This window comes from Phyllostomus discolor, chromosome 2 (genome assembly GCF_004126475.2).
Source record: "Phyllostomus discolor isolate MPI-MPIP mPhyDis1 chromosome 2, mPhyDis1.pri.v3, whole genome shotgun sequence".
NCBI classification, from domain to species: domain Eukaryota; kingdom Metazoa; phylum Chordata; class Mammalia; order Chiroptera; family Phyllostomidae; genus Phyllostomus; species Phyllostomus discolor.
Window position 1 is genome coordinate 88,059,276 of NC_040904.2, and position 72,089 is coordinate 88,131,364.

At 39.9% G+C, this 72,089-nt stretch overlaps 1 protein-coding gene and 2 long non-coding RNA genes across 12 annotated transcripts in view; 1 reads left to right on the plus strand and 2 right to left on the minus strand.

The window, feature by feature from the left end:
* Positions 1–845: 845 nt before the first annotated feature.
* On the minus strand, positions 846–53,128 carry CD47 (CD47 molecule). Of its 10 annotated transcripts, XR_004901377.1 has the most exons (13): positions 52,861–53,128; positions 52,758–52,823; positions 40,564–40,911; positions 31,459–31,548; positions 18,080–18,187; positions 16,838–16,930; positions 15,698–15,796; positions 14,221–14,313; positions 12,346–12,392; positions 8,696–8,727; positions 7,310–7,334; positions 6,656–6,688; positions 846–4,741 (listed from the first exon to the last, which is right to left on the minus strand). XR_004901377.1 is itself a non-coding variant. In XM_028503428.2 (12 exons), exons 1-12 carry the CDS (start codon positions 53,111–53,113, stop codon positions 4,737–4,739), a joined length of 1,245 nt encoding a protein of 414 aa, XP_028359229.2. In that variant the 5' UTR covers positions 53,114–53,128; the 3' UTR covers positions 846–4,736. The 10 variants fall into 10 exon arrangements, 6 of the variants coding, with proteins under 6 accessions (XP_028359229.2, XP_035873947.1, XP_035873946.1 ...); XR_004901380.1 differs by lacking the exon at positions 7,310–7,334; XR_004901379.1 differs by lacking the exon at positions 6,656–6,688.
* On the plus strand, positions 36,065–36,899 carry LOC118498889. The gene is made up of 2 exons (XR_004901381.1): positions 36,065–36,266; positions 36,317–36,899. It is a non-coding gene; the product is annotated as an uncharacterized LOC118498889 (long non-coding RNA).
* An 11,760-nt stretch (positions 53,129–64,888) lies between the features above and the next one.
* Positions 64,889–72,089, minus strand: part of LOC118498890 — an 8,221-nt gene continuing 1,020 nt past the window's right edge. Inside the window, exons 2-3 of the long non-coding RNA XR_004901382.1 lie at positions 68,825–68,827; positions 64,889–65,184 (exon numbers count right to left, since the gene is read on the minus strand). This is a non-coding gene — a long non-coding RNA (uncharacterized LOC118498890). The remainder of the gene's footprint in view (positions 65,185–68,824; positions 68,828–72,089) is intronic.

A 72,089-nucleotide genomic window follows, 5' to 3' on the forward strand; every position in this document is an offset into this window, starting at 1 on the left:
ACATACCCTGACAGGGGACAGGAGATCGAACCAGCATCCTAGGCATGTGCCCTGACTGGGAATTGAACCCACAACCTTTTGGTGCATGGGATAACACTGCAAACAATTGAGCCACCTGGTCAGGGCAGAGATGCAGTCTTTTTGCTCCCCTCTGCTCTCCCTGAGCTTGGAAGAAGGTGGGTCTGGGACTGCAGTCAGCCCTTTGCCCTCACACGGAATCTGGGCAGGCAGGCAACAGGAAGGAGAGGAAAGCTGAAGGGTGGTGAGACACTGGGTCCTTCTGACACTGTTTTGGGCCCAGTGATACAGAATTTGGAATCCAGTCATACGTCTAAATTTTCAGTTTGGTTCGCCAATAAATCCCATTTTTCTTAGGTTTAGGTTTTCTTTCACTTGCAATCAAAATAGTCCAATTGACAGCCAATAAAAATGGAAAATCGTTTTTATTTACAGTTCGGTTTTGGAAGAGGCCTATCTCATTCTACAGATGAGGAGGGACACTGAGACGCAGGTGGGTGCCTTGCCTTACCTGCCGAGGTCCGCTGCCAGTTCGTAGCAGAGCCGGGACTAGAGCCCGGGTCTCTTACTTTCTCACGTGATGTCTGCACTACACAGTGGGAAAAATTAATACACGGGACTTGTTTAAAACTTTTAATTAAAACTGTGCTCCAGTTAAAAGTTTACTTATCGTACATTATACCTTAAAAAAGAATGTATATATTGATATTTTAAGTCATCCTTTCCATTGTTACCTAGGATATAAACTTGAAAGTACAGCTATAGACAACATTTCTCAGGGATGTGCTGTGGTCTGCTGCAGTAGCAATAGAAATAGCCCAACAAAATAGCTTAAAATGTTTTATTAAGTATATGTAATATTACAGGGTAATATTTACAAAGTTATGTTTTTAAATAAAAAATTACCTTGGCAAAGATTGCAGATATTCAAAGCTTCAACAGTGATAAATTGATTTAATACATATTTAAAAAAAAAAAACTTTTAACGGTAACACAGCTGTAAAACAACTTTGGTCTTTAAATCACTGCAAAAATGGCTACCGACAAATAGCACACCTTTCATTGCTATGGAAAAAGCCTCCAACCGAGGATCTTGCACATAGCAACACTGGAGTTCTCTTTACTTAGAATGGTTAATGGATATTCATCTGGTGTGGGATATAATTTCCAACAATGGCTTTTTGTAAATAATTCTCCATTTAGTAAGAACAAAAACGTTTCACTCTCTCATCTACCCTGATAACAACATGTCTAAGATTCCACTGATGTTGCCTTACAGAGAAGCGTATTACAAATGCTCTCTTTTTTTTCAAAGGGCTAAATTTTGGAAAAACTGGTCTTAAATGATAAGAGCTGTCAAAAACCAAACACAAGAAAACTGCCTGTTCACTGCTCGTCTCTTGAAAGTTACCTGGACTGTTCCTATTAGCCACGGAAAATGACTTGATGAAGGACCCCAGTGGCTGATGGCAGTTAGTGATTTTGAAAACATGACACATGTAAAACTGTTTCCGAACATCCTCTCCATCAAATAAAACACAATGAAAAGATAAGGGTTGCCCGACAATTTCTCTAGTTTCCAAGGACAGGTAAACAGAGGGGTATGTATTTCCATACATAACGCCACAGATGTCCATTTTTGAACACTCGTTTTAGGACGAGAGAAATCTAGACGGTGATACAGAGCGTAATTCTTACCAATGAGATGAAAGTGTAAACTTATCACTTTTGAGCTTTATTAGTCAAACCACAATTTGGTCACTTACTAAACTGACTACAGCATCCTGAAAAAAGCAATGTTCCTAATTATGGGACAGCCTCAATATTTTCATTCTGACATCCTCAGAAATTTAAACAATAAAGCTGGAGCTTCCAGGTGAAAAATCATCGCCTTTGAAGGTTTTCACAGCATGTGAAATTTGTCAAAAAAGAAAACTCTCTAGCTCACCCTATTAAAAAACAGTGGAAAAATCTACATACAGCTCTCAATCATCAAACATATACTGAATATCTAATGTAGGCAAAACACTGCAGGAAGAGAAAGGAAGGGGGAAAAAAAAGCTCTTGCTGTGGAGGAATTTTCAACTGAGAAAAGTAAGACAAACTGAGAGAGCTAAGCAGAGACACATGAAGTCCTGGGAAAGGCAAGTGAGGATGCAAGAGGCAGGTAGGCAGATGGGGACAGACTGCAAAGGGGAGCCCGTGGGGAAGGAAGGGCTAGAGGATGATGTTTCGAGGCAGAGGGGAAACTTGATTTGGCCAGAAAGGTTGATAAGGTTGTTGCAAAAATGACAAATGGCATCACTCTGAGGACATGCAATAAATAAAACTGAACAAAAGAGTCAAGGGTAAAAATCGCATCAGTGAGTAAAAATCAGATTATAGGAGGAACACATATATGATACCCAAAGCATTGTTAGCAATTTTCATTACATGTGACAGAAAATTGGGAGCCATTACAAGTCTGTTCGAAAGAGAATGAACTGGCCCAATGATGCCCAGGCAAGAGGGTTGCTGCTGCTGTGGCCCCTTTTCCGGGGCAGCTGACAACTAGTAAGAGCAAGAGTTGATTTCATCTGGCCTTTCTCCTGCTACCTCGCTGCGTTGTCTAGGGCAGTGAGTGCCTCAAAGGATAGGCAGCATCAAAGAGAACACAGAGGTCGGGTAAGTCCCAAGACTGAGCCCCCAATGAAGGAGAGTTTACTTCGTATTAAAAGGTATGATGTTAGTTTATTAAAAAGTTTACTAGAAACATTTTCATACCTGACTTTTTCTTAAGAGAGAATAGGAATTTGGATCTTTTTCATGTCCATCGGTTTTTTTCCTCCTTTCATCAAAATTGATTTCCAAAGTAACAAACGATATTACTAAAATACAAATAGTTTCAGAAGAAAAAAGAGCAGCAGGAGCCATGAGATCTGTATAAAGGAATACAGCTCCCTCTACATATGGTAATATTTTGGAAAGCAACACAATTAGGGAAAAATTTTTTTGTTGTTGTTTTCAAGAAGAACTGTCTTCATAGTGTGTTCAATTTTCTGAGAGACATCAGCAGGTCATAAATTTTGGTTTGCCATGGGCAAACCACTTGGTCCCAACATGAAAAATGACAATTAATTTGGCATAAAAGAGGCACACAGGGACATTTAGTGGACTAAGAAATAACTATTTGTAACACAACTACAAATATAAATGTCTTATTATTACACAAACAGGAAGAATCACTAGTATTTTTAGACAGGATTGGTGAGCAGTCAAAAGACTTGGCAAATTCCCTAGAAATTTTGAAAGTTTTACGTGACCAAACATTTGCGTCAAATATAATCCCACCCAACAAAGATCTTTGTTTTTCAATGTTTTGCTAAGAGCGTGAATTAGCATTTGCTCTCCTGCAGGTACCCCACTGCGGTCCACACGGAAGACGCATGTGCCCACCTCATACATGTGCACACAGAAACACACACCCACAAAGGAGAAAAACGAGTGCTAATAATCTAAAAGTACTCCAGGCAATCACAACTGTCAGAATGTTAATTTTCTTCTAATGGGGTAAAAAATATGGGGGTTTATGTTTTCTTTTTCAATCTCAGAGTCAGGGGGATACGAGGCAGGACTACAGGAGGAAGATGATGAGTGTTTATCATGCAACAGAGATACAACAGCAATAAAACCACCCTCTCGAGGGCTGGCCCATGGGCCTGACAGTGACACACAGTATGTTGCCATGCAGGAGACACATAGTTAAAACCTCAACCTTGGTTTTTCATGCCCCAGATCAGAAAAGAAGTGAAGAAACACCGTAGATTGTGCCTTCGAATCCGAGGAAGGGAATACATATGTTACAACCATCGCTATTTTTGCTGACAAGTGTGAACATAATTCTCTGAGAACAAGTCTGGCTCCTTTCTGCAATGATGCTACCATGTCTCTGGACCATGTTCAAAGAAGAGAAAAGGTGCTACATCTTGTACAGCAGAAGCAAACAACAGGAGGACAAGACAGGGTTTAAAGGGTTGTGTGAATAAAAGAAAAAGACATCCATCAATAAAACTACCCTAAATCTGGAAAGGATCTGTTACATTGTACGTTGAAGAATATGTGAATGGCAACCCCCAAGAATGAGGAGCATAATCTCCATCAACAGCACATTTCACGTCAGCAGGGCACAAAATGCTTCCAGCCCAAGTCCTGTCTGGACTTAATTTGCTATTCCCTTGATCCAGAAGTGGCAGACACATTATTCAGCTAACGCTGTAACTGCCAATGTGGCTATAAACCTGAGTTTGCTGAAGTCTGATGGAAGCCCCTGTTTTTCAGCAATATCTCTGGGTAACGACAAGATTAATGCCAGGTAATTCTCAAGTTGAACCAATTTAAACTGGTGACCTAGAGTCAAAAGGTCCTAGGATCTGAAAGTCATCATTCTTGGAAGTTGCCCAGTCTACTTTTGCCCCTAATTAAAGAAAAATAAAAAATTAAAACTTGGATCTCAATTGGGCACACGACACATCATAATTCTTTTATTAACTAAATCACAAATGCTTTGAATAAAAACTTAACTGGAGTAACCACTCAAAAGTCAATGATTTACTTTTTATTAAAGATGAAAGTCATCTTCTCTTGCAGAGTGAGCGAATCAAGGCCGTGGTGCTTAAACACGAGTGCATTCTTTTCATGTCTTACTACTCTCCAAATCTGAGTCCATCACTTCAATTCAGCTACTCTGAAAAATGGAAAAAATGAACATTTAATTACTATTCGTGTCTCTGTTCTATGCATTAACAAGTTAAAGATTTGGAGTTGTTTGAGGTATATGATATCTAAAAATAAAGACAAGCTATTTAATCTTAGATTTGCAAAGGTCACAGATATAGAGCAGGCAAGCCGTTAGCCTTTTTTGGTCGCAGTAAGTAAAAGGGCAGTGCCAAATGAAAATAAAGATCAACCAAGTCTGGTCATTTCCATTTGCTGGATTAGCTGAGGAGAAGCCAAGAGGTGTTAATTTTTCAAAGCAGAAGATATTGCTCGTAGATTAATACTCCATCACATTCGCTTTGGGTCTACATCATTCATTTAACATAAGTGAAACAAACAATGTGATTAGGTATAAGCGAAAGAGAAAACGGCACCATGACCCCAGAGGGTACTCTGAATCTCGCCCACGGACCAGGCAACTGCACTGTGGGCATCGAGCAGTTAGTTGTCAGCTGGAAAATCCCACCAGACAGACATTTAAAAATAGCCGGCAAATTCTGAACAGCGAAATATTAGTAAAATTAAAGACATTTCAAAGGTCACGATAGATTTTACATGTTATGAACAAACAAACACTGTTGTATCTCCTGATACAGTGGATCAAAAACAGTCACATCTTAAGGGAACTTAACAAAGGAAGAGGTATTCAAGGTGCTTATACTGATTTTCTGACAATAGGGAAAAAGACTCCAGTTTCTCTGTACCACTACAGAAGAATGACTCCACAGTAGAAAAAGGAAAGAACAAAATAAGACTTAAAAACAGAATACCAGAATAAAAACATGAACAAACCATGCTACAGTTCTAGGCCCCAGTTCTTTTTTTAAATACCATTTAATTTATTCCTATGAACCAGGATTTTTTGCAGGGCCGTGGTTGGCACAGTAAAACATGCATTTGTAATAAAGGCTGTGACACAAACCTACAGAAGTGGGGTCCTTCTGTGCCTCCTGGCTGAACGCAGCCTCAGCATTGTTTTAGACTTAACCCACCAACCCACAATCAGTGTTGTTGTACTCTTATGCCAACGTTAACTGTACTCAGGGGAGTACAGCTTCTCGAGTTCAATGCTGCACTCTGCTACAGAGGTGAGCAGGTAGGTCACAGACTTTAAAACAGTAAAATGGAAAGCAAACTGTTTACATGATCAAGGCATGACTGTAAACATCACAGGTATGAAGAAATTTTTGATAAGACAAAAACAGAGCTGAAGTATCATAGCATGTTAAGGTAAAATTAAAAATGAACACCTCTAGTATTCAATATCTCTGACTTCTTTAAGAACAAATGTATATCTTTGAAATAATAAAAACTTTATAAGTTGTTAGCCTAGAGTCCCCCCAAAGAAGCAAAAGCTGGAGTGATTGAACATTTTTCTCTCTGTCTCTTTAAATCCTCTCCCAAAAGGTTAGACCCAAGTTCCTTTGTAGAAAAGCAGAGATATTAAGCCTCCATGGATTATATGAAACAAAATCACCAATACAAGCACAAAAGAAACCCTGTCAAGATTATAAAGATTTGTGTCAGGTTATCTGTGTCATATAAAACCCAGTGATTTTTAAATGTAACTTTTAAATCTGGTGATTTTAAAGTTACAGTCACCAGACACTGCATCTAAAATACTGTTTTTAAAAAGCGGTAATTTCTCTTTGCTATGAGCAACGTGACTGATAGCCTGGTCAGTGGCATCCTACAGCTTTTCCATAACTGTTTTCCAGTTTCAAAAGAGTAGATTTAAGTTTTGTAAATCAAGAAATGTAAACCTTTATGATTTGACAGTGTCCCTTTTATTTAAAAAGCCATGTTTTCAAGAAGCTGTTTTATTTCTTTTCAGTGTCCATATTTTAAGCAGTCTACAACTGTAGGTGCATTTCACACTTACCATCATTCATCATTCCCTTTGATTCTTTAAATGCTAAGAATTAGTAACAAGCCAAACAAGCAATTAGTAAGGTTCCACAATTAAAAATCATTTGTAAATAAACAAATATGCAGTAGTATCATGCCAACTATTCCACAGCTGTAAATCCACATTGACTGTAAGGCATCTGATGACAATGCCTTTCTGTGGACCCTGCCCCAAGCCCCCACCGCGGACACACAGTCAGTGGAGAATACAGATCTAGACTTAGGGAGAAAGAAAGGGAAATGTTTTGGCCTCACTCCAAGGTGATAGACTGTATCATTCTAAATTTATAAATCAGAGATAAGAATCCGTGGAGGTTTTTCTGGGCTGGGGTGCTACACTTCGCCACGACCAGTATAAAAAGGCAACAGCCCCTCGCCAAGCCTCACTGACCAGTGCATACAGCTACTTGTGAGGCATGGAAGAGTGCGCTATCCTCAGCGGTGAGTACATTACAAAAGTAGCACTGCTAATTCTTGATTAATAATCAGAAAAGAGGCCAAGGCTGGGGAAAGAAACCAGATTCTTCCCAAGACATACACAGAATATTCTAACAGATTTGGGGACCAGTTCAAATTATGACCTGGTAACAGATGAAGAAAAATATACAAGTTTATAATAACCACATACCATTAAGGGGTTCCTCTACAGCTTTCTGGAAAATATTTAAAATATATTTATATAAAAATAGAATATATTTCATATCCTTCATACTGAAATTTATGTAAGCTAACGTTTAAACTATAGTAACCAGTGAATCCTATAGTCCAAAAACAAGTCATTAAAGGTTAAACGCAAAGCTTGCCAAGTCCCACTAATAGTTTAATAATAACTATACCGTTCCCTTAACATTCATTTTCTATGCAAAATTTCCCACTCCACCCAGCCTCTCTCAATTCAAGAAATCTTAACTTCTCAAAAAAATTATTAAAGTCCAAAATAAACAGCAACATAAGCAATACAGTTAAACAAGAAACAAGAGCAAAATAATCATTTTTAAATCATGCAAATTAAACGCAGTGACAGGGAGAGAGGATGTGTTAGGATTTAAAGGTCTGCTGGCGGGATTATCTCTAATGGAGGCACGTGAAAAACTGCTGTGAGTTTGTGACTGACGTGGCCACCGCACCAATCTCTTCAGAACAAATACCGGTGGCAGACACACCCCTTCTCTCCCTGGCTCGTCGGGTTTGTCAGGTTTGTCGGTTGAGACTTATCACATTGAGGAGCATATGTAATCTCTACTTCCCGCCACACGCACTTTTGGCATTCCCAATACAGCTATCGTTAAATCCTTTATAGGAAGATGAGTATAACATAACACTTTCCAGGTTTTATTTGCATAAAGTAGCTCTTGCGCCTGTCGCCACAACAAATCTCTATTTCTAAAAGTTTTTTTTAACCCTCTCATTTATTCCTCTCAGTTTATCTCCTAAATTTACTCCTTTTGTTGGAATTTTCTCAGGTAGCTTAATGTATCCAAGATATAGTGAAAACTACAGTACAGTTTAGAGGAAGAAAAATTATTATAAAATGAGGTAAGGAGGGAAATAAATCATAATTCAGAATAGGCATTTTAAAGTAATATTTACATTTATTTTATAGATTATTATTTTAATAAAATCAACTTGATATAAATCTCTCCCTCATTTGAAGCCTGAATACTGTTTTTTTGTGAATGCACATGGAATAAATCCGACAGGTGAGGTCCTGTGCTGGAGTCAGCTTTCCTTCAGCAGAGTAAGGACCATTATTCCTACACATAAACTTTCCAGTTCTGGCTATGAGAAGTTAGCATAATCTTAAGGAATTATTTATTCTATCCCATTGCTACTAAATGACCAAACATTTAAAAGTAGAATTAGATCTATTTGTTCAAAGGTCATGAAATGACTTCAATGTGTTCTCAGTTGTATGTTACACTGAACAGCAAAAGGGCTCAGCACCTCAATCCTCTTTCCTCAGTCTAAATCATCAAGTGATCAGACCCAATTCATTTAAGAAATTTTAACTTACCCTAGGAGGTTGTATAGTCCTCTGATCAGAAGCTGGTAAAATTAAAAAATAAGAAAATGAACGGAATAAATGAAAGCAATTAGAACAATGCAATGCACTGTTTAATTTTAAAATAAAATGTTCAGGCTGAAACTAGAGGTGCCAGAAAGCCCATTGGAAGAGTTCCAGTTTTGACAGTCTATTAAAAAATACAGAACATTCCTGATTATATGAACTGATAGAACAAAATGCAAATGACCCACCTCCATCAAATAATAAACATATACATTCACTCATTTGCACATGCCACAACTTCCCCCACTCTGTGGTGGGAAAAGGCTACCATCCACTCACACCGCTGTCAACTCTACATCCCTCCCTACCAAGTGGACAGAATGTGACAATGACCAGTTTCTGCCTCTACTCCACCTCCCACCCTTAGCTCACTGCTCTTGTTCCTTGAAGCCTAGTCTTCTTTTTTCTTTCTTTCAAGTTTCCAAAGCTCCAGATAGCTACAATGAAAGAAAATATTCAGATCCCTCTGAGTTTAAAGAATTATTCTAGACAGGTAATTTTAGCTGCAGTCAGGCCCTTCTCTATGTGTTCCTTCTTAGCTTACCCTTCACTGTTTCTGAATGTATTGACTGGTTCACAAAGACGAAGGAATACAGGGTATGAAGAAAGTGACGAAAGGAAAAAGAATTGCTCTAGTTGCGTGGAGAAGAGAACACTTCCTTACAAAAACTAAGTGACAAGGACCCAGAGCAGCTAAAACCAGTCCTAAGTACAGAATCAGTCCTATGGACATGAAAGCAGCAACCAGCAGCAACACCCTGCGAATGACTCTAGGAGGGCAACGCTACTGGTTAGTGAATTCCACTGCTCTCCGAATTGGATGATAGCACTGGATTTGCGTATTAGCAGATTGAGGCAGGCCCCAGAACTGCTCTAGTTTTCTATGTTACTCATTTACTATCCCTCCATACCTGCTTTATGAAGCTCCCAAAGCTAATGGGAAATGGGGGTGAATGAGAACCGACCCAAAGGCAGCCACTCTACAGGCGAACCAGAAGCTGACAAGCCTCTGAAACAGGGAAAATGGCAACTGACTGGCCTGGAAAGTTTCTTTCCAGGAAATCTGAAGGGAGAGAGATAGAATGATGACTAGAAAGTTGCTGATTGTAAAGGAAGGTGATAAAGAAAGTAAGCAAGGAAAAGAGCTCAGAGCTTAGAGCTCCAGGTAAGAAAAGCTAGCAGTGAGAAGACGTAAATTGGATGCAAGTAAGGACATAAAAAGAGAGGATGGGCTAGTTGGCTAGTAGGTGAAGAACCACAGAGAGAGGAACTAAGTAACCGTACACAGAGGAAGGATCAACTGACTCTTGTCCCTCAGAGGGCTACATGATGACTCAGACCTTTGAAACCACTTCCAATTCCTAAACTATTTACTGTTCCACTCTCTGTGAGGCGCAGTTATGTAGGAGGGGGGGACCCAAAAAAACCCTGGGATTATCTTCTGGAAGGTGGGCTCCTTGTAATACAGGATTTCCCCTCTAGGCAAGTGTTCTAGGAACCCACTGTTACCATGTACCAGCTGGCGTAGCTGTGAAAGCCTGCGCTTGGCTTCAGTGAAATTTTTTTAAGACTCTTTCAAAGTGTTTGCCCATTTCATGAAGGTGATTTACCAGCGTACCTGCCCACACTGCACTGAGTGTTCAGCAGTTTTTGACCAGAAAGGGCATGACTCTCATGCCCCACCCTGACTATTTACCAGATCTTGCCTTGAGGAACTCTTTTTTTGTTTGTTTCCCCAATGTAAAAAGCCCTCAGAGAGAAAAGTTTTGCCGATTCAGAAGAAGTGAAACAAAAAATGGCAGAAGCACTAAAAGGCATCAAAATTGATGAGTTCAAAAACTGTTCTGAGAAGTGGAAAAAACATCTCAATACGTGTATTGCACCTAATGGAGAGTACTTTGAAAGTGACTGAACTTTATATATATCAGAATAAATACATAGTTTTTACTATAAATTCCAGGCACTTTGGGTCCCCCCTCATATCTGCTCTCACGAGATTCCTATCTCTGTTACTATCACGTGTGGAGTGACAGTAATGCTCCCTTATTGGAAGCACAGGGAGAGTGGTTTGGTCCTTGCAACCAAAGAAGAAAGCTTCTTTTCAAAGCACTATGGAGTGAAATGGGTTTGGGAATATGAGTGAATTCACATTTAGCAAACTTCCAAATAAACCAGGCAGAATTATAGAACCTTATTAGGCACTCTCATGACTGTTACATGTATAAATAACTCACTTCAACTAAGCCATGCTGTCTCTCTGTGTTCTGTCCAGAAAACAAAGAACCGAACAGCTATATAAACTACTGACTGGTAATGTGAAGAATCAGACGTAAGATTTTAGAGTTGAATTTTTGAGCTCAGAAATTTATTCATCACAATTAGTACTAAGATCTAACTGCCAAGTAGCTCCTTTTCTATCCTAATGACTTGTAAAGAATAGTTTGTGCGTTCCCATTCTCAGGCACGGGAATGTCACATTTAGCTGGCCAATTCTGAAAAAAAAAAAAAAAAAAAAAAAGAGAGAGAGAGATCTATAAAGAACAGTGACTCAAAGGGACACAGATCAGCTGGGATCCCTTTAATATTATATAACCAACCAGTGCAGAAGTTAATTTCACTGGACTTAATCCTCTCCAATAAGCATACGACCTATGTAACAAAAGAAGGATTGTGATTTATCCGCTGCCACTGGGGGCCTAAGGCACTGGCAGCCATAGCTACGTATTTTTAAAACCTCGAAGCCTTAGGCATTTCATATGAGCTCACTTGCAATGTTTCTTGATTTGTTCTTCTCCCCCTGAAATGCCTGACACATGCCATAAATATATTAATATTATCAGAGTTTGAACTTTCAGAAATACTTTTTTCTATTGATACCAAATGCACCTCTCCTCAACAATGGGCAGGAAAATATCACTAATTTATATACATATTCCGTGTCATTCTAATATATTTGAGAGGTGGTAAATATGCTTTCTGACCACCAGTAGGTTGATTTGTATCAAAACATGATTATATGTACTTATAGTGGTAATGGCTTTAAAAATTAACAAGTATATAAACACCCTATAAAAATAGCAAGCTAACTTTATCATGTTTAGTTAGTTCCTTTTAACTTCCTATATGCTCTCCCATTGTTATTGTCCCCAGACCCTAATTTCCTTTCATAAAATTTAAGTGTTTCCATTAAAAAGATATCTAACATAATTAAAAGCCAGAAAAAAATAAAAGTTAAAATCTTACTCTTTAAAGTAACAAGTAAGGCCACAAATTTAAACTTGGAAATAATGAAAATGATAAAAATTAAACCTCTCATTGGGACATTAATTTAATCTTAAAAAATAGCCTGGATTTTTTAAAAAACTGTCTGAGGATTTTATTGCATTTAAGTCGAGACACATTCATTAGGCTTTTCCAAAGCAGAGCATCTGCAAAGAGTAAAAGTTATTTTGGAAACATTTATAATTTTACTTCCTGATTTGAGTGCTCAAATTTGCAACCTTAATGTTACATATAGTCAGATTTACAGATTACCTAAGAAAAATACATCCATTCTCCCAGCCTAGTACAGTATCCAGAGAGCAACTTTCCTGTACCTTTTCTCTTCTCGCCCTTCAACTGAGGGAAGGTGTGCCTCTGAACTCTAGTATCAGACAAGTTGATTTGAAAAGTTAATTTAGATTATCATCATCATGTCAATAAAACTGGACTAAATTCTTAACTTACAATAGGTATATTTAAATGTTAAACTATGATAAAAATAACCTGGGGAAATTTTCATCATTTCACTTTCACTTTGATTTTAATTACGAAATACTGGTTCCACAGGCTTCTGAGGGGTGCCAGCAATGGAGAAGGGGGAGAGCAAGGTCAAGGGGGTGGCAGCCAGACAATGCCTATCTCCACTTGAGTCAGCATCTCCAGACCTACTGGCAACTACTGAACATCGTTCTTTGTTACACGTGGAAGACATGGTGGAGCACAGCAATGACAGGGAGAGCAAGCCAGATGATAAGGGAAGAAAGAAAAAGGACCTGACCATCAGTCAGGGACACTGAATGCTACAGAATGTCATATGGACACTGTAGCTCATGTACTGTTCTCAGGCACTCATAGGTAGCGACATAATCAGCAGTGTCATCTTCAAGAACCAGACAAATGGTGATTGGACGAACCAACAAAAACAGAATATGTATCAACATTCACAATGTGATGCTCACGATAGCTACCAAATGAATGCCACTCTGCTTTAAAAGTCTTAAATGTGCTTTAAGATTTAGGAGGCATGAACCCAGAAAATTTCACTGACGAAAAAACTATGAGTTTATGAACACATAAACTAAAATAGGTACATTTTTAATTGTTTAATAAGCATTACTTAAAGGGAGACAAAGAATATGTAACAGAATTGAATTCAATAATCAGCCAGCAAAACCCGAAGTTCAAAAATAAAGATAGAATTTCTTTGAAAGTACTGTGCAAGTCATATGGAACATTATTTGACTACGTGGAATTGTTAAATGCAAAGATTATCTAAAGTTAACAATTCAAGGTTTGTATGAATTTTTAGAAACATACAGTTAAGTTCACTTAAAGCAAAGACTGACTTTTTTACTCCATTAGTTTGTAACTTTTGACTATTTTACTAGGGGTTTAAGAGTTTGCTTTACTTCATAAATTTAAAAAAGCTTTTTTAAGTGATACAAATACAAACCAGATTGTAGGAAACATCCTTAGGCACTAATAAAAGCAGTTATCTCTATATAGGTATTAAAAATAACTTATACAGAAAGTTGTCAACCGCTAATTGGCAGATTAAATATGAAGTTTAGAAACAAAAAGCTAATTCCACACTTAGTAACAACTGATATTAAAAGTAAAAAAGCCTAAATTTAAAAATTCATATTTTAAAGTCAAGCATCAGAGGACACCGCTCTTTAATTAGCAAAAATGACAGATTTTGAATTTCAATTCCTGTCCACTTAGGGGTGTCGAGGTCTATAAACAATCGGCAGGAAGAATAAGTGACAAACAGATCTCTGAGAGAGACTGCAGTCATAAAGAATGGGCTGATTAAAAATCTTTTCTATTTATTAAAATGAATCCTCAACCAGCTCTCCTTTTCCATAGTATAAAAAGGTTTATACATTCTAAAACATAAAGTCATTTTCTTTTAAAATAGTCTATAACCTAAACTTTTTCATTTATTCATATGATTTCTACCCTCTTTCATGAGTTACCAATACATTTCTTTGATCCTAACTTGAGAACCAACCGAAAAGCGTTTCCTAGTTACACAGGGTGGGGCACAGTAGGTTTACAGTTGTTCATATGGAAAATAATAGAATAATTAGTAAATCATAATACAAGAATAAACTCTATTTCACACACTTACAACTGTAAACCTACTTTTGCCTCGCCCTGTATATCTGAAATCTTAGCATAGACTACCAAAAATGAAATTAACTTACCATTGAATTTCATATAAACTAGTCCAAGTAACTCTGCTAAAGCTACAACACCCAAACCTGAAATCAGAAGAGGGCCGTGCACTGGGGAACATGCTGTAAAACAAATAAAATCTTACATTAGAAATTCATGTGAAATAATTGAACTTCTTAAAAGAAACAATAAAAATAATAAAATCAAGTTTTAAGGAAAATAATGATTTTTCTCATTATTAAGAAACCCTATTTACCTATATATGTTCATCCATTCTTCACTCAATGAAATGACTCTAATTTTATTTATTTTCAAGTGACTCATTTTATTTTTTATTAAAATAAAAAACTCCTTGTTTGCATAAGGTGTACCTTATATGAGGACTAATGAAAGATGGTCTGTAAAGCCTAAGCCTCCAACCATTTGAAGCCTGGTTATTTTAAAAGCTCTCTTATGATTCCAAGCAGTTTGGTGGCAAGAACGATGAGCCCATAAGCCATATATAGCCAATGTAGAAAGCACTGATCTCAGTGGAGGCGAAATGAGAGTTTAAAATAAAACCTCACAACACTCAGTGCTGAGAAGAATGCAGAGCAACAGAAATGTCCATTCGTTGCTGGTAAGAAAACAAAATGGTTGGAGCCACTGTGGAAGACAGTTTGGTGATTTGCTGCAAAACTAAATATACTCTTAACATACAATCTAGCAATTGCACTCTGTAGTATCTATCCCAATGAAGTTCAAAATTATATCCACACAAAACACGCACTTCTATATTGTGTGTCTAGATCTGTGATTTTAGAACACATCAATACCTTTCCAAAGTACTGAAAGCAACCAAGATGTCCCTCAATAGGTGAATGGATAAACAAACTACGGTCCATTCACACAACAAAATATTACTCGGTGCTAAAAGGAGGTAAGTTATCAAGCCACAAAAAGACATGGAGGAACCTTAATGCATACTAGTAAGGGAAAGAAGTCAATCTGAAAAGCCTAGATATTATATGATTCCAAGTATAAGGCGTTTTGGAAAATGCAAAACTATGGAGGCAGTAGAAAGATCAGTGGTTGCCAGGGTTTTCAAGATAGAGAGGATGAACAGGCAGAGCACAGAGGATTTTTAGGGCAGTTAAACTTTTCTGTATGATATTCTGTGACTATGATCCATGTCATTACACATTTACCAAAATCACAGAACATATAACACCAGAGTAGACCCTAATATAAACTACAGACTTCGGGTGATAATGCTATGGCAATGTTGGTTCAACACATTGTAACACATGTACCACTCTGGTGGGGGGTGTTGACCGTGGAGGAGGCTGTGAGTATATGGGGTACAGAGGAACTCTCTGTATTTTCCATTCAATTTGCTGTGAACCTCAAATGCTCTAAAAAAGTAAAATCTATTTTTAAAAAAAAGAATAAGAAAAAGAAAGTTCTGTGTAAGAGAAAGTCCTAGTAAGAAGAGAAATTGGGACTAGAGAAGAATGTGACCCTTACCTGAGACACAAAGGCTTAGTCCAACCACAGAGAGCACAAAGCCCAGCAGCTGAATGACCAGTATGGCAATGCTGAAGGAGGACAGCCCAACAGCTGGACCTTTGAGGAAAAAGCACGTTGAGAGTGTTTAAGAAGCAATCACTTTGACTTGTATTTTGTACAATCAAGGCTAGTATGGTATGACCAAAGACTGACTCTGGAGTTCCTTGTCAGATGGTAGATGCTTTCCCAGTGATCTAAACCGTAACATTCTACCCAAGCAGTCAGCTCCAGATTCACACACTGAGCAGCCTTTCATTTTTGCAGTGAGCTGAGCCAGACTGGCAGTTTTCACCTAGAATCTTAGAACAATGCTGCTTTTAGCGCACTCGTGCGTTTTACAGTGTGAATGGCTATTATGCAGGGCTCTGCCACATGCACACAGAACTGCCCTGGTGGAGGGCCATTACGCAAGCATGTCATTGTAAACACCACAGCCTCTATATTTGGGTCTAGATCTGTGTTCGTATAACGAATTAATACCCTTCAATGTACAGCAACCCAGCGAGAGACTCTAAGACCAAGAGTTAAATGTGCAAATAGAGAAAAATAGATTCTTTCATAGTAACAAAAATATTCAGTGATTTATTCCCAAAATGTAGTGAAAATGGTACCAATTATAGGTTGGAGATTATATATATTCTTTTAAAACTACAATGTTAAGATTTTCTAATAACTAAAAAATATATATATTTTTTCACTCTACAATTTATAACTCTATAATTCTATTTTGCAGAACTAGTTTTTTTTTAAAGTGAGGCTTAGTAAAAGAAAGAATGGGAATGTTTACTATCTTATAACTTTAAAAAACTGACATAAAAATATGAAGATAGTCATTTAGAAATTACATAGCATAATTTTTAAAATCAACTGACTTGCATTAAATATATAAAAATTATTTTTTACAAAATAATTAAATACCATGAGAACCTAATATAACCTTAAACTTAATCCATATGGGGAAAATTTCACTAAGAATAGCTAGGGAGATAAACCAACTTTCACTGTGTTATAAAAAACCATACAAGACTATTTTAATCAAAAGTGCCACTTTTAAGTGAAAAAGGTAGGCACAATCATGCTAAAACAACAAATACTTACTTATCATAAACATAGAGTACTGAAGTAATATTAATATCACTGTAGGAACCACAATTAAACCAAGTCCACTGGCTTTCTTTGCTGAATATTCACCTATTAATAAAGATAAATAATATTTAAAATATTTTTATACATACTTCCTACTCCACAAAAAGTCAAAGTACTTAATTTATTAAATGTATTTATAGTAATACTACTCTTATAAACTGTAAAATGTTTAAAAATATGTGCTTCCCCCCAAACTTCACACAAAACAAGTGGCTACTGTTTTATTTAAAACCAAACTTAAGATATCTAAATGTCACCATCTAAGTCTCAACATGCCAAAACCTTGAATTGGCTTTGCTTCCTTCTTAACTACCTTGGAGCCTCTCTTACCAATCCCTTAATCTGCTGTATTTAATATGTCCCAAAGTCAGAATAGTTATTCTTTCTAGATGCCTTCTGAATTCACCTCCTACCTCCCCACATTCTCACTGACTCCAGCTGCAAACAAAGCTGCCAAATTTATGTTCCTAAACATTACACCCATACTGTATCCTGCTCAAAAAACAATGGCTTTATATAGTCTACGTGTTAAGCCCCAGCCTATCTTTGCTGTTCTTTCCATGTGCTGCGTACCCTCATGCCCCACCCTCCAAATGCAAATGCTGTTTCAGGTCAATTTGTTTCCCACAGTTATTCCCACATCCATGTCTTGGCCAATGAAGTTTGCCTCTGCAGTGGGTTGAATGGTGACCATAAAGATAGGTCTGCCTCCTAATCCCCAGAGTCTGTGAATATTAATTTATACAGCCAAAGAGTAAGTATTCCATTATATGGCAAAGGATATGAATAAATTTAGGATCTTGAAGGAGGGAGCTTATCCTGGACTAGCCGGGTGGGCCCTAAACCCAATAAGTGTCTTTGGAAGAAAAAGGCAAAAGGAGATTTAACACAGGAAATTGGAGTTATGTTGCCACAAACCAAGGAGTTGCAAAGACTGCCAGCAAACACCAGAAACTAGAAGAGGCAAGGAATGGATTCTCCCCCTAGAGTCTTGGGAGGGGAGGGAGTATACCCATGATGATGTCTTTATTTCAGACCTAAGGTCTTCAAAACTGAGGGATTTGCTCTTGCTTTAAGACACCCAGTTTGTGGTAATTTGTTACAGCAGCCTAAAAACTACTATTCCACCCCACCCGCAGCAATGTTCTCAACCTTATCGATCCTGACCTCCCTCCCAGTAACTGTGCATCTTACCTGGGACCAAAAGGATGGCTCCAATGATGACAAATGCAGTGAGCACTATTCCGGCAACAAATAAAAAAATGGACTTCTCCTTCGGAACACTGGAACTATATTTAAGTGCTTAAAGAAACAAAAACAAAAATAAAAATAATTCCATGAACTCAACCCAAGAAGTGAAGGCATTTCTGTAACTTAAAAAGTACAGCAACAAACTGACAACTTCCTAGAAGTGAATAGCCCTTCTGGAACAACTCCTTCACATCGCGTCAAGACACCTCAAACTTTTTCCTTAAGAAGTCAATGACAACAGTCATGACAGTATAAATACGGATGCTGAATTTGTAGGTGATGCTCGTACCCCCTACACTTTATAGATAAGTCATGTACTTTACATAAGGCTTTCCCAGTTAACATTTAGGGCCAGGTAAGTCTTTGTGGGGGAAGGGAGCTGCTCTGTACATTAGAGAATGTTTCGCAGCACCCCCACCTCCCTACAAACTACATGCTAGGAGCACTCGACGCCACTCCTCCTCCATGTTGTATCAATCTACAATGACTGCAGCCAGTATCAACTGTCCCCTGAGGAGTAAAACTGCCTCAGGTTTACAACTGGTATAGATAATGCTTACGGGAAATAATTGACTAATTAGTAATACTGAGAAAAAGAAAACTTTGTTCCAGCTTACATAAAATTAGTAAAGCATCTGGAAATCTAGATATTATGTTTTTAAAAAGTAGAATAAACATTGGACAGATCACACACTCTAGAAATCCTAAGGGGAGGAAATGCTTAAATTGTTCAATTAAAATATTTTCTTAAAAATATGCTATAAGTACTCAACAGGAGTCATTATGTACATTATTGATTTTGGTGCTAGCTCTATTGTCAAGAATCTGGTACCTTCCTGAAAGAATAATGTAATGGATAAGCCTAATAATATTATTTCTTTTACTGTATCTTCACTTTTTGGGTTTTGTCCTGATTAATATTAAAATTAGTTTTTTTACAAAAAAAGTTGTTAAAAGTAACCTAAAAGCAGACTGAGTAACAGAGAGAAACAGTGCATGATTGGAATTCTGTTTGGTTCCATCCAGGCTATTAATCCTGAGGGGGCAAATTTTTAAAAATGTTATATTTAGCATTAAATTTGTTCCAGTAAAATGACAGATCAAATACAGTATGAACGACAAATAACCCCCTAAATGACTACGCCAATACCTATTTGAAAGGCATTATAACTTAGGGTTATATGATAACCTATGGTAAAGTATTTGAGGTATTACACAGGCACCTGAAGATTTTCAAAAATCACTACCTTCTCATATGTTAGATTGTAAACCTCAACTGTCTTCTCTTTAGGGAGAAGATGGAGAGCTAATCAATCCTCAGTCCTGAAGATGAGCAACTGAAATTCACATTCATCAGAAAAGGGAGAAAAACCATATGGCAAGTTCCCCAAGTTTTCGTTTGATCCATGGAGGCCTGGGACTTATTTATCCCTCAGCCACACAAGTCACCACTATGACTCAGTCATGTCCCTGCCTTCTTATCTTACAGGGCACAGGTTTTCAGACTCCCTATTTTCTAGGCTCAAACACTAGTGAGGATAAAATTCAGTGTATAGGTTACAAAAGGCACAGACATAGAAAATAAACTTTCTCTAGACATATGTGAGGTTTTCCATTTAACTCAATGCATACTGTTATCTAAACAGAGCTTGAAAATTCTACAAAAGGGTTATAAAATAGAAGCTGTTTCAAATGCCCCTCACAATTAATCAAACATTCAAAAGATACTCTTCCAGGTTTAACTGAATACATAAAAGAGCTACTAAGATTAAGCAGCAAGAATTCACCTTCAGAGGACAGTAGAAGTTCATGCAAAAAGACCGACATACCACATTCTTAATAAAAATAAGAGTTTGACCCTTATATAAAATTCAACCTCTTGAGGCTTAGAAGAGTTAAAGGAAAAAAAAATACTACCAAGAATAGCAACAAAAATAAAAGACCATAAAATACTATGATTGACAGTGTTTTACCATAGAATGACCTTTTCAAAAGCTTTGCATACAAATATTGGAGGTAGCTTTAGTTTCTATTAATTGGTTCAACTACTATTTATTTTCCAGGCTACCTGCAACTCTTCCTTAAATTAAGCAACCATTTCTATTTATTGATTTTTGAAAGAGGGGAGTAAGGGGGGAGGAGAGAGAGAAACATCGACTTTCTTGTTCTACTTATTTATGCATTCATTGGTTGCTTCTTGTATGTTCCCTGTAGCCCCAGCCAGGGCTTAAACAACCATTTCAAACAAATATATTAGTGAGATCTATTTATGTAAACACAGGAATGAAAGAGCATCTATCTCCATGTTTTCTTTAGTGAATCTTTTAAAAAGAGTTTCATTTGCTCATTTTCTTTGCTCACAATGGCCACATTTTGGCACATCCCACAGCATTTTGCAGCCCAGTTGTTAATTTTTTCATTGTAGCGACAGGGTTTGGAATCTAGTATAGATGCTATAGAACTCAATAATCATGAGGATCTTTTTGTTGTTGTTGTTGATCTTTTCTTGACCTTTAATAGATAGATTTATCCTTATTTATCAACTCTATAAAAATTTAAATGTAAACAAAGGAAATAAATTCAAGTAACTCTACAAACACTTAGCATTAAGATAAAGATAATTTAATGTGTTCTTAACAGCAGGCTCTTATCAAACTTCTTGGTATGATTTTCTAGCTGCTTGGTAAGGCAGTTTATATACTGTAATTTTAAAAATCTGCATGCTTTAAAAGATTCCCTTCAGCTAAAAGTACTGAAATCAATACAAAAAAAAAATATTAGAAATAACAGTATTTACACTTTTTAAATATTTTTTAAGCACCAGTTTAGCGTTAGAACAAAATTTAGAGGGAGGTACAGAGAACTCCCATACCCTCCCTGCCCCTGTACATATGTAAGTCCTCCATTACCAACATCACTCCCCAGAACGGCACGTTTTTCACCAAGAATGAACCTATACTGACACATCATGATTACCCAAAGCCCGTCGTTTTTCTTAGGTGTTGTACATTCCATGGGTTTGGACAAATGTAAAATGACATATACCCATCACTACAGTATCACACAGAGGATTTTCACTGCCGTAAAAATCCTCTGTGCTCTGCCTATGAGTCTCCGCCTGTGCCCTGCTGCTAGCAACAACGGGTCTTTTCCTTGTTTCCACACATTTGCCTTTTCCAGGATGTCTTATAGTTGGAATCATACAGCATGTAGCCTTTTCAGATTGGCTTCTTTCACTTAGGCATATGCAGTTAAGGTTTCTCCATGTCTTTTCATGCTTGATAGCTCATTTCTCTTTATCTGGATGTATCACAGTGCATTTATCCACTCACCTACTGAAAAACGTCTTGGTTGCTTCCAAATTTTGGCAATCATCTATGAGCTGCCATAAATATCCATGTGCAGATTTCTACATGGACATAAGTTTCAACTCCACTTGGATAAATACCAAAGAGCACAACTGCTGGATCATCATCCAAAATAGTATATGTGATTTTGTAACAAACTGCCAAACTGTCTTTCAGAGTAGCTGCACCATTCTGCATTCCCACCAGCAATGAGTGAGAGGTTTCTGTTGCACCACATCCTCACCAGCATGTGGTATTTTAGTTACAGTTTTAAACCTTATAACCAGAACTTATAACCTCAGTGCCACCTGACACAAGCATACCAAAAATATTGGGAGGCAATACTATATTTCTGTCAAGAAATTCAGAATTCTAAAGTTTCCCTTTTTTATACCATCTATAAAATATTTGATACCATTTATAAATCTAGCCAGCTACTTTTCAGAAATGAGCTAGGTTGCTTCATTTGTTTGTTCTACAAATATGTACTGTGTAGCTACAATGTAGTTGGCCCTTTCATTGTCCATCTCAACTAAATCAAGATACAAGTAAATTACTTTGTTCAAGAATTGACTGAGCACCTACTGTGTGATAATTAACTATTCTAAGTGCTGCCTCAAGACCCTTATGTTCTAATGTGTGAGTAAGTATGTGTGTTTGGGGCGGGAGAGAAGTGAAGAATGGGAAGTGTTTCTCCCAGATCTTCCTCTTCAGTTAAATAAAAAAGTATGGGTCTATTCCAGCCTAAGAAAGTCCCTTTACGTAATTCATTCATGTGAATGAAGAAATGGCATGTCCCTCTAGTCACCTGAAGAAACAGCTAATGTTGAAAATAGATACTCCAGTAGGGTTTTCTCCTTCCCTGGTCACTGATATAAAGCACATGTAAGATAGAATGCAGGTTGTGGTTATGGAGCAACTAGAGGTAGATGTTGAGATCAAGTAATATCTATCATCTTAGTTTTCATAATACTCTGAAGACAGAATTTGATAAGTTCATATAGGCCCACACAGACCAGAGCTCTGATATACATGAATTTCAGTTACCATGATGTAGCTAAATAATACAAGTCCCCTAAAATTACAGTTCAGATTTCAGTACCATAATATATTGAGTCAATGCCTAAAGTGCAAACTTCATTGCCATCTGTTTAGTCTACAAATCACAACATAAATAACAGACGTGTACCATGATCAGTGACCAATCTTGTCACTTTTTCAAAGACTGTTGGGGATTGGTCACTGTACATCTGTTATTCACCTCATGCATGCACAGCAAAGCATATGCTGCGTTAGCTTCTGTTTCCCAGTGATAAACCACTGTGACATTTACAATGGATAATCCAAAGAGGAAACTGGGCAATAAAGATGAAAGAGCAAAGAAATGAGAACTGATAATGCTGGAAGTGAAATTTGAATAGAACATAAATGACATTACAGAAGAATGAGCTGACCGTGGGAATGTCAACACTACTGCCATTTCAGAGACTATATATGCAGCCAGAGAAACTTCATAAAAGTGAGTGTATTGGCATAAATTAGGACAGTGAGGAGGCAGGGACACAAAGAATAAAGATGCCCCATAAGAAGTGACTCTGGCAAAAAACTTCACATGAAAGGAACTCTTAGAGGTCGTCCATGACACTGAAAATGCACAGGATAAAACCCTGGAAGCTGAGCTGAACTTGGAAGGCGTGTGACAATTTACCAAAGCACAGAAAAGATGCTTGTTCTCTACTCGAAGTTTTATGACAAGAAAGCAAGCATGTTAAAACTACTTTCACTTTCCATGTCTTAATATTTTAGTTCAGCATCTTACTAAATACTAGTGTTATTATTTTTTATTTTCTAATACAGTTATTACTGACAGAGTTTTTAAAAAAAATTTTCCAATTACAACTCACATACAATGTTATATATTAGTTTCAGGTGTACAGTGAGAGAGTTTTTAATGTTTTGACAAAAAGTTTTGGCGGTCATGGAGCAATAGTCATTTTTCATATTTAGTACAAGATTGCTCCACAGAGTTTCAGCTTACATGGTCAGGCTTCCAGTCTCACAGGTCTGTGTAAAACGAAGACTCCTTGTGTACAGCCAAAGTTCCAAGAAGGGAAAAGTAAGTCTAGACATACCTATCTCAAAGAATTTCAAAATGTTAGCCAGTTCTTGACATGGAGTTGAACCGTAATCTTATAGGAAGAAGAAGTCATGGTGAGCAGCACTTGAAATCTTTTATCAAACATCTAAATAATGAAAGTGCCTCTTACATTATCAAAGAATGAGGATGGACCACCCTGAAAGTCAACCAGGAACGTCACGTCAGTGGAGTAGGGAACTGTGAGTGGTGCAAAACCAAGCACCTGCAGTGCGATACTATTAGAAATTCATTACCTCAGGTAAAGCTCAGTGTTTGATTCCAGTAATCTCTGAGCTATTTGCTAAGCCTAAGAATCTGCTTAAAAGTCCTTAAGTTAAAGCTAAAGGCAAAGGTATTTTGGGACATTTTCCTGTAAGTGAACTTTGTCTTTAAAAGGCTCACCATATCTGAGAGCCCTTGGATTGGCTTCAGGAGTTCAGAAGTCTTCTCAGGCTTCCTCCTCAGTAGGGGCAACGGTCTCCTCAGATCAGTTCAAGATACTGTCCTGGTATAAAGAAACTCTGTCTCTTCAAGGTGAAGGCATAACCTGTTGTCTCTACTGAATGTTTAGCCTGTGGAGGGTCCAGGTTTTACCTAACACCACCAAAAGACAGACATGCAGAGCTGGGAAAGCCACTGAGAGAAACCCTCTGTGGTCAAGTACAGACTGTAAATGGTAATCAGAAGTTAAGGAGAACTAGAAACCTACAAAGTGAAAGCCATGAGAGTCAGAATTGCTATTTATACTTTATACCACAGGTGGCAAACACAAGGCCCGTGGACTGAATTCAACCCTCCGCCTTGTTTTATCCGCCTGGCACCTTGTTTCCACCCAACGGCAGTGCCGAGCTCTCACTTAACTGTTAAGGAGCAGTTACATTTATACAGTGCTAAAGTTACATTTGGCCCTTTGAAGGCAACCATGAGGCTGATGTGGCCCCTGGTGAAGATGAGTTTGATACCCCTGCTTTATACCATGCTCTGAAAAGTGTATAACCAGAGCTCCAGTGAAGATGGCAGACAGGTAAACGCGGTACTCACATCCTCTCACAACCACATCAAAACTACAACTAAAGTACAGGACACCATTACTGAGAATTGCCTGAAACCTAGCAGTTCTGCTGAAATGGAAGTTTTACAGCTAAGGATATAGAGACAAAGCCCCATGAGATGGGTAGGAGGGGCAGAGATGAGGAATGGGCTGGTCCCACACTCACATGTGGCAGATAAAAACTGGGAGGGACAGCTTGGCTGCAGAGGTCACCCCTGAGAGGCGAGGGGTCCCAGTCCCACACCTGGCCCCCAAGCCCAGGATTCCAGTGCCAAGAAGGGGAGTCCCCAAACTTCTGGCTATGGAAACCAGCAGGGGTTGTGGCTGAGGGAGACCAGTGACTCGGGGAGTCCCAGGCAGTTCCTCTTAAAGGGCCCACACACGGACATACTGGACTCACTGGCTCTGAGCTCCAGTGTTGGGGCTGTAGCTTGAAAGGGGTATAAAGAACATACAGGGAGGCTTCAGAGGCAAGGGCTAAAGGACCAGTTTCCTCCCAGACAGAAGTACTGGCAGAGACCACTGTTTCTTTGCTGAGACCTTCCCACATCTGAGTCTCCATCAAACTGGCTCACACTGTTAGTCCTGACCTGGTGATTCTCTGAGACACCACCCCACCCAACCTGTGGGCTCACTCAAGCCCTTTCCACTGGCTCTCCCATACAAAGTGCCTGTCTTAGCTCATGCTTCAGATTTTCCTAAAATCTCTCAAAGGTTCACAAACCTCAAACAAGCAGCATCTGGCCTCAGCATGCCCCATACCTCTTGCTAACTGGCCTCAGGCCTGGCACTAATGGTAGCTAGCCTCAATCTGCAGCTTGGCCTCTTTTAGGCATCTCCAGTCCTGCATAAGTAGCAGCCATCTGCAGATTCCTTTGTAGCTCATGCTGAGTGGCCCCAGGCAGGGCACAGACAGAAGCTGATCTTGGCCTGCACTTGCAGGGAGGCCCCAAGCCAGTATACCCAGAGGTGAGCCTCAGACCTTGCCAGGGAACCACCCAACCCCCCTCCACCAGAGACACACTGAAAGGGCAGACTCATGGGGCAACAGAGCCTACAGAAATAAGTCCTGGTCTGTGGGGTTTGCCCCTGAACAGCAGATCCTCCACTGTGGTTGTAGCCAGTTCTCACAGCCAGCTGGCTTGAGGGTAAATCCTCCTACTGATGTGCCAACAGCAATCAAGGCTCAACTACAACAGGAGGGTGCACACAGCCCACATGGGGCACACCTGGAGGACCCAGCTCAGGTGACTGGGCAGGCTGCACAACTGGGCCCTATAGGACACCTGCTATATTAGGTCACACTATTATGACCAAGTGACACAGCAGCTCTACATAATACATAGAAACAAACACAGAAAGGAGCCAAAATGAGAAAACAAAGAAACATGTCCAAATTGAAGAAGCAGAACAAAATTCCAGAAAAGTACTAAAAATAACAGAGACAAGCAATCTTGCAGATGTAGAGTTCAAAACACTGGTTATAAGGATGCTCAATGATTTCAGTGAGAGCTTCAACAGAGACTAAACAAAAAAATGGAGACAGAAAGCATAAAAAAACAGTCAGAAATGAAGACTACATTACAGGAAATTAACAGTAGAGTAGACAAAGCCAAGGATCAAATCAGTGATTTGGAAGATAAGGAAGTGGAAAACACCCAATTGGAACAGTAAAAAGAAAATAACCCACCCCCCCACCCCCAAAATGAGGACAATGTAAGGGCTCTGGGACAACTTCAAGCATAACTAATGTTTGCATCATGGGGCGCCAGAAAGAAAAAGAGAGCAAGGGATTGAAAACCTGTTTGAAAAAATGATAAAAAAATTCCTTAACTTGGTGAAGGTAACAGACATACAAGTCCAGGAAATGCAGAGATTCCAAACAAGATGAACCCAAAGATGCCCACACCAAGATACGTCATAATTAAAATGCCAAAGTTTAAAAACAAAGAGATAATCTTAAAGCAGAAAGAGAAAAGCAGTTAGTTAGCTGCAAGGAAGTTCCCATAACTGTCAACTGATTTCTCAACAGAAACTTAAGCCAGAAGGGATTGGCATGAAATATTCAAACTGAATGACAAGCAAGGACCTACAACCAAGATCACTCTACCAAGTAAGCTGTCATTTAGAATTAAAGGCCAGACAAGAAAAAGCTACAGGAGTTCATCACCAGCAAACCTTATTCAAAATGCTAAAGGGACTTCTTTAAGAAGAAAAAAGAATAAAAATATGAATAATAAAGTGGCAATAAATACATATCTATTGACAATTACTTTAAATACAAATGGATTAAATGCTCCAATCAAAACACATATAGTGTCTGAATGGTAACAAAACAGCACCCTTACATATGCTGTTCACAGGAGACTCACTTCAGATTGAAAGACACACAAAGACTGAAATTAAAGGATGGGAAAAGATATTTCATGAAAATGAAAATGAAAAAAGCTGAGGTAGCAATACTTACACCAGACAAAATAGACTTTACAATAGGGGCTATAACGAGGCTAAGAAAGACCCAGCAATTTCATTTTGAGGAGAAACCCAACACTGTAAATCTAAAAGACCATATATTCACTGCAGCATTATTTACAACTGCCAAGCTATAAAAGCAATCTAAGTGTCCATCAATAGATGAATGGATAAAGAAGTGGTACTTATATACAATGGAGTATGATTCAGCCATAAAAAAAAAAATGAAATCCCGCATCCGCAACAACATGGATGGACCTAGAAGGTATTGTGCTGAGTGAAGTAAGTCAGAGGAAGACAAATGCCCGATGATTTCACTTATATGTGGAATCTATAAGTGAAACAAAATAGGCAAACTAGCAGAACAGAAATATCCTCATAGATAAAGAGAACATTATGGTGGCTGCCAGATGGCAGGGGTTTGGGAGGATGGGTAAAAAAGAATTAAGAAGTACAAACTGGTAGTTAGAAAATAATCAGGGAGATACAAAGTACGGCATCGGGAATGTCGTCAAAAGTATTGTAATAACTATGCACCGTGTCAAATGGGTGCTAGATTTATTGGGTTGATCACTTTTTAGTCACGAAAGTCTGATAACTATGTTGCACATCTGAAAATAATACAATACTGTATATCAACTGTAATTGAAAAATTTTAAAAATATTAAAAAAAGAAAAAGTGTGCAATCTCTAGATTATAAACATAGCTGCTAATCCTCCTGTAGTTGATAACGATGGCGATACTATCAAAATCCCAATAAAGATAAAGACAATGGAGAAGTAATAAAAGGTGAGACAAATTTAGAAAAACATTTATTTTTTATGTGGCTTAATATCTCTGTGATTAAAAATTTAAAATAAAAATGGTATTATTTTATGCTAGTACATTAAATGAAAGTGTATAATTAAGCAGCTAATAGAAAACCCAAGGACTCTCCTGCTGGTTCAACCCCCAGGCTACAAATAGGAGACCTCTTACCAAGGGTGCCCCCCCCCCACCACTCCCCAAATGGTAGATTTAGATCTGTGCCTATCCCAAAGACGGGACATACAACAGAGAACGTGCACACTTGTCCCCTCAACAGAAATACGAGTGCTACAAAGCCAGGGAGAACATGCATTTCATGTCCACATCATGTACATACAGTCCTCCACCTAGCAATCAGCAGGCATCTTGTCAATAGACATTTGTTGAATAAATAAACAAAACAGGTTCGCATTCTACTCCATCAATAACAGTTTCACTTGGTCTGTGTACCAGATATAGGTTCACTCTTTGTGGAAAAACAGTCTCAAAATAATCTCCCAATAAGTTCAGGACAGGGATGCAGTACAGAGTAGCAGTAAATAACACTAGATCAAATCCCAGTATTGCCCAGAAACTGGGCAATTGTGGGCAAACAGCCCAACCTATGCAAGCCCCTCTTTCTTCTCTAAAATAGGATTTGTAACAATGGTACCTACACCCGTAAAGTTCCCAGGAGATGTGAATGTGACTTCAGATGGATAGTACTTTGCATAGTGCCTGTCACACAGCACAAGAGTTCCACAAATGTTTAGGTGCTATTTTTAAAATAAACACCTTTAAATGTGAATCCAGGCTGAGTGAATCAAATATAGAGGGGCCTTCTATACACACACCCGCACACCCCACAGTTGTTTGTTCTAAGATGAGCCTAAATAAAATATTGCCACCAAAATATTTAGGTTCACAAGCACAGTCTTTAAAATATGAAAAGTACAATAAGTATTAAAAAGAACGTTCATCTCACTAACACAAAAATGAAAATTAAAACGAGATCTTCATCACCCATCAAATCAGCAAAGATTTTAGAATGATAATGACGTCAGGATTGTGAGGTAAAAGGCAGGTGGTCTCACCTGCAGTAGTAACTGATACACTGCCATTTCCCACCTCACATATCTTTAGCAGAGTTACTTTCAGAGTATCAAAAAAACTGGAAACAATGTTTAATATCCATCAAGATAAGAGTTAAGTAAATTATAGTGCCTCAGTGGAAGTAAAGAACAGGCAGCTGTGAAAGGATTTCTGAAAACATGGTGGGAGATCAGGATGTACATAAGCTATATGAACCCATATTTATGGTTTTTCTTGTTTTTAAGAAAGGTAACAAAAATACATAGAAAAATACAAAAAGGAAGCAAAAAATTCACTAGACTAGACCTACAGTTATTTCTAGGTTGTGGGATTCTAGATGATTTTTGCTTTTTCTCCTGTAATTTTCCATATTGCATAAGGCATTCTAAAGTGATATGTATTACTTTTTAAGGTCAGGAAAAAAACCCTGTAAATCTTATTTTGTCAACACACGGCTGCCAGGAACAGACTCACTCATTGTTCCCCTAAAAATCACGTTACTAATGAGGATGTCATGATCAGCTGACCGAGGTCAACCCAACTGCAACAAATCACACTCTGCAAAATAACTTCATGATCTTAAGGCAATTTTTTACCTAAATTATATAAGCCTTAACACCTGGGTCTGCCAATAGGGTTCAATGCCTTCTCAAATATCAGTGAAGACTGATAAGGTCTTGATCCTGTACCCATCATTGTACTTGATATAAAAGGCTTCTTAAAATTCTAAAAAAATTTCTGCAGGAATTCTAGACACTATTTCAAAGTGAGAGAAATGAAATGTCCCGACAGTTGTCACTGGTAGCCCTTTCCTTTCCCCTTTTTTTGCCTTTTAGACAAAAATTGAGAACAGCTTTGAAATCATTTTCAGAGTACTGTATATTGAGAAGAGCCTTTAATATATAACCAGTCATCTCCCTTCCCTTTATATAATCATTTTAGATATACATGCCTTAAACTTCTGAGTAAAAGTAAAATTCATGAAATATACAACAGGCCAATCCACTACAATAGTTTCCTAGTTTTCACTTTTTTTAAAGGTTGCAGAATGAAACAGATAAGTGACATCAGCTTTGTTTACTCCTTGCCTTGCATAAATGCTGACTGACTATTTCAGTGCACTATCAGGAGACAAGGAATGACTCTTACATGTTAAAAGTTTGAAAGTTTACACTGTCACCTCAAAGCTTCACTAATTTTGTAGATCTCCTTTATCACACTGGTATGCAAATACAGTTGACCCTTGAATACACAGGGGTTAAGAGAACTCACACCCCCACCCCAATAGTCAAAAATCCCTAAGTAACTTTAAACTACCCCCAAACTTAACTACTAATAGCCTATTGTTGACCAAAAGCCTTACAATAAAATTAATAGTTGGTTAACACATACTGTATTTTGTATGTTATACGTATCATATATTGTATTCTTACAATAAAGTAAGCTAGAGAATAAAATATGCTATTAAGAAAATCATAAGGAAAATACACTTATGGTATTTACTGAAAAAAAATCCACATAAAAGTGGATTTGCACAGTCTAATAACCCTGTGTTGTTTAAGGGTCAACTGTACGGTTGAGTACAGTCCTCAGCCAGAACACACATTACCTGTTTACTCAGCAGTGACAACTCTACAGTGTTGATGCTAATCTTATGCAGCACCAGGAGCTGCCCTGAGAAGTCTGTTCGCATGGCTATTCGGCAAAACACGATCAAAGAACAGAACCCTCCTGTGGCTACTTCCTAGAGGCTGAGGAATTGCACAGTAAGGATGATAAACATGGTTCAAACTCAGCTTTTCCAAGGATGAACACACGTAGAAAGAGAAGCTCAAACTGGAAAAATAAACAGAGGGAAGTCTTAATGCTCAAAAGTGCAAAATCCTATCTTAACACTATAATGTAGGCTATGACCATCGCCTCCCCAAACACAATGCGTGTGTAAGTGCTCGGTAAACATTAAAATCAGCATGAGTTTTAGGTATGTTATTATTAGGATTCCCACTATTCTTTTTTTAAAAGATTTTATTTATTTTTAGAGAGGGGGAAGGGAGGAAGAAGGAGAGGGAGAGAAACATCAATGTGTGGGTGCCTCTCATGTACCCCCCACTGGGGACCTGACCCACAACCCAGGCAAGTGCCCTGACTGGAAACTGAACCAGAGACCCTTTGCTTCGCAGTCTGGTGCCCAACCCACTGAGTCACACCAGCCAGGGCCCCGCTATTCTTAAAAAAAAAAAAAAAACTTCTTAGGAACTGCAGCAAACTATGGAGGACAATATATACTTCAAGGAGAATATTAAGACTGTATATTCTTATTTATAACATTATCACACTTCCTGAGATGACTTAAATAGAATATTTCACTAATATTGCCTCCTAGAAATGACAATTTCATCACTAAAGCATAAATGAAGAGGAGAAACAAGTACTTACTCACAATACCAAACTGTCCCCAGAAGAGAAGCACAGCCAGCATTGGGAAAATAATGATAAGAATATTTTCATTTGTAGAAAACCATGAAACTGAGAAGAAAGAACACAAAAAAATCACAATTAATATATGCTATTGTAACTTTAAGTCCTGCCAATCAATGGCCAACAATATATTTTATTGTGGAGATGGAAAATAAAGATAATTAGTTAAAACTGTGACCTTAAACAAGTACATAAATAATTATACATAATTTATTTATATAACAGATACTTATGAAACTAAAAATACTAGTTAGTTAACTGTTCTCTACAACATTCTCCCTAAGCTGGGATTTACAGACGGAGGCAGCACGCCACAGGCTCTGAGCACAAGGCTCTGCAGCCACACTGCCCGGGTCCGAAACGCAACTCTCACTACAATCCCTGTGACACTGGACAGTCTTACCACCTCTCTGTTCTTCACTTGTTATGCCAGTGCAAGACAGCACCTACACCTTGAAGGACTGTTGCGACTGTTAACAAAGTTAAGATGTGAAAAGGGCTTAAGACAAAACTTGGCACGAATAATTTACCTTAAAGAAGAGTTAAGTCTTCCTGTAAAGACTGAACCAGGGAATGGAAGTGAGGAAGTTGTACAACTGGGTACCCACCCCCCTTACTGTGACTTAAGACCAAGACAGAGGTGGGCCTGGGCTTTTCTGAAACTTACTCTGGAACAGATGTACTCATAAGCAATTAGGCTTAAACTGCCAGTTTACATACAAAGTAACATGAAGAGCTTTAGGTGTTAAGGAAGCCTCTATTAGGTGGGTCACAAGTTACCTAAACAGTGAAAATATAGCCACCCATTCTATATAAAGGAAACTGTGATATTAACACTTCAAATGCAATTTGTTGAGAACTTTTAAGACCATGTATCTATCTATGAAATTTCTCCTGTAAAAGTAAAGCCAAGTAAACGCACCAAAAGCATTTCAAAGTCGGCCTGTCTGGGAGAATCTGCTGTGTGAAGAACACTTCCGAATACTGCCCAACGCAAGCACTGGTGTTGCTCTGAAATTAACCCTTTCAAATCCTCCCCTATATCAGCACGTAAGGAACCTAGTGGGCTTTTAAACCATAAGGCTAGCCACACATTTCTTGTGTTAAGCTCATAATGTTAAACTCTGGTAAGTGTTCACAAGAATCCCCAGAATATAACAATACTATAAATTCTTATCTTTGAGATACTAGCTTCCTGGAATCTAGCATTTTGCACTGTACACAGCAAAGACTCAATAGGTTTGCTGTTCATGGTGGCAACAGTCATAAGATAGTTTAGTGAGTGAATGGAAGACAGGTGTAGGGTTTCTGGGTTTTTGTTGTTGTTGTTGTTTTTAATGCTCTGGTGGTTGCAGAAATGGTTTTCAGGTACTCTGAGTCGATACCACCTTAGTTTCCAACTGAATTACTGAACATCTCCGTATGCCAAAGAAAACCCATTTCAATTCAGCCCAAAATCCTACAGGAAAAACACCTTTGCGAATTATTCTTAGGTTTTCACATGCCTGAAAAACTTGGTAAAAGCTCTATGTTCTAATAGCTATTCTTAATCAACTTATTTTTCTTTACCCACCTTCTCTATTATTTTGTTTTGAGTTGGGAACATTAACTTCTCAAATCCTTACAACTATGTTTTTAAGATTTTATTTACTTATTTTCAGAGAGAGAGGAAGGGAGGGAGAAAGAGAGGGAAAGAACCATCAACGTGTTATATTGATTGGCTGCCTCTTGCAAGCCCCAACCCAGGATCTGGACCGCAACCCAGGCATGTGCCCTGAACAGGAATCAAACAGGCGACCTTTCACTTTTGGGGATGATTCCCAACCCACTGAGCCATGCTGGTCAGGGTTCAAATCTTTGCAATTATTATAGGAGGAACTATTTACCCCTCCTTATCACTGAGAAAACTGAGGCACAGTGAATTAAGGATGATAATTTTGCATGTCCAAAACTGACTCTTGATACCCCTCTCCTCACCCCTCCACGAAACCTTCCCTCCTGGTTTTCACCATTTCAGTAGTGGTAACTACACCTCTCCAGTTGCTCAAGCCAAAAATCTTGGAGTCTCCCTCGGCTCCTTGGCTTCTCTCACACCCCCTCTGTTCCAACAGTCAACCCTCTGGGCTCTAACTTCAAGATACAGCCAGTATCTGATCTCTTATTCAAGATGAGCTGATGATGAAATGTTCTTTCACTGGTCTCCCTATACAAGAGAACAATCATCAACAACCTTAGGACCTAAATATTAGTGAAAATGAGAGAGGTGTGTTTGACCCTGGCTGGACCACTCATTTTGCACTTGGTACACAAACATTTATTAAAAGCCCACCATGGGTAGGATACTCTTCCAGGTATTTGAGTTATAGCAGTGCACAAGGAAGGTGGGGCAATGAGCTCAAGGAATGTGGGCAGCAGATGAACAGCCCCTTGTAGGGTAGTAAGGAAAGGCCTCTGGGGAGAGGAACTAGACCTGAGCCTTGGATGGGAAGGAGCCTGCCATGTGAAAACAGGGAAGAGGAGGCTCCAAAGGAACAGCAACTGAGCAATCGAATGTGGCTACAACTTACTGATACAGATGGGATGGGAAGAGTTTGTTGGGGCATGATCATGCTGGGTCTTAACAGTTTGTTAAGGTAGTTTGTATTTTATTCTAAGAGCAACGGCAAGTGATTGGAAAGCCTCAAATAGGGAAGAAAAGTGACCTGATTTATCCAACACCTTCTTTGGAAGCCATGCGAAGCAGGACCTATCAGAAAGTCACGGCAGCAGTGGGGCGGTGGGGCACAGCCCACACATGCACTCCTGACTTCAGTTTCACTCATCAGACTCCCAGATAAACAGGGCATCACTCAAGAGAAAGGTGACCAGAATGGGGATCCTGGAACCATGAGCAATGGCGGACAGAACTGGGAATTCCTACCTTAGAGAAGAATAAACTTGGGGGAGAAATACTGTGGCCCTCCTAGTGAGTGTGAAATTGCAGGACTACAAACCTTAGCCTGACTTACAGAACTGGAACTGCCTGATGATAGGAAGGTACAGTCTCAGCATGACAAACAGTTAGGCAAAAATTCTGAATGACCAATCAGCTGGGGTGTGATAGAAGTAATTCCTGAATTAGATGGCAAGATAGACTACATAACTACTAATGACTCCAAGCCTCTGTGCAGAAATAATAAGTGTAACAGATATTTCAATGACAGAAGACGGGATTACAGAATACAAGATATTATTGTCTAACTGATTCTTATATGAAGCTTATCAGAATCACCTGGGGTTATTCAAGCTTCACATACTCTCCCCTCTCAGCTCCCACCCTAAGATTTTAATATGTTCCCCAGAGTAAGTGTATGTGTGTTTTGGGGGGCGGGGCAGGGGTGTGACAGGTGTTGTCCATGGTTCTCAGTTTAAAATCCCTGCTTCAGACCTCTCCTGTAATTTACATGAATGTGCTGCCTCCTCTCACTGACATGAATGTCTTACCTCTCTCTAATTTGTTAAGATGGGAAGAGTTGGAGGATCATTGAATCGGACATTCAAGAACCAAATGAGATGATGGGGAGAAACCCATTGCTTCCTATAAAACCACTTACGTGCCCATTAAGCTATTGATTTCGTATGGTAATACTGTCAGGTAGCTTTTAACTCTTGTTCCCCAAAGGGGAAAAAGACACAAAATATTTCTCTAAGGTTCCCTTCAGCTCTAAACTCCTATGGCAGTTTAGAAAATAAATAAACTTAAGAAATAAAATTTCTTAAGAAAATAAATTAACTTAAAATGGACTAAGAACAGTATCCAATATTTTTCCACCTCAGGATTAAGAAAAACCAACCAAAGGCGCCATGCCCTCGCTCCACCTGAGCTAGGACTGACACAGCTGTGCGGCTCTCTGCCCCAGTTCCTGGTCAGGCAGGCAGCTCCCAGGAAAGGACCCTCCGTATTAGTGAAAGAGCCAGGAAGTAGGATTAAGAGACTGTGGTATATGGATGAGTGTTTAATTTTTGCTCCCAAGCCTATGTATTATAAAACCCAGTACTTTATTTTTCTTATCACTATATAACTCAAAAATCTAAAGAGATCACTTCAATCAATTAAGTATACCTGTCCTTCAAATACATACAGCATACCTCATTTAACTATGCTTCACTTATTACGCTTCACTGATGTTGTGTTTTTCTACAAATTGGAGGCAAAACCTTCCACCAGCATAAAGATTACAACTTGATTTATTGTGATGCTCGCTTTATTGGGGTGGTCCAGAACCAAACCCTCAACACCTCCAAAGTACACCTGCATGGGGCAAACCCTCACAAACACAGAGAACACCAGTTCCCACAAAAGAGGGTCACAATAAAACTTACAACACTAAAATTCAAGCCAAAGTTTTACCTGATGTCTTAGGATTGTGATGGCTTTTTTTAAAAAAGATTTTATTTATTTATTTTTAGAGGGAGGGGAAGGGAAAGAGAAAGAGAGGCAGACAAACTTGAACGTGTGGTTGCCTCTCACCCACCCCCTACTGGGGATCTGGCCTGCAACCCAGGCATGTGCCCTGACTGGGAATTAAACCAAAGGGTAACTGGCCAGCACTCAATCCACTGAGCCACAGCAGCCAGAGCTGTGATGGCTTTTTTTGAGGTACTATCTTAGCTATAATTCCAGTTATTTAATCAAGCCCAGAACTGTAAGGGGGCTCCCCAAATCCCTGCCTGCTGCAGTCAGCCTTTTATAGTTTCTTCCCCTTGGTGGAGAGGTGGGACTGTGAGTAGTCCCACCTCTCCACCAAGTGGGACTGTGAGTGGGACTGTGAATGAGATCACAGGATGGATCTCATTCCTGTGATCGTTGTGTCATGTGGCAAAAGGGATTTTGCTGGTGTGATTAAGGTCCTCAATCAGCTGACTTTAAGAAACAGAGATAGTCCTTGGGAGAAGGCTAACTTCATCAATTGAGCCCTTAAAAGGGTGTGTGCTCTTCCTGGCAAAAGAAATCCAACATGTGAGAAGGTTTCGATAAGAGGGAGATTTTCCTTTGCTGGCTTTAAGTACAGAAGAGGCTATGTGGCAAGGAACGGGGCAGCCTCTAGCAACCGAGAAAAGCCCTTAGCACACACCCAGCACTAGAAACACAGCCCTCAGTCCTACGGCCACAAGGAACTGAATTCTGCCACAATCATGTGAGCCTGGAACAGGACCCCGGCCTCCATACGAGAACACAGCCTGGCCCACGCCTGGATTTTAAAGCCCTGCCACACCTCAACCAGAACTGCGATTTACAGATCTGTGAGCTAATAAATGGGTATTGCGTTAAGCTGCTTTTTTTTGGTGGTTATTTGTTATGCAGTGCTAGAAAACTAATCTAAGGATCTTGTGATGCCTTCATGTCAACATTATGAACACAGTATATATCATGTTGACAAAGATGGAAGCAGTAAACCATGCTGTACTTGAACTGACCTTTTTAAACAAAATCCTAATAGCTTGCTTGGGCAAAATGTAAAATCTTAAGCTTCTAAGTTTTTGTATCATTAATAATTTAAATATAGACATTAATAACAAATTTTATAACTATTATTTACCTTTAGTATTTGATTGTTAACAAGGTATCTGAATGGAAACTATATATCATGGTTAAAAAAATACTGGGTTTTGAAGACAGATCTACACTAAAATTCTGACCAAGACTCTGACTTTGAACAAGTGCCCTAAATCTCTCTTTTTTTGAATGGTAAGACCTATATCTGTCTCCTGGAGATATCATATGATTTCTTGCTGAGATCACAGGATACAATATACTTGAAGTATGTGGCATCTACTCAAATAAATGTTAGGTTACTTTACTGTTTTTATTTGTACTGTTACCACTTCATTGAAAGCAGGTATCATATTTTAGTCACCACTAAATTCAAATTCAAAGTGCCTAGTACAGTGCCTGGCCCATAGTAGATACTCAATAAATCTTTGTTGATGAGAGAGAGAGAGAGAGAGAAGGAGGGAGGGAGAAGGAGAAGAAGGAGGAGGAAGAGGAGAAGCAGGAGGAGGAGGAGCAGAAGGGGAGGAGGAGGAGGAGAAGGGGGAGGACGACGAAGAGGAAAAGAAAAGGGAAGGAAGAAGGGAGATTTGTTGTCCTACTTATTGATGCAGTCACTGGTTCATTCTTGTGTGTGCACTGATTAGGGATCAAACCGGCAACCTTGGTATATCAGGGAGGATGTTCTAACCAATTGAGCTACTAGGCCAGAACTCAGTAATAAATCATTTTAAAGTAAGAAAGAGATTAATATATTTACATCTCAAAAAGTTCTGTAATGAAGATAGTATCCTCATTTTACAGATAAAAACTGAGGGTCAGATAGGGTGAATTTCCTACATAAGTTTTCTTAAATTAGTTCTATGTTCTTTCCTTGGTACTCTACATGGGTACTAGAGGCATATAAAACTATATCTCACTGATAATATTTCCACAAGTCATTCCTTGTGCTTCCCAAAAGGGAACAAAGAATGGCCACCATTAATCCACATTCTATTAAGAGGAATTCTCTATTAAGCAATTTCTAGTTCTCATTTATGCCAATATTTGCAAAACACACAACATAGTAAAAATGGATTCTATTGCTTAATCCCCAAAGTTCAAAGGATGGGAAAGCCCTGCTTCAATTAACCTTTTTTTGCAGAGGAGTTTCATTTTTTTTTTTTTCAGTCAAAAATGGTACAAAACAGTGACAACACTAGATGCTGACATGGATGCGGGGGAGCTAGATCACTTATACGTTGCTGATGCGAATGTAAATGGAATAATCACTCTGCAATGCAGTTTGACAGTTTCTTTAAAAACTAAGCTTACAGTTACATACAGCCCAGTAATTGTATTTCTGTACATTTATCCAGAGAAATGAGGACTATGTCCACATAAAAACTCGTACGTGATTGTTTATAGTAATTTCATTATAATAGCCAAAAACAAGGGAGAACAATGAAAATGTCCCACAGTAGGCAGATGGTTACACAAGCTGTGACATCTCCATACCATGGAACAGTACTCAGTGCATGGGATGGGGAATGGGGCGGGGAGGACGGGGAGAAGACAAAGTACTGATACATGATGCTGCAGCATGGATGGATCTCAAGGGCATCGGGCTGAGTGAAAAAAAACCAATCTCAGAAGGTTACATATGCCCTCGCTGGTGCAGCTCAGAAGACTGAGTGTGAGCTGTGAACCAAAGGGTCACCGGTTCGATTCCCAGTCAGGGCACATGCCTGGGTTGCAGGGCAGGTCCCCAGTGGGGGGTATGTGAGTGGCAAGCACACATTGATGTTTCTCTCCCTCTCTCTTTCTCCCTCCCTGCCACTTTCTCTAAAAATAAATAAAACCTTAAAGAAGGTTTTATATAACATTTTTGAAATGACAAAAATATAGACATAGCGAACAAATGGAGGAAGTGACTATAAAGCGGTTGCATGAGGGAGGTATTTGTGTCAATGAAATCTCCAGATTGTGATGGTAATTACATAGTGTATACATTGTATCTTTGTGTACTTGCTGGCTGTGACATTTAACTACCATTATGTAAAATGTAAACATTGGGGGAAGCTAGGTAAAGGGCACACAGCACCTCTCTTCTATCTTTGAAACTTTCTGTGATTCTGTTAGTTATTTCAAAAAAATAAAAATGGGTGTAAAGCCAAATGTCTGAGACCTCTGGTAGAATTTTTTTACATTCCCTGCAACAAAACAACACCTTCTCATTTTAATGGCCCCAAAAGTAAACACAGTTCATATTTTTATAGAGTACTTTAAAAACAAAGATGGAACAATCGCACATAAAATTATAAACTTTGTCTTTATCTCAGATATTGTTACTCCTTTCCCATCCATCTTCTGGCCTTTCAAGTCTCCTGAGTTTACCAATTTTCCTCTCAGTAAACTACACTATATTCTCAAATAGCCACTCCCATTTATTTATTTTTTCATTCCTATGAAACTGTACATTCCCCTCAGAAAAATTTTAACTAGATATTAGGTTATATAATTCTAGTCTCTCACAGTGCATATGACTCAATAATCTGACCCCTCCTAAAAAGTTCACTTAAAAAAAAAATGTAGCTCAACTTAATATCAAAGTAATGAGACTTCCAGCCAAGATGGAGGCGTTTGGGCCATATTTTTTGTCTTGACGTGCCTGTTACACACGGTAAGGGAAAGAATGGAAGGCAAACTGAACTGTCTGATGCCATCTAAAGCAGAGGTTCTCAAAAAATTGTCTACTCCTGAGATCAGTAATATGTCTAGTGGTTCTAAATAGAGCTTTCAAAGCAGAAAGCCAGCATGCGCCTATCTGTAGGTAAAGTAATCAGTTGGTACAGCAAGGAATATATAAGAAAGCAGACCATTTACTTCAGCTAACTTTACAGCTTTATGAAACTCACCAAACCAAGTTTGTGAAGAATGGGCAGGATCATGGCGCTATACCAAAGGCTGAATTCAAATTAATTACATTGGATCCCTAGTTCTCCCACATCTCAGCCCATCCCCACCCCCCAAATGAAGAACACTGTAGCAAGGCTAAACATAGGAAACCTCAAGGAAACATTATTATAGCCTGATTTTTTAATCCCTTGATTCTCCTTCTAATCGATTCTTCCTAGCTGGAACATGGCTTGGACTTGTCAACCCTTGAACAAAGTGTAGGTAATAAAAAATAGCTAAATAATTGGGAGGAGCCTGGAAAAGTGATCACATGAAAGAAAGTACTTTTGATAGCAGCAAACAGAAATGCAGAGTGGATAACCTCAGGACTACTCACCCCGAAAGAACAGTTCTCAGACCAAAAGTTTGAGAACCATACAATATACAGCAAAGAGTTTTGTTATTAGAAGCAAAAGGGCAAATAAGATAAAACTCGATCTTAAAGCTGCTAAACACTCCATAAACATTTATTGTTAATAGCCTACTTTTTGATTCATAGGAGTTCCCAGCCCCATTTTGCCCCATTTCACCCCATGTCTAATAGCATCAGGTTGCTACAGGACAAATAATAGAAAGGGAAGCTTTTATAGAATTACCTTCACGATATTTCAGTTCTATGTAGGTTTCACCTTCTCTGCTTAATTCTGTTACTTCACAAGTGTAGTTTCCTGGGACAGCATCCTTCTTGTTCATCCTCAAAGATGCAATGCCCTTTAGCAATGCAAATTTCACGATGTTGGCACTGCTGTAGCCACGGCTGTGGTTGGAAAAATCTCTATCTCCATCATAGATGAAAATCCAATCTTTTCCAAATTTCCACTTTAAATACATTTCTCTAAGGCTATCTGCCTCCACATTAGTAACAAAGCATGGGATGACGACAGTTTCATTGCAAGTGGTGTATTCTATAGATTTGACTGGATTAAATGTTAGCTGGGCTGAACCTAGAAAAAAAAAAAACAAATAGTCTCATTTTATTAGAGAATTCTATACTATATCTTAGATACGCTACAAATCCTTAAGCTAAAGAGCAATGATTCAATTGTTCACTTAAGTAAGCAGTGCACCTACAGAGAGAAGACAGGCAAGGTGAAAAAAAGAAACAAATTATTTTAATATAAACATGAGCAGCTGGTAAACAAAACCGTAACTTTTCCTTATTCATTCTCAGTAGTACAAAGTACACATTACCATACATCTTGGGAATAAATTCAGGAACCTCTGTTGGAACACGCAAGTATCTAGCTTCCGGAGCTTTGAAGTAACCATTACTGCTTGCTCAGGTATGTAGAAAAATATTGTCCTTACCATGGGAAATTTTTGAAGAGAAAATCAACCCAAATATTATATTCAGTCTCAACCTCTATACACTTTCTCCAAATAGAACTTGCTAAACTGATATGAAGTTTATCTCTATCTTTATGTAGCATTTTGAAGAAATGTGGCGAGATATTCTGTACTTCAATATAAAAAGTAAATCAGATAAATCACATCACATCTTTCCATTAAGATGGAAAGTCTTAGAAAGCTAAGGAGGAAAAATATTCTGTGTGGCTATTTTCCCATTGCAAAATACAGACAGCAATAGACATTTTGTGTGCAAGTATTATAAAGGATTATATACAATTAAAAGGCATTTTCTCACCCCCACATTTCATTGAAACTATAGAACAATTTCCAAATGAATTATTACAAGTATTCCTTCCTCTTAGAAATCATAAACCCCTCAAAATACAGCTAAAAAACAAGTGAAAACCAAAACGAGATACTGCTTATAAATAGGGTATATTCTATCTAACTCTTCTCAATAGGATAAACTACCATTTGTCACATAAAGTGGGGAATGGGAAAGTAAATGCAATCACTCATCTTTCATCTAAAAAGTGCAAGACTGTGAAGAAATTGTGATTGTTCTCCACATTTTTTAGCCATTTACCAACACTTTTATCAAAGTAACAAGTTGTTTTTTTCCCTCAAAAAACAAAGCACCAACAAATATAAATAAAATGTCAACTCTAATAGTTCATCCTTGTGATTTCTTCCTTCTATATATATTGGGAATAAAAATCAGGGGCATAGGATGTCATTCGAGGAACACAGTACTGAATGAATGTCCATTAAATCGAGAGCTAGGATGCGTAGTGAAATATGAACTGGACAGTGTTCAGAAAGCCTGAGCACAAGTCCTATCTGTCACTTTTCAGTATGTGACCTTAAGCAATTCACTTAACTTTTTCATGTCTTGGTTTACTCTCTGTAAGTAAGAGGATCAAAAATGAACACCGGACTACTTCGCAGAATAGTGGCGAGCATCAAAGGAGAAAAGCATATGGGCAAGCACCCTCCAAACAATCCCGCGTTATTAGCGCGCAGGGTAATACTATAAAAACTAGGCACAACAGCATTCTTATGTAATGAATGACCTACAGACCTTCCCTGACTGGCAGGTGCGAACTGTTATATGAGTTTTCTGGGAATTTGCAGTCTGAACCAAGCTTGTAGGCATCCACAGTCGCTCCTTCCCAGTTCCTTACATTTCTAGTTGTCCAAATGTTAGGAGGCCCCAGGCTAAACCTGGACTTCCAATTGCATTTTTCAAAACTGTGGGGTTCTGAATTATTTCCCCTGAGAAGGAAGCTTTGAGAGGGAGCCTAGAGTATACAACAAGGAGAGAAAAGTGTCTGGCTGTGATGTTGGAATTAGAAAAGAGCGAGCGAGTCAGAAAACATGGAGAACAATTTTGAAACGGACAAACGGACTTCTGAGCATCTCCTCAGTGGAGCTCGGGGCACTGTCTGACAGGTCCTTTGGGAACCTCTGATTCTATGGGGGCCTGTGCCTTTCACCGTGTTTGACTGAGGTATTTAACAACTTTTTGAAGTTGTAGAAAACTGATGGTAATGCAAATAATTCATGTTCTTAGAGATACAAATAAACTTTGTTCTGCAATTGATTTCCACCTGGTGGAAGAGAGGATTTTTAAAAGTTACATTTTATTGCCCTAGGGATGTTGGCCAATTTGCATATATTCACAAATTCATTTCAGCATTCCTGATTGCCTATAAATGTGTCTGTTCTTCCAATTTTCTTTAAAAACTAAGATGGTCTTACCATCTTGCTGGTTTGCTTATTAATGCATGAAATAAAATCTTTGACACATGTTCACTTTATATTTGTTTGAGTCAAGATATTACTTTCTAAAAATTACCCTTTAAGAAGAAAATGTTATCCAAAAAATTGATTGATGACTCTACCAAATGGAACAGTCAAGGAATTCTAAAGACTCCATATTTATTGTAGTCATTGCAAAGTAATTCGAAGTTAGGCCAAGGCCCTCCAAATCTCGTCATTTAATTCCTTGGTTATAAAATAATCCAACAGGAAACTCACCCTAGAATTGGCCATTGGAAGTTGGAATGGAATCATAACCCAGTACTTGGCCCCTTGGAGCCACAGTAAATGTACTATAAAAATGTCAAACACATGTGATATCTTATGTGAGAGATCATGTTAGTGGCACAGCCTGAAACTTAAAAAAACCTATGTGGATATATAGTTCTATAATTATAATAAAAAGACAAAGGGCGTGACTTCAACAGGCAAAATTTCATAACCTCTCTGCATTTTCCCCAAGTATATCATCATAGCAAGGGTACTGGCACTCTATTTTAGATTGTAAATACATTATATATTTTGCCTCATCAAAAAATAAATAAAGAAATAAAAATAAAAATTATCCTTTAATAAGATACAAGTAAAGAGCTCAGTTATCCTAGTGAACATTTTTTAGAAGGCTCTAGGTAAGTGAAAAGTGGTCACCAAACACTTCACAAATTCATAACTCATGCCCAGTGAATGAATTTTCTACAGAATACAGGAAGTACTAATTGCACTGCATTATTTGCTGTAGTAAAAAAAAATCTTATAGCTAAAGCAATTTAAAAAGAATTAGGGCTGTCAATAAAATTCAAATAAAAGTGACATGGATAAACCAAAACCTGAATAAAGCTTGCACTAATAATAAATAAGGGTAGTCCAAAAACGTCACTCTACCTGCTGCTAACCACAAATTTATCTTCTAAAAACACTTAATTAAATCACGGTTACATAGTAAAATTATGATCTGGGTTTTCTCTTTTGCCTACTGCATTCTGATGGAAGAGCAAAGTAAAGATTTGAAATATAGAGAGCAAATAAGGGAATACAGACAATTAAAATGAATGAGGAAATTCTGAATAATCAAGATATGCTTATAGCAGTCTAAATCATATAGGAAGATATAAATATGAGCATCAGTGATGCAGAGTTACCATGAATTTTTTTTTAAATGGGAAGATTATTTTATATTAAATGCCCAAATTATTGGCCTTTCACAATTTCTGTTAATACAGATTGCCAACCTAGACCATCTCTCATTCCACAGTCCTGAAAACAGACAATATGTAGTTGCTGAGAAGGCTCAATATATGGTAGACACAGTCCGCAGGTCCAGCTCAGAAATTTAAAAACTGCAGCCAACGTTTACCGAGAATTACCTGACCTGAAACACTCTGACAGGATGTGTGGATACAAAGATGGGGAAAAAAAAAGTATGAATTGTCTTTTAAAAGCTTACAGTTCTCACTTGGGAGGATGATATGTACTTCTTATAACACAAGGGTAGATAAATGCTACCCTTCGTGTATGAACAAAGTGCTCTGGAAGGGCAGGAGAGGAATCAGTCTTACAGGTTTCTAAGAAAACGTATGTTGCTACCCAGGGAACAACAGAAAACTGTCCTAGTCCCCGCTTATTTGGGTGGTCTTCAATCTTTTAAAACATGTTCCATGTAAATTTTCTCTCCTTTGTTAACAGCTCTTAAATCACTCTCCTGCTGCAAGACTTATCCTATGTTCTCCAAAGCAGCCCTCTCCTTACTTCTTAACTGAAATTGAGTCCTTCGGATGAGAAGCCAAGCTTCAAATACTCCCCAGCTATAAATTCACCTGCAACCCCAACAACCCACACCTGTCTCCCACCAACGCTTCTCTTCAGAAATGAATCTCTTCACCTGAGATCAAGTTTCCATTTCTGCCTCCACACCCATCAATCTTCTCAAGGACTTTCCCTAGTCGATTATCGGCCTCCCACATCCCCCTATTCCATTTACATAGGTTTTTTAAAAATATTTTTTAAAAGATTTTATTTATTTATTTTTAGAGAGGGAAGGGAAGGAGAAAGAGAGAGAGAGAGAAACATCAATGTGCGGTTGCTGGGGGCCGTGGCCTGCAACCCAGGTATGTGCCCTGACTGGGAATCAAACATGCAATGCTTTGGTTCGCAGCCCGCACTCAATCCACTGAGCTACGCCAGCCAGGGCTTTTTAAAAACATTTTAAAAAGTGCTTGAATATTCACCAACTTTTAACAATCTCTTATATTTGTCTTTCTCTTCCTTAGCATCCTAAAATAATAACCTAAAAACATTCATTTCCATTTCATTTCTTAAATCTCTGCCACCTAGCTGCAATTTCTCCACCTCTACTTCACAATAGCTCTTGACAAAGTCACCAATAATTCCTTGTGAAAAATCAAATATGCATGGTTCACTTTCTGTCTTAACTTCTCTATAGTTCTTGAGCCATTGGCCAGCTTCTTTCTTGCTCTTGTCCCCTGGTCTCTATGATGTCTCTGAGTTCCAAATTTCTTTCCACTGCTTAGTTTACCCATGCCAGCTTCCTTATTGAAAACTATTCATTGATTCACAATAAATATTAGTGTTTCTAAAGGCTTCATATTCAGCATTGCCTTCCCCTCTTCAGTATTCTCCCATACTTCATGATTTGAACTACCTACACACATTTTAAAATTTTTTACAAAATATGTTTATTGATTTTTAGAGAGAGAGGAAAAGAGAGAGCAAGTTGAGAGAGCGAGGCATCAATGTGAGAGAGAAACATTGACTTGTTGCCTCCCATATGCGCCCCAACCCAGGATCAAACCTGCAACCTAGGTATGTGCCCTGACTAGGAATCAAACCAACCTTTTGGTAGACCAGATGATGCTCCAACCAACTAATTCACACCAGCCAAGGCAATTACCTACATTTTTTTCTTATTTAACCGGTCCTACCTTTCTCCTTAAGACCTGGGAAAGCCAATTGTCCACTGTGCATTTCTACTTGAACATACTACCTTTAATTCAAAGTCAACATGTCCAAAAATCAATTCACCTTCTCCCTACCTTTCTTCCAAACCCTCACCTCCCTAATGTATATTCTATTATCTACTAGTCAATCAGACCTAGACCTAAGAACTATACTGGATTTTCTCCTCTTTTTTAGCCCTGGAGAATTTTTGGTAGACTTGGCCTATTTGATAGTTCCTAAATCCAATGTCTGCTTTATGAATGAATTAGACATTCATCACTTCTGCCTGGAACTACTGCCATTTACATGGCTCCCTGACTCCAGTCTCAACATTTCCCCACCCCAGCCCCCGTGCATTTCCCACAGTTCCCAAAAATAAATGTTCTAAATGTAAATGTGTACTCTTTTGCTTAAGATACTTTAACAACACCATCCCCTTTTCTCAGGCTAAATTCTAAGTGTATTAATTTGAAATACAAACTGGGTCCTCCAAGGTCCTGTCTAGCCCCACCTCCTATCCTTCCTCATTTCCAAACCAGAGTCCAATCACAATGACCTTCTCAAAATCCCATAAATGTGCATAGGTACTTTCATATCCATGCCTTTGCACACATTCCCCCAGCCCAAAAAGGCCCATACCCTTCACTGGGTATATAAGTAAGAGCACACACTTTGGAGTCAGACCTTGGTTCAAGACTTAGTCCTTCCTAGATATATAACCTTAGGCAAATTTTTTAACCTCTGCACCTCAGTTTCCTCATCTATTTAAAGTAAATAGTGATAGTATATACCTCATAGAGATTTTGTTAAGACTTAATGAGATAAGGAACATGAAGTTCCCATCACAATGTGTTTCACATACATAGCAAATGGTCAATACATGGCAGCTAGAGTTGACTCACTTTGCCTCTTCTTGCTAAAGGACAATTGAGATGTTTAATCCTGTTCCCCTTCTCTGCCACTACTCAACTGCACTTATCCTCTCTTTATTGCTCCCATCATCCCCTACCCAAGTGTTGTTACTACCCTTATTACTGAATCTTGTATTAATGCTAGACTTAACTGGTCCCCCCATCAGTCTCAAAAGGTAGAAAAGGGAGAACAATGTCTTCATTTGGTATCCTATGGATTTAACCCAAGGTCCAGCAAATAGAACTCAAGATATTCTTTATGAATGTAAAAAAAAAAAAAAATAAAGTATGAATCCCCAAAAAGGAAATATCAAAAAATTGTATCAGGGAGGATTCATTTTGCTTCCATGTTTCAAGAGAATCCTCCACTTCTTACTTCTAGAACCTGATTATGGAATCATGAAACTCTGTATTTCAATAGAAAATCTCAAGTCAGTTGCAGGCGAGATGGAAGAGTTCCTAAAAATCACGAGTGTACCGAAGGATGATCTCCCTAGAGGGTGATGTTTAAACTGGGTCTTGAAGGATGACCAGGAGTGCTATGGAGAAGGATGGGCTTTCTAGGGAAAATAATAACATATTCAGAGGAATAAAGAGGATGAATAACTGGCAGCAGAAGATTATTCAGGTGATCTTTAGAAAAAGGGACTGGGAAAGATGGTTAATCCTGAAAGGCTTCCTTGAATATAATTTTGAGGAGTATGGACTTGATAAAATAAGTAACAGCAAACCACTCAGATTTACTTACACTTAAATGAATAATACAGCAATATGAAGGGTGAATTGAGGACAGGAAGGGAGATAAGAATGGGAAACCCACTAAGAGATCATTGCAATAGTCCAGGTAGATGACAACTGGAGAGAAGGCCAAATATTATAGTAAAATAAATAAATAAATACATAAATAAATACATAAAATCAATGTAAATCAGATGTGGGAAGTAAGAGGAAAGAAGAGTAAAGAGTTAAAGTTGTTAACCAAAATAGTATGGGTAATCAGATTGTAGATTAACTATAGAGAGATAATATTTAGGAGATTTGGGGGGAAATATTCTTTTAATATTTAATAGGCCAAGTATTAAAGTACCTGTGGTACAATGAAATGCAGATTTCCAATGGATCCCAGGATATAAGGATCCAGGTTTAAGGAGAAAGGTTGGAGCTACAAAGACTTGGGAATCACCAAGAATATATAGCTGATAGTTGAAATCAGGAGCATAAGCAAGATTGGCCAGAGCATCTTTGCAAAGCAATAGAGCAAATACCAGAGAATTAAATGTTGGGGAATACCAATGTTCATGGAGCAAATAGTTAAAAAGGAATAAACTAAGGAAGCATGAAGTAGTGGGAGAAGTAGGTGAAGCAGCAAAGAACTCCAGTGCAGACATCAAGGAAAGGTCTTGACATGGACAAGACAGATGTTAAATGGGGTAAGTACTAACAGCCTCTAGATTAAAAATTACATTAGCTTCTTTATCTGCAGCAATGTCAACAGACTAGTGAGGTCAGAAGTCAGACTGCATTTGTGAAGTTAATGGGGAGGGGAGAAAGAAGAGGCAATTATCCTCTCAATAAACATGGGAGTCTAACAGAGCAGAGAGAGAGAAGGTGATAATGGTAGGAGTGTGGCGGCAGGGACAAGGGCAAGATCTGTTTTGGTTCTTCTTGCTTGTTCGTTTTTAATATGGGATAAAACCTGAGCATGTCTGCAAGCTCAGGTGAAAGAAACAATGAAAAAGGAAGGATCTAAGATACAAGACTGATGAATTAAGCTGGTTAGGTCTCCAAGATGGTGGAAGTGGAAGAGCTGTAGACAGGTGATCTTTTCCCTAAAAGGGTGAATAGGCATACTTCCAAAACTGGGTGAGAAAGGGTGAAGAGACAAAGGTTACCTAAGATTTTATAGATGACTTTAGAAACGATGGGAGGGAAGTTGAGAGAGCCTACATAATTATGAGCACGCATGATACTTTTTTTGTGGCAGAGTAGGAAGTTAATTATCTGCTTAAAATGGATGTTTAGGAATGGGGTAAGAAGGCCCAGCAGTCACTACGGTAAATGAAGCAAAGCTCGTGAGTAAAGGTACATGCTAGAAGTGAATTGTTTGCCATCAGACTCCGGTATGAAAACTAGGGCCGCCAACCGAATTGGGTTAGAATTACAGTAAAAAAGGAGGATTTAGTCAGATCTCTCCTCAATAGAGATCAAATAAGGACTGGAATAAAGTGGGGGTGGGCACAAAGTGTTTAGTTCTGGCTCAAAGTAAGCCCTCACTAGATTTTGAAGCGGCCTTACAAGAATTGAAGTGGTTGACCTAGAATTACAGGGAGAAGGGCAGTTTAAAATCAGCATCATACAGAGTTAAGGCCTTATCAAGCACTTAAAACATATTAAGTACCACTGAAGGATAAAAACAAAAAATCCCTACCATCTATAAACTACATTTTATGTTATTAAGGGGTACATGGTCTGAAAGTTGTCTCTTTGTTCAAGAGGCCTTGTAAAGTGCTTGGAGCATAGCAAGGGCTCATACTTGGCTTGAAACAGGAAAAAAAAAAAAAAGCAATTCTGACAGACCCTGCACTCGCCAATTTCTCTGCCTTGTCTTTTAACCCGTAAGTGTGACATGTATTCAAATATACACAACTATTCTCAAACCCTGGGGCTGACCAGATTCTGAGTCGAATACAACTATTCTGTGGATATGGGATGAAACAGAGAAGGGTGTAGCTTCTAATTCCTGTTTCTCTCCACACAAACACAAAGAGAGAAAATCCAGGTTCTACTGTTTTAAGTCTAGGTCTGTCAGAATCAAATTTCCTGGTGCTCTATATTTTTTACTTCAGTATTACAATAAGCCCAGCAACATTGATCCTACACTATTATTCTTATTCTTTTAGCATAGAAAACATATCTGTACTAGTACAAGTCAAAGTAGCTTTATGACAACCCAACACTGCATTATATTAGGCTGAGACATAATATATAAAAGTGTAGAGTTTTTTATTTTGTATAAAAAGCTATGACAGTAAAAACCTAGAAGATGGGGAAATGGCTTTATGAAGATTGTGTCACAAAAATAACATTAATGTATTAAAAGCAATGCCTATACTAGCAATAGTTGGACTGACATGAAAGAATACAGACTTAGTTTTAATAATGTAAATGGTAAGTTTGGATTTAGAATATTTATCAATTTTGGAAAACACACCTAGTCTCATCTTTAGAATCTGGCCTTTCAAATCTCCATTGACAACTCAGTGACAAAGATAAAACATCTGCCAAAATACCGATGACAGCATGAGCCATACCCTGATGGCAGACACTGCGTGTGATGCTCTGACACACTGCCTCCAGACTGCTGGGGCGGCCCCATCCATAACTACTTTAAATAGGCATCTACTTCCTTAAAATGGCAACTTCTGTTTAAAAATAATATTTTTAAGGAGAAAACATTTTCTTTTACGCAAGCCAAATTACTACTAGTCTTAGACAATAAACATGTTTTTTAGTCATATGTACCCTCGATTTCAAAATCACTTTGAAAAATGATTCAACCACTAACAGTTTATATACTGTCATTATTTGAGTAAGGTTTTATTTACCAGTTTTTGAATCCCACTGGAAATGCTGATGTGCTTTTAAACAAAGTACAATTGGACATATGGGATGGAGGGGAGGAAAGGAGCATAATAATTCATTCTGCATCTTGTAAGCCAATACAGGGCCTTACAGTTTGTCTGTAATTACATCAAATGGGCATTTTAGATAACTTGTTTTACTACAAAGATGAACTGATACTATAGAGCCTACCAGGAAATGCCCTTGGATTACCATGTACAAGAAATTGAAAGCAAACCCAAAGATCAAGTATAAATTAATGTACAAATTCATGTACTTTCTTACTCATTCTGGATTCTAAATTCAGTCTCTCAAATATATTGGTTTAGAATTACTTGTGTTCTGAGACTAACATCTACTCAAACATATCCTTTTAAAATTAAATATTAAATGCACACACAAAAATCCACTGTATTTTAAGGCAAATACTGTCACTTCCTTGTTTATATTCAACACTTACAGAACCCAAATTCATAATGCCTCTATTCTGTTTTTTATTTTTTCAAGTTATTGGCTAACTACAATAAAATATCATAAATTCTCAATTCTATGACTCTATAGGGACTTGAGCACACTAGTATTAGTTGTGAGTAAGTGTTAATTGTACATAATCTTAACTATTACTAAGGGAGGCCTAACAAAATTCCTATCCTCAGAAGTACCATTCTAGCAGTTCTTTCTAATTTACTTGAAAACAGGATCCCTGTTTTTAAAGCAGTACATGATCTATAGTTTTTATTCTGCAGATTAGCTTTTGAAGCTTACAGTATGATTTAGTGATATTTTATCACAAATTTATAATCTGGTTCAACATGCTTTCTGATCAGAAGACAGGTTTCTAAAAGCACTATTATTTTAGCTATTTTTATAGTAATAACAACAAATCATTGATAATAGTGACAGAAAACACTACTTTATCTAATGTCAACTCTTTAGAAAATAGATACAACGATTATTAAGTTCCAACATCCTAGGATATTCAGAGAGTGGGGAAAGTGGTAAGCAGGGTCTCAAGAGCATCTTGAAAGCAGCTGAAATCACAAACCTTAATGAATGGAACAGTGAAGCTAATAGTCCATTTAAGTTCTAATTAGTTTAGTATTCTAGAATTAAATATAACAATTGCATGTAACTTTTACTCAAACTCAATTTGAATCATACAAAAAGTTCACAAAAGGCACTACCTATAGAAGCCACAAAAAAACCTTCCTATTCCTTCCTCAGTTTTCACGAAGCACTTTTTTTTTTCTTAAATAGATTCTAAAAGCCTAGCGTCCAGGACGCTATTGGGGTGGAATTAACACCAAATCTCACTTAGCTGCTCTCACGTTTTGACTAGGGGTAATCATCCTCGTACTTCAAGTGAAATCTATACTACTGTTAAACGTTTCCCAAAATAGAGCGGGGAAACTTGAATGTTAAATTTGGACCGTATTAAAGTGGTTGGTGTGGCGTGGGGATAGTGAGAGTTTCCAGGAAGACTATTTCTAGGGTTTAATATATATATTTTTTAAGCGGCCAGAAGATTCTTCTGATTAAATGGTGGGTTGTAAATAAAACTTAATTGTATCCATTATGTCTCCTTGACTTCTGTGCTCAAGTGAGAGGGCAAATAGGAAAAAAACAAAACAAATGAATAAACAAACAAAAACCCGTCTTGCAGACTTCTCCAAAATGCGCACTTTCATCGCAAGAGGCCCGGGCCCTCCTACATCCCCACGCATTGAAGCACTAAGGAGGGAAGAGGGGTGCGAAAGAGGGGGGACTGCAACAGCTGCCACCCACTCGCCTCCGATCGCGCCCTTTCTCTCTACAGTTAATTTGCGCTGGAGGTGCATGGTTTGGAGTCTTCCCCGGTGTGAGCGTCTGGAGGCGGAGAACGCGGGAAGGAGATGAGCCCTGCTGTCACCCATGGGAAGATGAGGAGGGGAAGAGGAAAGAAGGGGGCGCCTCATTACCCGAGGGGCCCTCCCACGTTAGTAACGGGGCGTGCAAGGCCACCGCATCCAGCACCCCGGCCACTCTCTCCAGGGCACCGCGGAACGAGCCGGAGCACCAACCCACACGCCCGCCGGGGCGCCGCGGAGGCGACTAGGCGCGATCCGCAGAGCCAGGGTCTAGGAGCCACTCACCGCAGCAAGCCGAGCTCAGCAGCAGCAGCACCACCAGGGGCCACATCTCCGCGCCCTCTGCTGCTGCTGCTGCTGCCGCCGCCGCCACCACCGCCGCCGCCGCCGATGCTGCCGCCGCCGCCGCCGCCGCCCTCGTCTGGTGCAAACACCTCCGTCACAGTCGGGACCCTATGCCGCCGCCTGTCGCAAGCAGGACCCACCGCCCTGGATGCCCGGCCGCGTGCACGGGAGCTCCGGCTTCTGCGCGCACCCGAGCTCCCGCTCCGCACACTCGCTCCCCAGCGCGCGCTTGCCGCGCACGCGTACTCGCCCTCGCCCGCGCCGCCGCAGCGCCTGCTGACGCGAGTCGTCCTCATTCGTGGAGTCGTAACTGCGCCGTCCCTCGGCTCGCGGAGACCGGGAAGTGGCAGAGGCCGGACTTCCCAGGCACGCCCCACCGCACCCTCCACCACCCCCTCCACCACCCCGCGCCCGGGCCCACGTCGCCGCTTGCCACTGGAGGCTGGCCTTGTGTTCCTGCGCTCACTGGGGGCTTGACTGCACACGCCGCTCCCCGCGGTCCCCTTCCTGCTTCTCCACCGCCCTGGGCCCCACCGTCCTCCCTCCACTGCCCGCTCTTGCTGGAAAAATGGATTCAAAATGTGGCTCCAAGCCATAACGTGAACAAGGTCTTTGACTATCTCACTGGATTACACAGGCCACATCAATCAAACCGAAGCGACGCCCTTTTAAAACTACCTGCAAATTTATCCTAAATAATGAACTCTTGTCACAGAGTCAGGCTCTGGTGGCTACCCTAAGGGGCTACGATCCTGGCAGCTCCTCTGCTTGTTTTTCTCTTACCTGGTGGAAAAGAAAGCAACTTCCCACCACAATATCCCACTTTTCCGAATCCTCTACCCATGGCCTCTCAGCCGTTGCACCCCATCCCCAAGTAATACAATCCAGGAAACAAAATTTCCGCTCTCTGACACTCGGTAGCAGTGCATTATATACTATGTAACTGTGTAATGGTTTTCTTACGTAAACCTCTTTCCCACAGCATTATCAATTCTTTAAAATCAGACAGTGTTTTAAGTATTTCCTCCTCTAAGACTTCCTATTCAACTGGGCAAACGGGGGGGTTTAATAAATGTGTTGATGTGACTTGAGGCAAGCATTGCTCTAGCGAAATTTGATTGTTTTTAAATGATTAAAAAAGGAAAGGAAAACATACTTCACTAAAACAATGGTTAATAATCATGGTGGGCATGATTTGAATGGCAGCTTTGACACCCTGAGGCTATCAAAGGGCCTGATGGATTCTCCTCCAACTGCTTATGCGGATACAATAGAATCACCCACCAGACTTGGAGCATTCTGGACATGGTGTATCACAGAGCAGCTGGTTGGCTAAATACGGCTGTCAGCTGTCTCTGAGACAAACCAACACCCCCCAAAGCGGAAGGGTGAGTGGGAGGGGACTGTCCTCATCCTTCGGAGGTAGACTTGGAGTGATGCTCTGTTTTGTACTGGGAGCTGCTGAGGCTATATACTAAATGTAGCTTTGTGCAGAATTGGAGTAATCTCTAGTCAGGTGAATGAGAGGCCGCCTGAGTGACCACTCTGCTCTGGGGAATCTAGCTGGGATGTGTTTTGAAAGTGCAGCAAGAGGAGTCCTATTCTAGGAGACAGAATCCAAAGCACGCTGCCTAGTTTTGATTATCTTTTCTCTGAGATAATCACAGTGCTCCTTTCTTGTGCTCCTTTCTCTAGTATCTAAGTACCTTACATTTTTGTTTCTCTTTTAACACTTCCAAGCGTTTTTGTTTGGATTTTGAGCTCATCTTTACATAAAGAGTTTCTTGGTTGGAAGGTGAGAGAGTAATTAATGCATATTAGAATGTTTTGAACAGACATAATACACATTCAACTTATTACCAAAATTAATCTTCATAACAGCTTTGGAATGGGTATTATGGCCTCCATTTCAGTGCTGAGGAAACAGAGGGAAAGATGGAAAATGAGTACTTTGTCCCTGATTATACATGATACTTTTCTGTCTCTGTCTCTTTTGATTATGTCTATCTTCCTGTTTTCCTATCTTCCTCTCTTTCCTACTTTTTCTTCTCACCCTATAACATCTAATTATCTCTTCCATTGCACTGTGTTTATGATGCTAATAAAATGTATCTATATATTTCTTTGTACATATCCGTCTCCTCTTCTATCATGTTAGTTAGGAGAAAATGAAATTTTCCCTGGGTATATTTGTATTTCCAGGATCTGTCACAGTGTGTGGTCAATACCTAAAAGCTCTGTGTGTGTGGGCTCAACCAAGAGAATCAGTGTAATATGTGGTATATAGAAACACGCAAGCCAGTGTTCGAGTTTCAGCTTCAGCTATGTGCTATGGTTAACCTTGAACAAGTCACTTAACCCTTCTGAGCCCTATTTTCCTCAATTCTAAAACTAGATGATAAAAATAATAGAAATTAACTCTTTAAATTGCCTTGAGAATTTAGTATTAACATTTTTACAGCTACATAGAGTAGTTTCTGGTGCACAGTAAGCACACAATGAATATTAGTTCTTGTTATTACAATCTTCTTATAGTGAGACGAGCCTCCTAGAAGAACAGCAAAAATTATTATCTACAGGATCACCAATTGCTGGTCTGAAACATTGAAGAGGCACTGTGAGTTGGCCAAGTGTCTACAATTTTTATTCAAGCTTGAGGTGCAAGTCCGTGCCCAGTGGGTAGCCTGTAATCCGCACGCTCTTCTGTACACATTGTTGGTGATTGAACATGGAGAGACCCACATCTCTGATACCTGGCTCAGGGCCCGGTGTCCTAGGATACTGTTTCAACTGGAGCCACTTATTAAAGCATAGTTGCCCCAGCCACCAAATAAAACAGTGTAGCAATGAATGTCTGTGCTCAGTAGGCAAGGACTGGGTTTAGATGGTCAGGCAGATGGAAGATACTGACATGCAGTTAGAAAGATGGATTTGGCTTAGGGAAACAGAAGGAAGTCTTCAGCAGCAGGAAATGATCTTCTTCCTAGCCTGTGCTTCAATTGGGGGAAAATCTTAGAAACACAAACTGCCTCCAAGTAGTAGGATGGCAGGACTGAGGGTTTTAGGTAGGGGATAGCCTACCAGAGAGATGACAGTGGGACCTCATGTGAATTTCCATCTGGATGTCACTGTGCCCAGGCTTTTTTTGCCTCAATTGGGAGAAGCACAGCACTTCTTATTCCTCTTGCTGCTGTGACTGGAGGCTGCTCAGGTAGGGGGCCCATATTCATGACAGCTGGAAAGCACTAGAGAAAGCCAGCTCCTAGGTTAGTTGTAAAATCACAGCAGGTGTATTTTTTTGAGAGTACATCGTATTTGAGGTCCTGGGAAGGCATCTTTGTACCTTGCCAAACTCTCCTCTTTGAGGACAGATAACATACATGTAGTGGACACACACTATGCACCAAGACCTTGCCACGCTAGTGTATTTATTGACTGATGCTGCCGGAACAAATTGCCACAAATTTAGGGGCTTTAAACAGTACCCATTTATTATCTCACAATTCTGTAGAAGTCCAGTAGCTTCCCTGCTTCTGGTCTCCCAAGGCCAAAATCAAGGCGCTGTCTGGGATGCTTTCCCTTCTGAGTGCTCTGGGGGAGAATCATTTTCAGGTTCATGCAGGCAGTGTGCAGAACTCAGGGTCTATAGGATGAGGTCCCCATTTCCTTTCTGGCTGCCATCTCGGTGGGGGTTCGCATCCACAGGCCTGCTTCAGGTAACATCACAGTATTCTCCTGTTGTCCTGCCTCCGCTGCCTCCCCTTCCTCTGCCACATTTCCATGACTGCTCTTCTGTCTCCCCTTCCACATTTAAGTACTCAAGTGATTAGATTGGGTCCCTCAAGGAATCCAGGATAATCTGCCCATTTTAAGGTCTGTAAGCTTAATCACACCCACAAGTCTCTTTTGCCAGATAAAGTAACATATTCAAAGATTCCCAGGGATTAGGGCTTTGGGAGGCATTATTCTGCCTACCACAGTTAGGTTCTCTTTTTATTTATCTCCCTGGATCTTTAAACAGCTCCGTAAGGGAAGCATTATTCTACCCATTGTGCACATGAAGAAACTGAGGTCCAGAGAGGTTCATATCACAGGTAGTAAATGGTGGAGCTGGAGTGTGTCCTGCTGCCGAGCTCAGGCTCCTTCCTCTGTGAGTGAAGGAAAGGTGGAAGCAAAGCAACTGTGTGGTTGTCACTTTCATTGCAACTCCCACTATTGCTTCACTAGTGTGCCTTTTCAGCTCAGTGAGGTCGTCCAACATCATGTCCACCAACTTTCCAGCTCTCCTCCTAATTGCACGATATGTGTATCCACTGAGTCTCAGCAGAAAACAGATGGCACGCTCAAATGAAGATACTGAGATGAGATTAATAAAGGCACTTTATTAATCTTGTTTACAAGGGTGTCGGCAGGGTTAAGGGAGAGTGACAAGGAAAGGAGAAGTGTTGTTAGCTAACGACAGCCGTCGTCCCCTGGTCTCTAATTCTGGAGGTGCAAGGAGAAGAACGGTTATGAGAACCCTGAGAGAAAGGAGAAACTGAAGGGGGGCTTCCTGGCAGGAGCTGTGACCTTCAGAGGAGGAACAGCCAGTGCCGACCTGGTGCAGAGGAAGGTGTCCAAGTAAACACCCTGACTTCACTCTCCTCCTACATTCTGAACTTCTGCTTTGGGCAAACAGCAACCAGAGGCTAGGCAGAAGGGAGTCTGTTTATGCAGTCCCAGGCTCAGAGTATGGAAGGGGAGAAAGTGAATTTGAGGAAAGCTATTCAACACAGCAGGACTGTCTCTCCCAGCCCCCTCGAATTTGGGTAGGAAAATGTGCCTTGCTTTGAGCTCGATATTAGTTTCCTAGGGTTGTCCTAAGAAATTACCATAAGCAAGGGGGCTTAAAACAAGAGAAACTTATTTTCTCACAGTTCTGGAGACTAGACATCTGAAATTAAGATGTCAACAGAGCCACATTCCAGCTTCTGGAGGGTCTCGGCAGTCCTTGGAGTTCCTCGGTTTGAGCTGCATCACTCCAGGCTCTGCCTCCGTTTTCACGTGGCCTTCTCCTGTTTCTATGTCCTCTCTTTTCCTTATGAGGACACAAGTCATCGGATTCAGAGCCCACCCTAAATCCAATATAATATCATCTCCAGATCCTTAACTAAATGCATCTGCAAAGACCTTATTTGCAAATAAGGTCACATTCAGAGATTCTGTTAGTGGACATGAATTTTGGGAGGATACTGTTCAACCCACAATAGCCAGTAAGTGTGTTACTTCTGGGAAGAATCATCAAGACCTAGCGTGCAATTTGCCACTCTCTCTTTCCCTCCCCTATGGCAATAAGCAGGGCTCTGATGGGCCACTCCCTCAGCCTGAGCTCTAGGGTTACAATGAGGCAAGGCAGAGCCCCAGCTGACCTACAAAAGAAGTACAACAAACATAGAAATAAATGTGTCATCTCTCCTGACAGACATTATTGACAGCATTCAGTAACTACAGTCCTGCCCTTCGGAGATATTCCCAGCAGCTAAGGCAGCTACCCACTTCCTTCCTCACCTATGAAAACACCCTTATTACAGGCGGTAACCAAAACCAGCTTGCGGCCTCACTAGTCCTTATAGTCCCAACTCTGTTGGCAATACTTCACTGCACTCTATTTCCTCCTTGGGACTAAGGTATAGAAAGAAATAGATTTTAAAAACAGCCTTTTGTATCCTTAGAGGGGCAAGTTTTCTAGGGGTAAAAAAAGAACGAAGGCAAGAGCACATGGGTGATCTCTGAAACTAACTACAGAGTAGCTGACTGCATGTCAGGCTATCTCATTTCCAATTACAGAAAAGCTCCCCCGCCCCCCACCAGCAGCCAGAAACCTCTGCTGAGAAACCCTTGCTCTCTGCCGAAACCAGGGCCCTCTCATTGCGCTCCTCGCTGCCCTGCTATGGCCACTTGTGCAAAGGTGCTTGAGACATTGTGCCTCATGATGTTTGTTTATTCATGCTGCATGAGTTCTCTGGGTACACCTGCCCGTCACTTTTCTCTAATACTAGTTGAGTTGCTATGGCTATGGGCCAACAGACTCAAACTATCATCAGATGGACTTTAAAAGTGAAGTGGATAAACTAGGATCAAACTGTCAGATAAGAGGGACGTGTATATTTGGAATCATGAAAAAGTTTTGCCCAATTCCATGTCCCTCAAACCTCACTTATCTGCCTGTCTTGATTGGCAGCCTGGGCTTGAAGGCCCCCACATGCCAGCTGCTGCAACTTCCACACTCTGTCCCCCAAACACAGGCTCCACAAACCACAACGGTAAGAGGAACAGAAAAAATTCCGTAGAGATTGGGCTGAGACGGATAGCTCTCAGAGTGGGGTACCTGGATCTGCAGCATCAGCAGCACCTGAAAGCTTATTAGAAACTGCAAATTCCTGGCCTTATGTCAAACTTGTTAGACCAGAAACTCTGGGCTGGGGCTTAGCAAGCTGTGGTTTAGGGAGTCCTCCAGGTAACTCTGGTGCACACTGAAGTTTGAGAGCCACTGGCTTAGGGTCAAGTGGCCTGTCAAGGAGGTGATCCATCTCAGTGAAAATATCATCAACAATTCTGCCCCGTTTGATTTGGTGGGAAAGGCCCACCTAGAATACAGTGGGGAATCCCTGGGAAGCCTGGCTGTCTCCTGGAGCACTGGGCATTTTCTATTAGCTGTGGTCACAAGTGCTTGTCCAGCGGCCACGGTGCCTAAGCGACAGAATCCTGCCAGCACCAAGGGAGGCCTCTTGTGCGGAGCAGGAATTCTGTAACATCCGCTATGAAGGGGCAATACCCTGCTTGTGTCCTGTGCACTTCCAAGGGGCTTGAGGATCTCTTTAGTTCTATAGTTAGTGAGTTTAGAAGAGTCTTAAGAAACTGGTTTCACTGTGGTTTATAAACTACCTTTTTTGTGTGTCCATAAAGGTACTGACTATATGATACCTGTGCTAATCTCTTGTGAGTTTCCACTTACAAGGTGCCATTTTGATAAAATGTACCATTCTGTTATATGGCTACATAATTGCATCTCTTTGTCTAGAGAATGAAGTAAACAAACCAAAGATTCCCTGGAGGAAGGACAGATCAATACCCATTTCACCAGATGACAAATTCAGACGCATCTCCATGGCAGTATGTGAAGTAGGAGAGAAGCAATTTATTTATACTCTATCATAATTCGAAAGAAAATGATTCATTTATTTACGACAGCCATATGGGCTAGACCACCTGGAACTGGTTCTGGTATGTTAAGGTGAGAGGCTCATCTTAGCTTCCACTGTCCTTAAAAGGCAAGCGGCACCCTTGCCCATGAGCATGGTGAGTGCTTCTGCCTCTGGAGATGTCAGAGCAGCTTCTGACAGACAAATCAGTCAAACTAGCTAAAGAATATATTCGTCTTCTGATGATGAAGGATATCTTCTTATTCTTCTGGTGATTCTCTTAATTTCGTTTGCCAGTAGTGGGTCGCCTAAAAATGTCTACTGTGTCCCTTGCACAGCACAAAATCTTATAAACCAGAATTTTTTTTGCATAAACCAGATTCGCAAACATAAGATGAAGTTTTTGCTTAAACTCTTATAAACCACAATTTGGTTTTGCAGGCATAACCATCCTTTATTGGAGAAAAAGGTGTACTTCTCAATCTTTTCATCCTCTGAACCCTCACTGTGTTCTGCAGTGTGGTGGACATGGACCCAGAGGGCCAATGGAACACGATAGCTTGTGGCTATTTGTGCTCCAGTAGTCACCCCCCTTTCGCTCTCACCTCTTTGGAGGCTGAGTCCTATTCCTTTCTAGCTTCCTTTTCCTTGCCAAGAAGTGTCTCTTTGCTAGTGGGACTATAAACTGGATGAAAAGCTATCAAAGCATAAAGGGAAGGAATTGATAGCAATACATGTAAATGTGTACATGACTCATTTCCATGCAAGTGAAGATGTTCTCAGTGCCTCTAACTGACACCCTGTGTGTCTGTGTGCTTGGACACTCTGATGGAAATATACACAGCTGGACTCACCCTGTGGAGGCAAAGTGGACAGCCGCCGATGGGCTGTGATGTGATTTTGCTGCGGGGACCTCTCCACGGCTACTCCAACTGGCCCAGGGTTGCTGCCTGCTGGGAATTCTCACATCACCAGCCTCTTTGGATTCAGGTACTGAAAGTTGTTTAAATGCAAATTATTTTCTAGGAGGTAGAGACATTATTATTCATTAATATTTGGACTTTAATGAGTTTATTAGCTTAGAAGGCAATAGGCTAGAGTCTTTTACTAATAGAAGCCAGAGAGATATACGTTAATGATAAGTGGGGAAAAAATCATGAGATCTGGACTGCTACTGAAACTATAGCCATAGACTCAAAGAACAGCACAAGGAAAGAAATAAGATGGGAAAGGGAAGCAGGAAAATGGGAAATAAAGTGCCTCCCCAAATCTACAGGTCATTTGTGCCTGGAGCTCCCTGAGTTTCTTCCCTAAGTGGGAGTATCTGTAGAAACTCTTGCTGAGTCACTGATATGTTCCACATTTGCTGTAGCATCACTGCTTTCAAACATGTATTTATTTACTTAAAAGGTTGCTGAACACCTAGTCCATGGCTATGAGCAGACAAAGCCCCTGCCCTAGTGGGACTTGGCATTTTAGAGGGTGATGCGGACTCCAGCCCCTGGTGTCTGCGGTGTTGTAGCTGCGAGGAACAAATTCTCATGGACTACCAAATACCAAAGTCCTGTGGAGAAAAGGGACAGGGACGGCTCGGCCACTCTCTGAGTGAGAGAGGGCCCTGAACCTTTCCTGGACAGGCTTTTGTTGCTTTTCTGTCAGCATTACTTCAAGGAAGGTCTTCATTCATCATTGTCAGGCAGTAATGATCAAACAATAGCTAACATTCAAAGAACTCCGAGGGCTTATTCTGAATCAAGGTCAGTTAGTTAAAGGGCCGTAAAATTTTGGGAAACAAACTCATTTCATTCTTGGATCCTTATCAGAAAATTGAGAGCATCCTTGGCAAAGCAGTTTTCACAGGATTTTATGCATTCTTTCTTAGACCTGATCATCACGGGGGACCGCCCTTTCCTGCCCAGAGCTGCACCCACCTCCAGCATTGTTTCAGGATTAGGTTGAGCAGGGGAAGTAAGGCAGCCAGGAGATTAGGAGACTTCTCGCCGACAAAATGAGGACCCAGGCTCTGTCAAAGACAAAGGGCAAGGGTCCATCACCCCCTTTTGCTATAGCCCCCCAAGTCCTTCCTTGAGGGCCTCTTCATGACCATGCCTGTCTTAAGTCATCTCTCCCTTGAGGAATCTTACCCATCATTGGCTAACCAGTCATCTGCCTGGGGCCAAGCAGGGTGAAGTAAAAGGGGACAGAGGCTGCACCTCCACCAGGAGGATAAACTTTGTCTCCTTAGTAGCTTAGAGTCTCAAGGTCTCTCAGTCAGCCTTAGTCATAGGGGATTACAGCTTCTGAATCCAGGCAGGGTGGTTCCCAACAAGACAGGAGGTGGGGAGAGACAACAGGCACAACAAATAAGGGAAATGTGGTTACATTTATTAAATGGTGATAGAAGCCACAGAGAAAAATAAAGCAATGCAGGGAGATGGGGAGAGAGGGCCATTTTAAATAAGGGGGTCAGAGAAGGTCACTAGATGGTGACATTTCAGTAAAGAATGAATGAAGAGTGAGCAAGCTGGGTAGGTGTTAATGTGGAAACCATTTGCAGCAGAGGGAACAGTGAACAGAGGGTCCCGTAGTAGGAGCATGCCTGACGTGTCCGAGGAAGAGAAGGGGTGGGTGGAGGTAGAGGTTCCCTGGGCTGGAGGGAATGGGCAGTGTGGCCAGCTGAACATGAACACCACGGGGGAGAATGGTAGGGGATGAGGTCAGAAGATCATGGGGTGGTCCAGTTCCTGCAGAACCTTATAAAAATTTAGCTTCTACCCTGAGGGAGAGGGTTTTGAGCAGGGTATGATATTATTCACCTTACAAGTCCACTGAAGGGGTTAGCTAGAGATGGTAAGTATTTTTTTCAGGCCATGAGGTGTCTGTTGCAACTCCTTGACGCTGCTGTTGTAGCATAAGATAAACTAGTGAGTACGGCTGTGTTTTGCAATAAAGCTTTATTTATAAAACCAAGTGGCAGGCCAGACTGGCCCATGCTGATCCTTGGGCTGTTATAGTCCAGAGGAGAGATGAAGGTGGCTGGGACCAGGGTGGTAGCTGTGGAGGTAGCAAGACAAGGCCAGATGCTGACTACCTGCTGCAGATAGAGCCTGCCAGATTTGCAGTCAGACCAGATGTGGGTTGCAAGAGAAACCAAGGAGGACTCTAAGGTTTTTACCCAGAGCAACTGGAGGAATGGAGTCACTGTTAACTGAAGTGGGAAAAAACTGAGAGGAGAGGTTTGATGGGGAAGAAGAGGAGGGGTATCAGGAGTCGGTTTGAGACATGAAAATTTAAGATGCCTTTAGGATAAAGGAATTGGATTCAATGATCCCTACCTCCTCTTCTAGCTCCAACATTCTGTGTCCCTGAGACTGTGAGAATAAGCATGTGCCCTGCTGGTGTCTGTTGTGATCCTGTTCTTTGGGGAGACCTTCCACACCGAATTACTTCATCTTTCCCAAATGCACTTGGTAATTATGCTGGAGCAGTTGCTGCAAGGAAGAAACACTGAAAGGAAGACAACTGCCAGCTGAAACTAGCAGGGGGACTTGGAAGAGCCACTTAAATGCTGCATGTGCCGGAGGAGGCTTTGAGGGCTGGAGGCAAATTCCCATGCGTCTTTGTTCCCTGGGGCTTATTCATAATGGAGGGTTGTCAGCTGACCAGGCTACGCACATTCAATGTTCAACTTGTTTTCCAAGAAAGAGCAAAACATCTTCAACTCCACCTCCGTCAGCTCTGCTCTTAGCTTGGCCACACTTCAGACCCCCTGGCCCTCTGCATAGACACCCCAGAGCCCTGCGTTGATCCTGATGGCCCCTGGAGACCCACAGAACACAGACAGGGTCTTTGTCATAGGTTTCTCCAGGCGATTTTCCGCTCTTCTCTCTCATCTCTCCTCACTGGGAGATACATCTTCTCTCTGCCCAAATTCTTTCCACCCAAGTAGGGGCTCTGTGCCAGTGGGGTTGTTTGCTGTGTGGAGAGCTGGCAAACCACTTTGGGAGTGAGCTGATAGGAATATATTTAAAATGTGAGCATTTATCAGAAGCAGCAGATGGAGGCAACAGAGTGGAGCTCCCAGAACTGAGGGCAGGGAGTGTTTCATTCAAGTGTAAAGTGCGCACCATCTAGACTCAGCTGGCACCAGCTCCTGAAACCAGTGAAGGGAAGGAGGAAAACAAAAAAGGCCACCTTTGTGCTAGGTTGGGGAGGTCACAGCATTCCCTGACCGAGTCCTCAGTGCCTCAAAGACTGCATTCACTCGGGAGTGCGAAGGAAACCCTTCCACCATCCCTTCCCTTCACAGTCTGACTTTCCTAAAACTTAGTAAGTTTAATAAAAATTCTGAAGCTCAGAACGAATGGAAATGCAGGCCATTTCATCGATAAGGCATGCATTAATTCATTCGACAAATATTTGTTATATGCCTCAGACATGCCAGGAGCCGTGGAACGCTCTGGGACAGAGAAGAATCAGGCAAGTATATATGTTGCAATTCTGAAATATTAGAAATGTCAGAAGTATGTTCGTTTTAATTTCTTACCACCTTCTCCACCCCTAAAAGTACAAATACATTCAAGAGCTATTCTATTTACTATTTGAAGTAAAAAAAATGTGTATTTTTTAGCAGTAAATTTCTTCAGAGCACAAGTACCAAACTCAACATGTTAGAAAGGGGAAAAAACAATGACATTATTTCAAATTGCCCACTTTCCCAGAGTACCATGGGAATGCCATTCCATTTAGAAGGCCAGTTTTAGCAGCTGACCTAAGGACCGTTGAAGGGCATCAAGTCATGCAACCAAGGGAAATAGTTTACCATCCATACCCCGTGAGCCTTTGGGAAAATGCTTCCTTCTGGGTTTCTACATCTTTTTTTTTTATTTCAGAGAGTTTTTTGAAAGTGCTATCAATAAATAAACTACATATGTCTTCATATCATCTTTATGTGAGAGTCCCAACATGTGATCCTTTGCTCTATTATGTGTAGAAGATGTGATTCCAAATCCCCTGGTCAGAATTAATCATGCCTTCCCTTGGTACCACCTGGGAGGCATAACATCAGATTTAAATACACCAGGTTATGCTCTTTGCTCTTTCTCATGACGCACTGTGAGTTCCTCAAGGAATGTGCAGCATAGTGCCCAACACAGCTGGCACTGAATGTGTCAAATGTCTTTATCCTGTGCAGAAATACATGCAGTTATAAAGAATAAAAAAGAAAGGTTACCAACTATTGTCCATATTTATCAAGTTATCTTCAGTGTAGATATATTAGAAAACATTCAATGTTATGGATGACTATACCACTAATCCACAAGCTCTCAGAGTTGTTTTATTTGTTAATTATTATTATTTTTAAGTCTTTTATTCAACAACCTTCACTGAAGATTTACTCAGTTTCTGACTGTGTGATTCCCTGGGAGGTAGGAAGCATCAAAGAGACAGTCCCCCCGTACAAACTGCCCTCCCCCACTACTAGGACTGGGCCAGAACTAGGTTCAGGGAACTAAGAGAACACCATGGGAGGAAAGACATGGGGAAGCACTGGGGATGGAGGGAGTGGCTGTGTAAACTGAGGCTCGAAGGAAGCGTTGTGTGGATCAGGCTGACCAGCCATTCTCAGCCAGATATTGCCCCTTCTGGGGGTTTGGAAATCTTAGGGGGTATTACTGGTGGTCGCTGATGGGAGGACAGCTCGGGCACTAACTGGATGGAAGCCAGAGATGCTACATGTGCAGCCATGCCTGATTCAGCCCTCTGTAACAGAGAACCCTCTGCATCCAACATGGCATTTGAATGTCCCTTCCCAGACATTTATGTAGGTGAAATTCTGCTTATTAAAATGCTCTCAGCTCCAAACCCAACTCCTGTCACGTATAAACAGAAAGCATACTCTGCACAGTTTTAATAACACCTTCATTTTGCAAGAATACGACTCCCTTATGCGCCAAAGGAAGATTGTGTTTTGCTCTCTCTGGAATTTTGCCAAGAGTCATTCACCATCTTGAAAAGTCATACCATTGACTGTCTTATTGCTCGTGGTGTTTGTGTCACCAGTGCACCTGGGCCCACCTTCCTCGGTATTTGTCCATCCCCAGTGAGTCTAGGTAAACATTTCATTATTTTGTTAACTCTTTGAGAGCAGTTCTCTCCAAGCACTCACATATAGAAATACATATTTTATTTCACATTACTTTCTTTTTTATTATTATAGTTAAAATATTATATAGGATTTTAAAAATTATGAGTATAGATATGTGATCTAGGACATTTATTTCAAGATAGTAAAGGGCAGGTTGCATTTTTAATACATAACAGGGGAGCACTGAAGGCTGAGAACCAGTGAGGTGGGCAAAATAGGTGGAAAGCGCATTCTAGGAAGTACAGCAGGTCATTGAATAACGTCATTTCATTATAGCATTGATGAGAGGCAGCACAGACTTCATTCTTGTTTATATCAATCAACCTATGGTAAAATTGGTTTCGCTTGACATGATTTTGCTTAAAGTCTCACAACCTATCCATGATGTTAACTAAGGTCTCACTGTACTCTAAACTGTTAATGTGTGTAGAAATCACCTGAGGGTTTTGTGAAAATGTGGATTTGGGTTTAGTAGGTCTAAGGGGAAGCCCGAGAGCCTAATTTTCAAATGTTCCCAGGTGATGCTGAAGTTACTTGCCCATGGACCACACTTTGAGTAGCAAAGATCTACACAGACAATTGCATGAATGACAGTACAAAGGCCTGGAAGAGCTTTTCTGGGAAACAACCAGTCACTTGGTATAATCAGAGCACAAATTGCAAGGTGTCGTGTGGTGAGAGATGAGATTAGAGAAGGAGGCAGTCAGAGCAGGCAGGACTTTGTACACTCTGGACTTTGTAGGCAGCAGAGACCCTGAAAGGATTTTAAGTAGAGGTGTGTGACTTAACTCTCTGACAATGTCTGGGATGGTCCTGCTGGACACGGGGAGTTCAGCAAAAAGGCTTTTATAATTACGTTGCTTAGACATAGAAATAATGAAAACCTGAATTGAGAAAGCCACAATAGAAGTAGAAGGATGGAGACAAGCTTGGTGGTTTGGAGTCAGATTTACTGCGACTTAGTAATTGATTGAGTGCAAGTGTGGAGGAGAGAGAGGGTCAAGGATGACTTGCAGCGCTGGGTGCCCAGGGAGGCCACTGACTGACACAGTAAGCAGAGAAGTAGATGCAAGTTTGGGGCCAAGGTTCAGGAAAATTGGCTTTCAGATAAATGAATTCAAAACGCAGAAAGATGTCCAATTGGACTGTGATGTGAGGACTTTCATTAAAAGTGTATTGTGTTGTGGAGAAAAGGGAAGGCTTGTACACTATTTATGGGGATGTAAATTTGTGCAGCCACTGTGGGAAACAGCTTGGTGGTTCCTCAAAATCTTAAAATTACAAGAGCATATGATCCAGCAGTTTTATGTCTGGGTATATTCTCAAAGAAATAAAGATCAAGATCTCAAAGAGATATCTGCACTTCCATGTTCATTTCAGCATTATTCCCAATAGCCAAGACATGGAAGCAACTTGTATGTCTACTGACAGATGAATGGCTAAAGAAAATGTGGTGTATGTGAGCAACAAATATATTGCAGCCTTAAGAAAGAAGGAAATCCTGCCATTTTCAACAACATGGATGAACCTGGAGAACATTATGCTAAATAAAATAAGGCAGACACAGAGGGACAAATAATACATGATACCAGTTATATGAGGAATCTGAACTAGTCAATCTCATGAAGCAGAGAGTGGAATGGTAGTGGCTGGGGCTGGGGGGAAGAGGTATTAGTCAAAGTGTACAGAGTGTGGTTATACAAATAAGTCCTACAGATCTACTGTATGGCGAAGTGCTTGTAGTTAACAATCCTGTATTGTATACTTAAAAATTTGCTAAGAGGGTAGATCTTATGTTAACAGTTCTTATCACAAAAACAGTAATAAATAAGAGGACAGAAGTAAATTTTGAAGGTGATATACGTTTATGACATAAATTGTGGAGAGGGTTTCACAGAGATGTGAAACTTATACTAAGAGATGTATACTTATAGTAAGAGATGTATGCTTATCTCTAAACTCATCAAGTGGTATGCATTAATTATGTAAACTTTTTTGTATACCAATTATACCTCAATAAAGTGGAGACTTATTTAGTATATTTATTGGTCATGCTACTACAGTTGTCCCATTTTTTCTCCCCTTTATCTCCTTCCACCTGTATCCCCTTCCTTCTAGCATTCTCCACCTCGTAGTTCGTGTCCATGGGTTGTACATATAAGTTCTTTGGCTTCTCCATTTCCCATACTATTCTTAACTTCCCCCTGTCCTTTTTGTACCTGCCATTTATGCTTCTTATTCCTTGTACCTTTTCCCCCATTCTCCCTCCTCCCCCTCCTCACTGATAACCCTTCATGTGATCTCCATTCCTGTAATTCAGTTCCTGTTCTAGTTGTTTACTTAGTTGGGTTTTTTTGTTGTTGTTGTTCAGTTATTGATAGTTTTGAGTTTGTTGTCATTTTACTGTTCATAGTTTTGGTTTTCTTTGTCTTAGTTAAGTCCCTTTAACATTTCATATAATAAGGGCTCGGTGATTATGAACTCCTTTAACTTGACCTTATCTGGGAAGCACTTTATCTGCTTTTCCATTCTAAATGATAGCTTTGCTGGATAGAGTAATCTTGGATATAGGTTTTTTTCACGACTTGGAATACTTCCTTCCTCCAGCCCTTTCTTGCTTGTAAGGTTTCTTTTGAGAAATTAGTTGATAATCTTATAGGAATTCCTTTGCAGGTAACTGTCTCCTTTTCTCTTGCTGCTTTTAATCTTTGCTGCTCTCCTTATCTTTAATTTTGGGTAGTTTAATTATGATGTGTTTTTGGGTCCAACTTCTTTGGGGCTCTCTGAGTTTCCTGGACTTGTATGTCTATTTCCTTTGCTAGATTGGGGAAGTTTTCTTTAATTATTTTTTACATAAAGTTTCCATTTTTTGCTCTTCCTCTTCTCCTTCTGGCATCCCTATGATTTGGATGTTGGAACATTTAAAGTTGCCTGAGAGGTTCCTGCCTCTCCTCATTTGTTGAATTCTTGTTTCTTTGCTGTATTCTAGTTAAATGCTTATTTTTTCCTTCTGGTCCAAATAGCTGATTTGAGTCTTGGTTTCCTTCCTGTCATTGTTGGTTCTCTGTGTATTTTTCTTTATTTCACTTTGCATAGCCGTCACTTTTCCCTCTATTTTGCAACCATACTCAGCCATTTCTGTGAGCATCTTGATTACCAGTGTTTTGAATTCTGCATCTGATAGGTTGGCTATTTCCCCATTACTTAGTTTTTTTTTTCTGGATTTTTTATCTGTTCTTACATTTGGGCCATATTTCTTTGTCTTGGCACACCTGTTACATTGTTAGGGGCAGAGTTTCAGGTATTTACCAGGATGGGACAACCCACATCTCTGTGTTGTGGTACTGTATGTGAGGAAGGAGTCAGAGTGGGAACAATGCTGCTTGCTCGGCTTTCTTCCACTTTTAGTCATTTACCTTGCTGCCCACAAGCTAACTGTGCCCTTCTGGTGCTGATTCCAAGGTGGGTGGGCTTGTGTATGTTCTAGGATCCCCTGGGCCTCTCCAACAGACTCTCCTGTGAGACTGGCAGTTTCTCCTGCCCCTGCAACCCCCCACAGGTTTTTACAGCCAGAGGTTTTGAAACTTTCTTTCCCTAGTACTGGACACCTGGGTTAAGCAGTCTGTCTTGCTCCCCAGTTGTTCCTCCCAGTTTATCTGCACACAAATGGGGGACCACTTTGTCTGCCAGCCACAGCCCTGCCATATGTCCTCTCTGGCCTGGTTCCTTGTCTTCACCCCTCCTACCAGTCTGGATGAGTATTTCTTCTTTAACTCATTGGTTGTCAGACTTCCATGCAGTTCAATTTTGGGGTAGTTCTAGTTGTTTTGTTGTTTTTAAATTGGTTTTTATCCTCCTTTAGTTGTGCAAGGAAGCGAAGCATATCTACCTATGTTTCTATCTTGGCCGGAAGTTCTCCTAAAGTGGTTTTTAAAAAATGTGCATTGCATTTCATTCTATCAGGCATCATTCAAACAGGCATGTTCACTTGCCATACTCCAGTGAATTTCTGAGACTACAGAGCAGGAACATGTGCAGTCCCTACAAGCTCCATGGTTATACAGGCTAGGTGATATACTAACATACTTAATTTATTATAGAAAGTTGGTTAAGTATTATAATCACCTGGATGTCAGTTGTCAGTAGAAGACACAGGTGCAGTGAAGTTGCTGCTTTCCCTGCTTTCCAGGGTCTCTCTTTCTCTCTATGTGTCTCTCTCTTTCTCTCTCTCTTGCACACATACAACCAGAGTTCTGTCTTTGCTCCACCTCCCCATTTACAGATGTTGGCATGGCAGTGAGCTTGAGGTGGTCCCATGAGGTTGTGATCCTGGAGTCCCAGTCCTGTATTTAATTGTGTCAAACTCCATGAATACAATGAACAGCTAGTCTTCATTGAGTGCTAAGGGCCAATCCTTGTCTGTAATATGAAACTGCTTCATCTCCTTCAATTTTCACAATAACTCTAAGAAATTTTATAAATGACAAAACTGAAGCCTATAGAGGTTAGGTAATTTGCTTAAGGTCACACAAAGAGAAGAAATGATAAATTTAGCCTTGACCTCATTTCTTTGCTCACTCAGGCTACAATTCATTTCCTCTAACCTCCCCCAGTCATACTGAAATAATAGCTGTCCCTGTAACACCTCATGGTGCTTCACACCTCTGCTCCTACTGAATGCTTTTGCCTGGGATCCTCCTCTCTGATATTCATTTGTCAAGTCCTACTTAATATTCTGTCAAAATCCTACCCAGGGACATCCTGACCTGATGCCTTATATACATTTCCCATCTTGCACATACCACACTGCTCTGTAACTATGTCCTTCCCTCTCTCCAGGCTGTGGGCCCCTGAAGAGAAGGGCCATATCTTAGTGCTCTTTCCTCAATGTGTTGGGTACAGATTACTGTGCAATAAAAGTTTTTGATTGGTGTGTAAATCATTTGTGGGTTCTCAGTAATTTTCACTGGATATAATAGTGTCTGCGAAGTATAAACCAGTCTCTAAAGGAAGTACACACTAACAATTAGGAAAAATGTTTAGAAAATCATAAGTTTTTAAAGATATTATTTATAGATTAGAATTTTTAATAAAAAGTAAGTTTCACAATGGACTTTTTCTTCTTCTATAATCCCTCACCATTAATATTAGGTTTAATTATTTAATTTTAGTTTACTGGGAGTCAATATGTAATTTAAAAATCTAATTGTTACTAGAGCTTTACTAAATAATAACATTTAATAACTACCATGACATCTCAGCACATAAAAACACTTAATTTTTAACATAATTGTTAAATAAAACATAATGGAAACAATTACACACAATCCTACTCTTTGACCAATTTTGAGTTCTAATCCTCATCTTGTTTTTCTGTATTGCTCATGTCTGCAGCTTTCTCTTTTTTCCTGTCATTCCTTTATTGAAGTTTAAATGAAAGAAGATGTATCGCAGTGAAGTGAGGGGAATTAACAGACTTAATAAAAAACAAACAAAATACACTTACTTTTAATATACAGGAAGATATTAAAATGTCTACACGCATATTTAAGTTTGAACATTTAATTACATTTTTCTGTAGCATGTATCTAATTTTGTTATGGATTATCAAGTAGTTAAAATATCTAGAATGCTGTCTGTTCTGGCTTTTGTGTTCAGAAGAGAGTCCAGAATGGGGTGCACACCCACCCACATTTATAGCTCCCTAAAACAACTGTGTTTGTTAGAATCTTCAGGAAACAGTCACTCTGATAACCTCACGTAATGTAAGTTTACTGTAAGGTCATGTTTCTCAAATGCAGGCCATACCTCAGAGAATTACATAAGTTATCTGCCAGGATGTATGGGAAACAATTAAAAAAATATGGCATACTTCCCTAAGTTGTTCAATTTAATCAAAGGATTAAACATTAATTTTTATATAAAACTTAGTACAGATCTTTT

What these genes read in the sequence shown, in the direction of transcription:
- CD47 (XM_036018052.1), bottom strand. Translation starts at nt 53,113, where the DNA reads ATGAGGACGACTCGCGTCAGCAGGCGCTGCGGCGGCGCGGGCGAGGGC. An exon ending in CGGCGGCGGCGGCAGCATCG is followed by an intron (nt 52,824 to 52,860) that starts GCGGCGGCGGCG and finishes CGGCAGCAGCAG; the next exon opens with CAGCAGCAGAGGGCGCGGAG. An exon ending in AGCCATCCTTTTGGTCCCAG is followed by an intron (nt 16,931 to 18,079) that starts GTAAGATGCACA and finishes CTTTATTAATAG; the next exon opens with GTGAATATTCAGCAAAGAAA.